This window comes from Peromyscus leucopus, chromosome 10 (genome assembly GCF_004664715.2).
Source record: "Peromyscus leucopus breed LL Stock chromosome 10, UCI_PerLeu_2.1, whole genome shotgun sequence".
Lineage (NCBI taxonomy): Eukaryota > Metazoa > Chordata > Mammalia > Rodentia > Cricetidae > Peromyscus > Peromyscus leucopus.
Window position 1 is genome coordinate 74,395,583 of NC_051071.1, and position 72,089 is coordinate 74,467,671.

Here is a 72,089-nt window from a genome sequence, read left to right on the forward strand (position 1 = left end):
TGTTGGTCAAAAGACCCCTTTATAAAACTCTGAAAAAGTATCCTGGGCTCCAAAAAGTTTGAGGATCAATACTAAGAAAAAATTTAACATTTAAATAACAACAAAAATCATCTTAACACAAAAAATTTCACATGAAAAGTAGTATTTCATAAAACAAAAATGTTTATCAACAATAGAGATCCTCATTGTATGTGTTTATGAGCCCTAGACCCTCATATCTGTTTGTGCAGGCATTCTGTTATCTTGTACAATGTTTGTCCTCTGGACTACAGAATCATCAGAGAACGAGAAATAATATGGGAAACAACATCTAAATTATAAAAATAATTTTGAATTCTACATCAAAAAGAGGATCAAGAACCCTCATATGTTCACAAGCCACACTGGAAGAACCACTGCCCCACAGTACAAGGTGTGGGTAAGAAAATGTCAGTGGCATCTACTTTCTGGACAGGTTCTACTAACCATTCCTATAGTTCCATGTTGGTTTGGTTACTACAAGTCAACCCTCAAATGCTGACTATACCTATGGTCACAACCCAATTCCAGAGGACAGCAATGCACATATGGACCATTGCATCTCAGACTCTTACAGCCACAATAGCAATAAAATAACCTCAGCCTTAGCTGGACTGGCTGTTGGGCTAAGTGTCAGCAAGAGATAGATACTCTTCACAGTTCGGAAGAATATACTTTTTTTTTTTAAAGAAATCATTAGGTCTTTAGCTAGAAATAAAATGTTGCATGTTATCTACAATGGTTAATTTTATCTATAACTTGACTGGGTACTAGACCGCATAAACATTTGGTTAGGTGTGTCTTTAAGAGTGTTTCTGGATAGGATAATATTAACAGTTGAGTAAGACTACTGAATAAACCCAAAATACCCTACCCTTCCTGCATGGTCTTATCCAATCAATACAAGTCCTACATTGAACAAAACAGTCAGCCAACTGAAATTTCTCTTGCCTGTGCATGAGCTGTGGCATTGGGTTTGCCTGCATAGGAATTAAAACTAACTACACCATTGATTCTCCAGGCCTACAGAAGACCAAATTCATATTTACAGACTTGTCAGCCTCCTTTAGGATGTGAGCCAATTCCTTAAAATAAATCTATACACCCTATTTGTTCTGAGTCTCTGGAAACCCTTGACTAAAAAGGCAAGTTATAGAGACCAACATTGGTAGTGTCCAGATGAATATGAACTCTTGAAGGAGCTTCTCCAAGTGTTCAAAACCATGTTTAAGGATATTTCCAATGCAAAAAAAAAAAAAATATGCAGGAGGTTGAAGTTGAAGAATTTTACATATTCCAGGCCTAGTCTTAAGTCCAACCTTATCATGAACTATGCATGACCATATTGTGAGCTACATGCTGACCTTTGCAATCTAATCAATCTGTGTTCACAAGGAACTATGCAGTTATGATTTGGCATTTGATATATGTCTTTCTACAAGGAGGTACTAGAAGAACTGAGTAGATGAGTAGTCTGGCTAGGAAGAAAACTATCAGAACATTATAAATTTAAAAAATAATAGTCTGATTTAAATTATTTTTAAGATACAGTTGTGTCAAGAAGCTTACCTGAGACAAATCAAGAAGGATGGCTAACAATTATAACCTCTACCTGGGAGCTTCAAAATGCCTGCAAGACCCATTTTCCTTGTAGAAGGTGTCATTATCATGTCTTTTACTGTCTTACTCAGCCTCCTTGGCCATAATGGATTGGACTAGAGATAGTTGTTCTAACCAGTACTCTATGGACTGCTCTGCTCAAGAATGGCTTTTATGGAATGTGACTAGTTAAATGCTGAATTAGCCACATTCCCTCTCAGGAAATTCAAATTGGAATTTCAAGAAGTAACTGGTGCTGTGTGACAAAACTTTTCCTGGGAAGATGCAACATAAGCGTCTGCTCTCTCCAGATAGGGAGCCTAAGACTGACGAAAGTACAGATAACGCCAAAGGCCAATTTGGTAAACCAATGAGCTTTCCTGGCGTTATTTATGGGGGCGCTGGTGAAGGTTTACTTACAGGAGGAGAAATGACTCAAAGACAGTTGCATCACCAAAGCCCACCTCAGCGTGGGTGACAGCTCATAAAGGCTAAGATTCTGGAGCATGCTGCACAACCTGTAAGTGGTACAACAGTTTGGAAAGTGTCCTTTCCAACTGACTCTGTTGGTCTAAACCTCTTCCAGGCAGCTTGACTGGCTTCTGCTTCCTCTGGGGAGCTTAGCTGGTCTGAGAGTGACTCTTCAGCAGCATTCATTGCTTTTTCTGGGAGGGAGGGAGGGGCCTGGTAAATCTGGTCAGTTTCAGGGACTTCCTGGGGGTATTTTGATTTGTTTACCTTCTGTCTTGAATCCTTTCACTGCAGGGTAGAATGTTTCAATCTTAAAGGAAACTGCTACACAACAGATGGTAACTGTTGGTAATAACCATGGTAGGGTAGTCACCAGACCCGCCAAGTCGTGAAGCTAAAGGCAGACAACACAGCAACTGCAAGGTCTTGGGGGGCACCCTGCCTCCATGAGGCCTGAGAGTGCATTTGTTCCCATTTTGCTCTCCTCCACTAAGAATCTCAGTTTGTGCTTACCTTTTTCAGTAGTGTATACCATGTAATGGGGCACAGGGGGGAAGACAATCTAACCACAGCTATCCTGAACAAAAAAATGCAATAATGATTTAAAGCAGATATGAAAGGGCAAAATATCCACCCAGATGAGGCAGATAACATGCACTAGTGAAACCAGGCAGGCAGAGATAAATATGCCTTCTTAAAAAGAGCAATTGATCCCTAGCCTTGGTCATAGTTATCATTCAGAAGGAAAAACACTGTTCAACATAACTTTGATATTAAAAAAGAGATAATGCATTCCATGTTCGTAAAATATGCCTATCACAGTGTGAAAGTTCCTTATTTTGGAGATAGGGATGTAGCTCAGTAAGTAAAGTGTTTGCCTTCCAAGCATGAAGAACTGAGTTCTATCCCCAGCACTCACACAAAAAGCCAGACATGTTGACACATGCTTGTAATCTCAGCACAAGGGAGATGGAGCTAGAGCAGCTAGCCTGGCCAAATTAGTGAGCCCAGGACCCAGTAAGAGAGCTTATCTAAAAAAAAAAAAAAAAAGGCGAATATCTCCTGAAGAATGATATGTGAGGTGAGTAGGTAGATAGGTGGGTGGGTGGGTGGATGGATGGAGTGATGGATAGATAACTAAATTTGAAAATACTTTATTTTATAATTTTTACAATCATTATTTATTGGAATCCATAGGAACTATGTGGAAATGAAACTACTCAGTCAATTTACATTTCTAACTCCTTAGCACATTATTCTCTCATAATATTAAAATGTTTCTCTATAACTAATTAGTCTCCTAGCTGACTCATGAAACCCCTAAAACTTAGTGTGCTGACTCTTGTGGTTTGCTTTCTGCTAATGGGTCTTTGAATTAAAGGAACCCATTTCTTGGTATTTCTGACGTATATTTTCCCAGGATAATTGCCTCCCACAGACTCCTTCAGGCATCGCCTATCAGACAAAAATGCATAGTGGGAAAAATATGATTTTCTCCAACTTGATCCAGGTCTTTAATCAGAGACTGCCAGTTCTTAGCAGCTCTTCAAAGTAAGCTTTCTGATCTCTGAGGCACGACACACTGAACTAAGAAATGAACATAGGGACTATCCTCAGCAGACACACATGGGAAGCAACATAACATATATAAAGCACATAAAAGTTTCAAAGTCTGTGATGCTACATTAGTAGAACCTAATTCAACTCTCATTCCCTGCTCAGGGAAAATATGAGTAAGGTATGAATTTTGAAGCCAAACTAAACTAGATTCAAACTCTGACATGCTTCCTAGATAGATATCTTTAGCATGTACCTTAACTTCTCTGAGTTTCTATGACTGTCTCTAAAGACTGAGACAATAAGGCATTCTAAGGCTGGTATGAAAGTGAAATGTCTTGACAAAGAAGATTACTTTCTTGTTTCCATTCCATCATCTTGTGAAATATAAGTATTAACCAATTAATATGCTTAATTAATATACAGCATGTTTTACTGTATGAGATACTTGTTTAATTTATATGATTTATATATATATATACATATAATGCATCTGAAAATGAAGAGAGACAACATGAATATCCTTCAATACAATATTGAATGATAGCATTCTTCCTCCTCACACCTCTGTGCTGCCCTTTCATCTCAAATAGATGTGTCTGGAATAGCTTGGGTAGAAATATCACATGCTTGTTTATTTGTCATTTACTTAATAAATATTAATCCCTATTATATGGCGACCACTGAAGATAACAAAAGTAAATGACTCCTCGGACTCTGAGGCATTCATACCTCAGACTGTGATAGACTTAGGTTAAGTATAATTTCCTAAAGGACATTCTACAGAACACCAGTTCTGCGGCTTTTTAAGTGCTTTAAGAAAACTAAATTTGGGGAAAAGTTTTCTAAATTTCATTACTGTGAGGTTTTTAGAAACAGTAGCAGTCTTGGGGGCATAGAATATAATACTGGTATTTGATCATGATCCTTTTCTCAGGAGGTCTCTTTGAGGCTTGTCAGAACAGACCTACAGTGTAATGACAGAAACTCTCTGATGCTGCATTTCTGAAATCCCTTGTGGGAAGCAGATATTCTTCCCAATGCGCATGCTGGGGTAGTAGGGCAGCCACGGTCATTGAACCCAGTCTAGATTGGAGATCTGATTCTGCCTCTTTTATCCTCATTCCTCAATAAGAATCCTAATAATACCAGCCTCCTAGAAGTCTTGTGAGGAATAAATATAATAAGAGGGACGTGCAAGGTATAGTCTGAAGGTAAAGCCTACTAGACATTCTCCCCCACCCCATTCTAGGCTGGATTTATTACATCCTAAAAAGTATAGTACAACCCGTCAAGATAAATACATCCTGCTTGCCTACAAAGCAAATGAATGTGCTTCTCTCTCTGTATTTCCTCTGTTATTTTGCTTGAAGTTTTGTGCTCTCTGCACTTCTGTGTTTCAGCCATAAATGCTGAGAAGACAGAAGGCAGGCAACAGGGTCTAGATAAGAAATCCCGCCTGCTTCTGAGAGTTCTCACCTCTGTACATCATCTCAGTCAGAGTGGGCACTTTTACAACATCCACCGAGCGTTATTTCATAGTGTCTAAAATTCAGAAAAGCCCTCCAAACCTACCTGGGATTTTGATGTTCAAGAAATTCCAAGAAAAAGGGGGAGAGTTCTGATGGTGTTTAAACCAACACTCCATATACCCTATGATGCAGCGTCTGAGAGTCATAATATAGATTCTTCACTCATTACTGTAATCCATGTCCATCAAGAAATAGCTCAATATTTTAAAAAAAGTTCAACTTTGATAGTTACACCCAGACTGCCTCCTATGAGGCAAACTACTTAATCCTACTCAACTCACTTTCTTCATCTACAAAACTTGAACAATAACATTATCTGTCTCAAGAGTCAGTTGTAAGTAGGAATTATATGAAATAAGAACCAAGGCTAGGAACGTAAAAAGACAATAAATAAAATTTAATGACATTCCTCTATACTTGAATATGAATATAAAATTTTATACTACAGCTAAAAAACTCTAAAATAAAAACTTTGATTTTTTGTTTTAATTATACAGGGTTATATTAGGTTATTTAAAGTTCTCAGTTTCCATGATATTGTCCTTTGACTACAAGTACCTTAAGTGAAACAAAAGGAGTTGGGGGTAGATGTAACTCTAATTTGCCTCATGTTACCCTGGACTATTAGTATATCCATCTTCCAAAAAGAATAACAAAAGTTTATTATATTTGGCATTATAGTCATATTCCATCTTCATAATTAAATATATTTTCCACTAGTAATAGTTTGCCTCAATTAATTTGCTTATCTCCATCATTATGCAATTAACTTATTTACAATCACAGATTCTTCCCTCAATGTAGAAGTCTGCCTGTCCTTCTATAGTCATCCTGGCAAGGCAGCATTTAAATTTTACCTTTTGCAAGAACACTTCTGTAATTAAGCCTACACTAAATCAGTATTTATTTGCATTAATTGTGTGTTTGTAATATGTCAGGTTCTTCTCTAAGAGTTCACTGTTGGCTCCTCTGTGGATGCTTTAGTTACACTCTTTTACAGATAAGAAAGATGAAAGATGAAATAATGAAGAGCCTTGCCTGAGACACACAGCAGACAAACAATGATCCCCTTTCTCAACTAAGTCATCAGATAGATCCCACATCCTTCACAGCAATTTATGTCCTGCTTCTTCTACATAGTTTTTCCTGAAATATCCCATGACAGTTCATGTATCAAAGTCATACATTGTTTCTTCAGTTAGATGGTAACATTTGGGGGAGGAGGTTTCCCTTTCCTTCATTAAATCTAATATGGTGGACTATAAAGCATGAATATCCTTTGGCAAATTCTGCAGCTGTCTGGCCAGAACAGGTCATGTTGGTTAACTTCTATCCGATTTCTTATAACAGGGACTTCTGGACAGGGTAAAAGTAGACGCTACTGTAAAGTTGCTTCGTCAGCCCACATAGTTAGCGTGGGAAAAGCAGAGGTCATTCCACATTGGTTTGTGAGTCAATGCTCATTTTTTCCAAAAATCCATCTATGTGGCCTTGCGATAGGCACCAGCGGTGTATAATAATTTAGGAGATACAAAATAACACACCAGGCAAGTAGACATTTTACCTAACAAATTACGCCTGTTGCACATAATTCTTTCTCAAACCCCCTTATTTATAAAGGAGCAATGCCAAATTTGTTCACTGTCTGGGGTTTCTTACTTTGTCACTTTGAGGTCTACCATGCCAAGAAAGGCAAAGGAGGCAGATGAGATGAACCTGGCTAATAAACACATTTGAAGCATCTGCTATGTAAGAAATTAGTGTGAAATACAAAGCCTTTTCACAGAGGTGTTTTCACTTAAACTTGTTTAAGATATTTGTCAACAAATTATAATAGGGGCTAGCAAGACTACTCAGCAGGTAAAGGTACTTGCTGCCAAGCCTTACAACCCGAAGTTCAACACTCAAAACCCAAATAGTTGAAGAAGAGAATTGACTCCCACAAGTGTTCCTCTCATGTGCATTTGTGCACTATTAGAGCACATGCACATACACACAAATAAATAAATGTAAAAATTAATTCTGTAATTAAATAAAAGTGGCAAAGATGATAGTGGGGTCAATTTATTGTAGTTACTTTTAGGAGCACAGGTGAAGGGTTATTTGCCAGAGCATAGAGGAATCAAAGCAGTGGCATCTTGAAAAGCCCACCTCAGCATAGATAAGTCAGGACTCACAAAGTGGGACAGACCTAACAGAACCTCATGGCAGTTAGTAGCAGCTGCCCAGCTTTTTTATGTAGACTTTCAACATAGTCTTTAGTTGTGTTTCATTTTCTCTACAGTGATATCTCATTGTTTTATTTTTATTAGTTCTTGAGCATTCCATAGAATAAATTTTAATTGTCCTGACTCTCCTTCCCACAACTCTTCCCAGATTCAGTCTCCAGCCAAAAAGGCTGGTCATTTCTCGGCCTTTCTGAGCTAGCAGGTTTTCACCACAACATCTGACTCCCAAGTCTTTATTGGTAAATAGAACGACTGAGACTTAGCTAAAAACTACAGTTGGTGCTGAGCTCCGGAAGTCGTGCTGAAGAAAAGGAGGAGGGATTGTACAAGCCAGGGGGGTCAAGGTCATGATGGGGAACCCACAGAGAAACCTGGCCTGAGCTCATGGGAGCTCATGGACTCTGGACCAACAGTTAGGGAACCTGCAAGGGACCAACCAAGGCCCTCTGCATGTGTGTGACAGTTGTGTAGCTTTGTCTGTTTGTAAGGCTCCTAGCAGTGAGATCAGGACCTGTCCCTGGTGCTCAGCTGGCTTTTGGGAACCTGTTTCCCATGCCAGATTACCTGGCCCAGCCTTGATGCAGGGGGAAGAACTCCACCTGCCTCAACTTGATGTGCCATGCTTTGTTCAAGCCCATGGGAGGCCTGCCCCTTTCTGAATGGAGATGGAGGAGGAGTGGATGGGGAGGAGAGATGAGTGGGCGTCAGGGAGAGGGAACAGGGGAAACTGTGGTTGGTATATAAAATAAATGGAAAAAATGTTAATTAAAGAAAAAACTGCAGTTGGCAGCAGAGCCAATGCCAGCAGGATCAGAAATCTCACCAGAGCAGCATGGCATTGACTGTGGGGCCAAGAGGCCACAGAAAGTAGTTAAAATATCAGATTCAGGTATAGCTGCTAAACCAAAAGAAAAACAACACACACAAATTGAAAATTATATTAATTTCCCTGTGGCTTATAAGAAAAATATGAAGAAATCACCATTAAAGGGTAGAAAAATAGGGCTGGAGAGATGGCTTAGTTGTTAAGAGCACTCAAGGCTCTCTCAAAGGATCTAGGTTCAATTCTCAGCATCCACATGGCAGCTCACAATTGTCAGTAACTCTGGTTCCAGCAGACCTGAAGCCCTTTCCTGACTTCTGCAGGCACTTGTGTGCATGTGGTGCACACACATATACTCGGGTACACATATTAAATAGATACTTTTAAAGAAAAATATTGAGAAAATATAAGCATTGGTGATGACCAAAGAAATCTAAATGATGACAATTTAATAATGTGTTGTGCTTATTAAAATATAGAGAAAGAGGGAATTAGCTAGGATAAAATTCTGGCAAGGTTATAATAAAAAAAAAATGACTAACCTCCACTACCTGACAGTAAGACCTTATATATTGCTAAATATATCACCTGATATACTTATATCGTCAAACATGGAGAAATAAAGCTGTTGCATAAGTAAAAGCTTCAGCCCAGCTGAATTGCATTCATTCTGCTCACGGGTACTATACATGCTTCTAGAGGAGAACAGTGGTCATTAATCTCACCCTGCTACAAAACCTGTGAGATAGCATACTGACCTGTCTATAAGACATACTGCTGCAGTAGTGGTACAAATGTGTGGTAAAAGGCCTACTTCATAGGAAGGAACCCATGCCTGAAACTGTGAATGAGGAAACTGTTAAGACTGGAGAGGTCATAGGCCTAGGGGGGAACCTACTGCAATTCATCTGCTAAATGAACAAAACAATAAAATGATTCCTAATGACATAATATACCCATAGATCACTGCACCACTGAACCCTCTTCAAAGAAGCTTCTTGAAATAGAAGGTAATTGATAATTAGACCCACAACTGGACAACACGCAGAAAGTGAGAGACCTTGAAGCACTCAGCCCTAAGTGGGATGTCAGTGTCATGCCCCTCCTCTCAAGGCTCACAGATCTAAGCAAAAGAGGATGCAGAAAGACTGTAAGAGCCAGAGGTGGTGGATGACTCCAAGCAAACAGTATTTTCCAGACACAAGAGGGCTCAAGCACATATAAACTCCATTTAGGTTGATGTTGGCTGTGGGCTTGCTGTAAATTGCCTTTATTAATATTGAAGTATGTCCCTTGTATCCCTACTCTCTAGGACTTTTAGTATGAAGGGGTGTTGGATTTTGTCAAAGGTCTTTTCTGCATATAAGGAGATGATTATTTAATTTTTATCTTGCAGTCTGTTTGTATGGACCACATGTATTGATTTATCTATGTTGAACCATTCATCCATCTCTGAGATGAAGGCTACTTGATCATGGTTGATGATCTCTTTGATATGTTCTTCTATTTAGTTTGCAAGTATTTTATTGAGAATTTCTGCAGCTATGCTTTTAAAGAAAATTGGTCTGTAATTTTCTTTGTTGAGTCTTTATATGGTTTGGGAATCATGGTAACTGTGGCCTCATAAAAGGAATTAGACAATTTTTCCTTCTGTTTCTATTTTTGCAGAATAATTTGACATTATTGGCATTAATTCTTCTTTGAAAGTCTAGTAGAATTCTGTACTGAATATATCTAGCCCTGGACTTTTTTGGTTGGGAGATTTTAATTACTTCTATTTCACTAGGGGCAATAGGTCTATTTAAAGTGTTTGTCTGATCTGGATTTAACTTTGGTAGGTTGTATATATCAAGAAACTTACCCATTTCTTTTATGTTTTCCAATTTAGTGAAGAACAGACTTTTAAAGTATATCCTTATGATTCTCTGCTGGATCTCTTCAGTATCTGTTATTATGTCCCCTTTTCATCTCTAATCTTATTAATTTGGATATTCTTTGTGTCTTTTGAGTAATTTGGCTATGGGTTTGTCAATTTTATTGATTTTCCCAAGGAACCATCTCCTTGTTTCACTGATTCTTTGTATTTTTTTGTTTGTATTTTATTGATTTCAGCCCTGAGTTTGATTGTTTCTTGCCATCAACTTCTTTTGGGTGCTATTTCTTGATTTTAATTCTAGAGCTTGTATGTGTGTCATTAAGTAATTAATATTAGATCTCTCCAACTTTTTTTAATGTAGGTACTTAGTGCAATGAACCCACTCTTAGAAGGGAGTGCATTGTGTCCCACAGGTTTGTGTATGTTGTGTTTTCATTTTCATCTAATTCCAAAAAGGTTTTGATTTCCTTCTTGATTTCTGTCTTGGCCCATCCTTTATTCATTAGTTGTTCATTTTCTATTTTTGGTAAACTTTCTGTTGTTTCTGCTGTTGATGATGTCCAGCTCTAATCCCTAGTGGCCAGACAGGATGCAGGGTGTTATTTCAAGTTTCTTACATCTGTTGAGATTTTCTTTGTGTCCAAGTATCTGTTGAGATTTTCTTTCTGTCCAAGTATGTTGTCAGTTTTGGAGAAAGGTTCCAGGAGGTGCAGAGAAGATGATGTATTCTTTTGTCTTTGGGTAAAATGTTCCATAAGTATCTGCTGGGTCCTTTTATGATGTCATTAACTCCAGCATTTCTCTGTTGAGTTTTTGCCTGGATAGCCTGGCCTGTCTATTGGTGAGAGTGGAGTACTGAAGTCACACACTCTCACTGTGTGGGGTCAGCATGTGATTTTAGCTGTAGTAGTGCTTCTTTGATAAATTTCTGTGCCCTTGTTTTTGTGCATATATGTGTAGAGTTGCAACATCCTCTTTGTGGGTTTTTCCTTTGATGAGTATGTAGTGTCCTTCCCTATCTCTTCTGATTAGTTTGGTTTGAAGTCTATTTTGTCAGATATTAAAATATCTACTCTCACTTGCTTCTTAAGTAGATTTTCTTGGGATATCCTTTTCCATCCTCTTACCCAAGGTGATGTCTATCCTTGATGTTGAGGTATATTTCTTGGATGAAGCAGGATGGATCCTATTTTCAAGTCTGTCTGTTAGTCTGCTTCTTTTTACTGGGGAATTGAGACCATTGACATTGAGAGTTATCAATAAGTATTTTTTTGTTGATTCAGTTTTTTTTTTTTTTGTGTGTGTGTGTGTGTGTGTGTGTGTGTCCCCACTCTTTTCATTTGCTTGTCTGAGATTATTTATTCCTTATGTTTTCTTGGGTGTGATTAGCCTCTTCAGGTTGAAGTTTTTCAAGTACCTTCTGAAAGGCTGGATTTGTAGAATAGATATATAAATTTGGTTTTATCATACAATGGTTTTTCTCCATCTATTGTGATTGAAAGTTTTGCTGGGTATAGTATCTGGGCTGGCATTTGTGGTCTCTTAGAGGTTGTAGAACAGCTCTCCAGTCCCTTCTGGCTTTTAGAGTCTCCATTGTGAAGTCAGGTGTAATTCTAAAAGGTCTGCCCTTATATGTCACTTGGACATTTTCCCTCATAGCTTTAAATATTCTTTCTTTGTTCTGTACATTTAGTGTTTTGATTATTGTGCATCATGTCCAGTTTAACTTAGTGATCTGTATGTTGCTTATACCTTGACAGGCACCACCTTCTTTAGGCTAGGAAAACTTGCTTCTGTGACTTTGTTGAAAGTATTTTCTGGGCCTTTGAGCTGGGATTCTTCTTCCTCTCTTCCTATTATTTGTAGATTTAATTTTTTTGTACTATTCCTTCCTGGATGTTTTGTGCCCTGATTTTTTTTTTTTTTAGATTTAAAGTTTTCTTTGACAGAGGTATCCACTTCTTCTATCTTATCTTCAGTGTCTAAGTTTATCTCTTCTATCTTTTGTACACTGTTGGTGAGGCTTACCTCTGAGGTTTTTGTTCAGTTTCCTAAGTTTTTCATTCCCAGTCTTACCTTAGTTTGGGTTGTCTTAAGTGATTCTGTTTCTACTTTCATGACTTGAACTGTTTTCTTCACTTCCTTCCACTGTTTGTATTTTCACAGACTTAATTAAGGGATTTATTTATCCTCGTCAAGTTCCTTTAACACATTCACAATAGCTATTCTGAAGTCCTTATACTATATTCATAAGGGGTGTTTGAATTTTTCAATTCCATCTTCACTTTGGCTTGCATTTTTTTCAGTATTTCTTTTTTTTCTTTTATAATTAATTTAATTTTACATATCAGCCATGGATTCCCCTGTCCTCCCTCCTCCCACCCCTCCCCACCCTTCCCCCAATCCACCCGCCATTCCCACCTCCTCCAAGGCAAGGACTCCCCTGGGGATTCAGCTCAGCAGGGTAGATTCTGTTGAGGCAGGTCCAGTCCCCTCCTCCCTTCACCTAGGCTGAACAAAGCGCCCAGCATAGACCCCCAGGTTCCAAACAGCCAGCTCATGCACTAAGGACAGGTCCCGGTCCCACTGCCTGGGGGCCTCCTAAATAGTTCAAGCTAATCAACTGTCTCAATTATCCAGAGGGCCTGATCCAGTTGGGAGCTCCTCAGCTATTGGTTTATAGTTCATGTGTTTCTACTAGTTTGGCAATTTGTCCCTGTGCTTTTTCCAATCATGGTCTCAATATCTCTTGCTCATATAATCCCTCCTCTCTCACGTGCCCATTGGACTCCTGGAGCTCCACCTGGAGTTTTTCAGTATTTCTGAATAATCCTGAATTCTCTTTGTTATTATACTCAGCCATGAGGGTGTTGTTAGACTTCACTCAGGAGTTTATTCTTACCCTCTTGAACTTTATTTTGTTTCATTGTGTCTTCTTTAAGTGCCTTGAATTCTTTGACCATGTTTATGATCTTTTAAATTCTCTGCCCTGAGGTTCATATAGGTAATTGCCATTTGAGAACATTTCTATAAGACTGGTGATCTTCTTGGGGGGTGGGGGGGTTGAGCGGTACACATTGTCTTGGTCTTTCATATTGTTTGTGATTTGTTAATAGAACCTTGGCATGTAAGTTTAGTTAATTGGCTATGTGTTTCATACGAGGTTCTATCCTACCTAAGTTGAATGAAAATTTGGTTTTGTTTTTGCTGTTGTCCAAACTTAGTTGAGCCACAGCAACAAGATAACTGAAGGAGATCAAGGGGATACAAACAGAATGGAAGAAGTCAAAGTATCTTTATTTGCAGGTGACTGTATACATTAGAGATCCTAAAAATTCCACAAGAAAACTCCTACAGCTGGTAAACACTTTCAGCAAAGTAGCAGGATACAAAATTAATACACAAAAACTGATAGCCTTCTTTTTTTTTTTTTTTTTTTTTTGGTTTTTCAAGACAGGGTTTCTCTGTGTAGCTTTGCGCCTTTTCCTGGAACTCACTTGGTAGCCCAGGCTGGCCTCGAACTCACAGAGATCCGCCTGCCTCTGCCTCCCGCGTGCTGGGATTAAAGGTGTGTGCCACCACCACCCGGCAAAACTGATAGCCTTCTTACGTGCAAATGACAGACTGAGAAAAAAAAAAATCAGGGAAAAAATACCTATCACAATAACATCAAAAAAATTCCTTGGGATAATTCAAACTAAGCAAGTAAAAGACTTATATTATATAAATATATAATATAAACTTTAGGACACTGAAGAAAATATCAAAAGATGGGAAGCTCTCCCATGCTACAGATTCCAGGCAATCCCCATTAAAATTCCAACACAACTCTTCACATACCTTGAAAGGATAATTCTCATCTACATACAGAAAAACAAAAACCTAGGATAACTAAAACAATACTGAAAAATAAAAGAACTGCTGGAGGTATCACCATCCCCAAATTTAACTTGTACTATAGAGCTATAGTAATAAAAACAGCATGGTATAGACATAAAAACAAACATACTGATAAACGATATAGAACTGAAGACCCTGACATAGTCCACACACCTATGGACACATTATTTTTTTTTATAAGGAAGCCAGAAATACAAACTGGAAAAAAAAATGGTCAAACTGGATGGCTATATGTAGAAAAATTCAAATAGAACCATACTTATCAAACTGCACAAAAACTCAACTCAAAATGGATCATGGGCCTCAGCATAAGGCCATATACACTGAATCTGATAGACAGGAATGTGGGGAACAGCCTTGAACTCATTGACACAGGAAAAGAATTTCTGAACAGAACACCAACAGCACAGATATCGAGAACAACAATTAATAAATGTGAGCTCACAAGCCTCTGTACAACAAAGGATCCCTCACACAAAGCATCTGAACACATAATGGCGTGGTGGTATTGTGTTCCCCAAAATATTGTGTACCTTAATAAACTTATCTGGGGCTCAGAGAACAGAAAAGCCACTAGTTAGGCAGTGATAGCACACGCCTTTAATCCTAGCATTCCAGAGGCAGAAAACCATCTGGGATCTCTGTGAGTTCAAGGCCACATTGGAAACAGCCAGGCATGGTGACTCATGCCTTTAATCCCAGGAAGCAAGCCTTTAATCCTAGGGAGTGATGGTAGAAAGCAGAAAGGTATATAAGGCTTGAGGACCAGAAACTAGAGGCATTTGGCTGGTTAAGCATTTGACTGGTTAAGCATTTGGCTGGTTAAGCATTTGGCTGGTTAAGCATTCAGGCTTTTGAGCAGTAATTCAGCTGAGATTCATTCTGGATGAGGACACAGAAGCTTCCAGTCTGAGGAACCAAGACCAGCTGAGAAGTTGGCCAGGTGAGGTTAGCTGTGGCTTGTTCTGTCTCTCTGATCTACCAGCATTGACCCCAATAACTGGCCTCGGGTTTGATTTTATTAATAAGAACTTTTAAGATTCCTGCTACATAATGGGGAAAGATTTTACCAACTATATATCCAATAGAAGGTTAATATCTAAATATATTAAGTACTCAAAATACTAGACACCAAGAAAGTAAATAATCCAACTTAAAAATGGAATGAAAATCTAAACAAAATTCTCAACAGAGAAAACACAAATGGCTGAGAAGCACTTTAATAATTTTCAACATTCTTAGTCATCAGGGAACATCAGTTCAAAACTATTTCATCTTACATCAAAACTATTTCATCTTACACCAGTCAGAATGGCCAAGGTCCATAAAACAAATGACAGCTCATGCTGGCAAGGATGTTGAGTAAATGGAACACTCATTCATTGCTGGTGGGAGCACAAACTTGTATAGCCACTATTGAAGTCAGTGTGGCAATTCCTCAGGAACCTGGAAATAGATTAACCTCAAAATCTAGCTCTATCACTTTAGGGCATATACCCAAAGGACTCTACATCCTAATACAGAGATATTTGTTCAGCCATGTTCATTGGTGCTCTATTCATAATAACCAGAAATTGGAAATGGCCTAGATGTCTGTCAACAAATGAAAGGATAAAGAAAATGTGGTACATTTACACAATGGAATATTACTCAACTATTAAAAAAAATCATTAAATTCATGGGTATGAATGAAGCTAGAAAAAATCATGGTGAGTGAACCCAGACCCCAAAAGACAAATACAGTATGTATTCACATATGGATAGGTAGATAGATAGATAGATAGATAGATAGATAGATAGATAGATAGATAAATTAGTGGTGAAAATATTCAAAAGCATGCTACATCAGTACAACCCCAGAGGTTAGTTAGGTCAGGGAACTAGGAAAAAAACCAAATACTACTCTTCTGCTAAAGGAACAGCAATAAAATGACTCCTCATGACATTCTGCTCTATGCATAGATCAGTGCCTTGCTCAGCCATCATCACAGAGGCTTCCTCCTACAGTAGATGGGAACAAATACAGAGACCCACAACTAGACAATGTACAAAGTCAAAGACCTTAAAACAATCAGTACTAAATGGGATGTCTCCATCAAATCCTTATCCTCAGGGTTCAGGGAACTCTGCAAAAGATTGTAAGGGATGGAAAGACACCAAGGAAACAAGACCTTTTAGACACAACAGAATTTGTTGCACAAGTAAAATCACAGAGACTGTGGCAGCATGCACAGGGCCTGCATGGGTCTGGACCTGATGGCGTCCCAGTATTGAGAATAGAAATGGACACAAGCCCCCATCCGTAACCCATAAGCTGTCTCCAACTGATACCTGCTCACAAAAGAAAAATTATATTTCTCCAATGGAGGCTCACTGGGTATACAAACCACACTTAAAAGCAGGCCTTATGTCCAGCAGCAGATGGCCAACACAAAACAAACTCAGTGATATTTTTGGAGATTTTTGTCTCATAATGCTTTGGCTAGGCAGGTTTTTTTTTTTTTTCTACTTTTCTCCTTATATATTATGGTTTCAATGTTGTGTTTTTATGGTATTTCTGTGTTTGTGTGTCTGTGTGTGTGTGTGTGTGTGTGTCTGCACCTGTGTGTATTTCTTGTGCTTTTTCTTTGACTCTTTTTTCTGTTTTTATTTTTGTCTTATTCTGACAAAAATACATCTGCTTTTATCTTATTTATTTTTTTTAGATGCCTGTTTGTTTTATAATGAGAGAAAGAGAAAGAGTAATGATATGCATGGGTGGGGAAGTGAGGAGGATCTGAGAGGAGTTAGAGAAGAGGAACCATGGGCAGAATATACTGTAGGGGAAAAAACATCTATTTTCAGTTAACTAAATGAAAGTGAAAGCAGAACACCAAAGCCTCTGGGACATATTAAAAGCAGTCCTAAGAGGTAAATTTATAGCTCTAAGTGCATACATTAAAAAATGAGAAACAGCACAAATAAATGACTTCATGATTCAACTCAAGATCTGGAAAAGCAAGGACAAGGTAAACCCAAATCCAGTATAAAGGAAGAAATAAAAAAACTGGCATAAATTAATGAAAATAGAAAGAAAATATAAAAAGATTCAGGGAATCTAAGAACTTATTTTTGGAAAAAAATGAACAAGATTGACAGACTCTTAGCTGAATTAACTAAAGAATTAAAAGAAGTAAAACCAAGTTAATACAATTAGAAATGAACAAGACAGCAGAAGCGTTGACTCCAAAGAAACTCAGAAAGTTGTAAGGGAATATGCTAAAACCATTCTCCACCTGAAAACACACACACAAGCAATTTTATATGTAGTGGGCAGGATATATTTAGGAATATGTATGTATGTGTATCTATGTGTGCATACATATGCATGTAATAACCATTAGTGGGGGAGAGGCCATGAATTTGAAGGAGAGTAGGGAGGGATGTATGGGAGGGCGCAAAGAGAGGAAAGAGAAGCGAGAAATGGAATTCTATTACAATCTCAAAAACAAAAAAAAATATATTCAATTAAACTGGAAAACCTAAAATAAGTGGATAAATTTCTAGAAACATCTGCACAACCAAAATTAATCCAAGAAGAGACAAACAGCCTAAACAGGCATAATAAAGAGATTTTAAAAATAATGAAAGGTTTCCTGACCCCCCCCCCAAAAAAAAAAGCCAAGCCCAGATGGAGTCACAGCAAAATTTGCCCAGACTTTCAAAGAAAAACTACATCCTCTGCTTCTCAAGTTATCCAAAAAAAAAAGAAAAGAAATGGTAGGAGCAATTCCAAAATCTCATGAAACCAGTATAACTCTGATTCTAAAATCAGGGAAAGACAGAGCCAACAAAAGAGAGCAAAGGGCCACTGTCCCTGTGGACCACAGATTCAAAACCTTTCAGCTAAAAACTTGCAAACTGAATTCAGGCATATACCAAGATATCATTCAACAATAACAAATTGGCCTTATCCCAGAGATACAGGGTTGGTTAATCATACATAAGTTGGTAAATATAATAAGTAATATAAATTGACTTGATCACATAATCATCCCAAGAGACACAGAAAAGGCCTTTATAGAATCCAGCAAGACTTAATGATAAGATTCCTAGAGAAAACAAGACTGGAGTGAGTATACCTAAACACAATCAGGGTTGTGTATGGCAAACACAAAGCCAACATAAGAGAGAAAAATTGAAACAATCCTATTAGAATCAGAAACAAGACAGCAATGTCCATAACCCCGACTCCTTTTCAGTATAATGTCTGAAGTCTTTAGAGTAAAGAAACAAGAAAGAATTATGCATTTATCTCTATTTGCAGGTGATAGGATATTATATGTAAGAGAACATTGCTAGAAATAACACTTTTAGCAAAGTGGCAGCATACAAAATCAACTCACAAAATCAATAGCCTTTCTATATACCAATAGCAACAAACTGAAAAAAGATCATGGAAACATACTCATTTGTAATAGACTAAAAATACCTTGGAATAAACCTAACCAAGAGGACTAATGATCTATAAAATAAAAACTGTAAACCCCTGGAGAAATAAACTGCAGAAGACACTAGAAGATGGAAAACCTCCCGTGCTCATGGGCTGGTAGAATATTGTGGAAATGACCATATTACCAGAAGCAATTTACAGATCTAAGGCAATCCCAATCAAAATCCCCATAACGTTCTTCACAGAAACAGAAAAATCATCCTAAATTTCATATGGAACCACAAAATACCCTGAATAGCCACAGCAAGTCTGAGCAAAAAGAGTAACACTGAGGGGATTATAATTCAGATTTAAAGTTATTTTACAGAGCCAAAGTAGTGGGAAAAAAAGCATGGCAGTAACATCAAAATAAACATGTAGATCAATTGAACAGAAGACTCAGTCGTAAGTAAGCACACATACTGACAGCCACCTGGTGTTAAACAAAGAAGCCAAAAGCATATAGTAAAGACAGTATGCCCCCCCCCCAAAAATGATGCTGGAAAAATGAGATGTCCACATACAAAAGAATGAAATTAGACACATACTATCACCCTGTACAAATGAATCAAGAATCTCAACTCTGAAACCACTAGAAGCAAACATAGAAAGCACCCGACAAGACAATGGCACAGGACTTTCTGGATAGGACTCTATATGCTCAGTAATTAATGCCAACAATTTACAAATGGACGCTCATAAAACTGAAAATTTTCTGTACGTCAAGGAAAACAATCAAGTGAAGAGAACGCCCACAGAGTGGAAAGAATCTTTGGTAGTTATATATTCAAAAGAGAATTGCTATCTAGAATATATGAAGAACATTTTAAAAAGAATCAGGAAAACAAACAATCCAGCCACCCCGAAAAATGAGTTGTGGATCTGAACAAATAATTTTAAAAAGAGAAAGAAGAGGAGAAAAGAAGGAAGGGAGGAAGGAAGGGAGAGAGGAAGGGAGAGAGGGAGGGAGGAAGGAAGGGAAAAGTGAATAGGAAAGACTACTAGCAATATTGGAAAGGATGCCTGAACTGGCTAGCAATCAGATAGGTAAATACCCTAACTGTCATCATAGAGCCTTCATCCAGTAACTGATGGAAGCAGATGCAGAGATCCACAGCCAAGCACCAGACTGAGCTCCAGGAGTCCAATCGAAGACAGGAGGAATTCTATGAGCAAAGGGGCATCAAGATCATGATGGGGAAACCTACAGAGACAACCAAACCAAACTAGTGGAAACTCATAAAATTTAGACCAACAGCTGTGGAGCCTCCATGGGACTAGACTAGGCCCTCTGCATAAGCAAAACAGTTGTGTAGCTTGATCTGCTTAAGGGGCCCCCTGGCAATAGGATCAGGATCCATCCCTGGTACATGAGCTGGCTTTTTGGAGCCCGCTACCTATGGTGGGACACCTTGCACAGCCTTGATGCAGGGGGAGGGGCTTGGACCTGCCTCTAGTGAATGTACCAGGCTCTGCTGACTCCTCATGGGAGGCCTTACCTTGTTAGAGGAAGGGATGAGGGGTGAGTAGTGGCAGGGAAGGCTGGATGGGCAGGAGGAGGGAAGAGAGGGGGATCTGTGGTTGATATGAATGAATGAATTAAAAATGAATTAAAAATTCCTAGAAAATAAGTAAATAAATAGATAAATAGATAAATAAATGAATGAAAATACCTTTTAAAGTGTTCAAAGGCCATGAGGCAGGTGGATCTCTGTGAGTTCCAGGACAGCGCTGTCTATGTAATAAGACCCTGTCTCAAAAGAAAAAAGTGCCCAGCATCCTTAACAATCAGGAAAATGAAGATTAAAACTACCTTGAGATTCCATCTTACCTCAGTTGTAATGACTAAATTCAAAGCAGTAACTGACAGCAAGTGTTGGCAGGATGTGGAGAAAAAGGAACCCTTAGTCACTGTTGGTGGTATTGAAAACTGGTGCAGCCACGATAGAAATCAGTATGGAAATCCTCAAAATTCTCAAGACAGATCATAGGACCAGTGTTACCACCCTTTGGAGTGTGCTCAGTGATGCAACACCCTACACAGAGATGCTTGCCATATTCTATTCGCAATAGCTAGGAAACAGAAGCGGCCGAGCTACCCATCAACAGTGAATGAAGCGTGACACATTTACATAACTGAATTCTACGCAGTTGTGAAGAAAAAAATTCACAGGTAAATGAATGGAACTTAACATATTATACTGAGTGATGTAGCCTAGACCCAGAAGGACAAACAATCATGTTCTCTCTTATTTTTTAGATCCTAGATCCAAATCTTTAAATTTAAGTGTATGGTTTGGAATAACCATAGAAGTTGGGAAAGGAGAAAGGAACCATGGGGGAAGGCAAGGAGAGGGATCTCTAGAGAAGATGAGAGCAGGACACCGGTGCTATGAAGGGAGAGAGGGTCAAAATAGAGAAGAGGGAACTAACTGGGAAGGAATGAGAGAGGATAATACAAATAGGGAGGGATGGAGAGGGGTAAATAACACTAAGTATGCTTGGAAAAAGCCACAGAGAAACCTGTTATTTTATAAACTTACAAGAGAGAGAATGAGCTAACCCATACAGTGTGATAAGGCTCCCCTCAGAAGACAAAGACTAACAAAAACCCCAGTGCCAGGCATGGGATCCCACCCTTTGAGGTTGGCTGGGGAGAACAAGAGCCCACCAAAACAATATAGGCTATTATCACAGGTCTTGGTTGCCTTCCAGAACTTGACGGTATGACGTGATTACTGAATACCACACACTTCTGTTGATCAAAGGACTTAGAGAAATCAAGCTAGTACTGACTTGGTCTCCTCCCTGAGGCCTAGCTGTCATCGTGTTGAAAGGCACCACACAAGCTGCCAAATGAGAAGAGTTACCAATAGTCCTACCCGGTTGTAAATCCTGAGCCGGGGGGATTGGAGGGAGTGGGGAAAGACAGCATGTTAGAGATAGAGACACTGAGACACAGAATATTTTGAAAAAGGGGAGACAAGAATAAAACAATAATTTTGCTGTTTACAAAATATATTGACATTATTTACATATTTGTGTCATAAGGATAATTGTTATCAATGGCAGAAGTTTTTCAAGTCCAGCTTCTTTCTCATTTACTCTCTTAAAATGTCATATATGTATATTGTGTATTATGTTTATAACTTCCCCTCATGCCTCCCTCCAGTCCCCCCAACACATCTTACCACATCCTTCTCCCAACTCTCCTGGAACTTTTTTTTTCTTTTGGGGTTTTTAAATTTTTTTTAAGACAAGACCTATCTGTTATGTAGCTCTGGATGTCCTAGAACTCACAGAGATCCACCTGCTTCTGCCTCCCAAGTTCTGGGATTAAAGGTTGCACCTCTCCCAGCTCCCACATATATATATGTGTGTGTGTGTGTGTGTGTGTGTGTGTGTGTGTGTGTGTGTGTGTGTGCCTGCCCATATGCACATGGGGACGGGGCCATCCACTGAATCATGGGCAACCTATCTGTGGCTACAACCCCAAAGAAAAATGACTATCCCTCCCCACAGCTGCCAGCACTCTCAATAGCTCCTGAGATGGGGTAGCATCCTCATGAGCCGCCACTCCCCATCCGTGGGGAAAGTCTGGCCGCTTGATCTTGTGAAACAAGCAAAAGCTGCTGTGAGCTCATTCGTACAGCAGTCATGTCAAGTACAACAGTCATGTCATGTCCAGAAAACAGCATTCTGCCACACTCCTCCACACCCTCTGGCTCTTCTATTCCTGCTACCCCTTCTTCCATGATATTCCCTTGGGCCTTGGCAGGGCGTAGAGGTTGATATAAATGTCACCTTTTGGGCTGAGCACTCACAGTTACCTATCCTTAGCACTCTGTCCAGTGTAAGACTCTGCATTAACCACTGCAGAAATAAACATCCCTGTCAACGGTTAGAATAGCCCATATCTATAGGTATATGCATAAATATTTCAAAGGCAGTTTGACAGCAGGACAATATAGGAAAATAACAATTGTAGGAGCCCTTCTAGGGCCTGTGGCCTCCAGAGCCATAGGCTTTTGACTACGTTTCCAGACCTAGGCATGAACTGCCTCCTATTAACAAGGCTTCAGATCTAGCCATAGAGCAGTTGGCTGTCCACTGGGGTCATGCTCCTACTGCACCAGTAAGCACATTTTGCCTGGCAAGAAAGTTTCGTAGCATGTGGGGTCCAGTGCTGGGTAAGATCATTCGTGTCTTTTTTTTTTTTTTTTTTCCATTTCGGGCTCTGAGTACCACTTTTTAGCACCAGGAAAACTAGACAACAGAGAGGAAAACTCCTGGTCAACTTGAAATTGACCTCTCTGTGTCCTACAACCAAAATATGTGGTGGTCTTCAGCAATGGGATCTTACTATTTATTTATGGCAGACAACTAAGAGTAATGGCAACAGCCTAGGATGTTTGCAGCTCTCCCTTACTAGTAGTTCAAAGGGAGGTAGCTTATGCCAAGCACTGAAGCTTTCACTTAATAACCCATGTCTTCAGGGAGCAGTATTGACTTTCTTAAGTAACATTATTTGAAGCTATTAGGTCTGTAGTTGGGTATGAAGGTGTCTTTCTCCCAAAATACCAGTTTCCTCAATGTTCCCTGTAATTGGCAGAATCTCTACTTCCCTAAAGTGTGTACTGACTCATCCCTTCTTCGGAAACTAGTCTCAGGTGGTGATCCACGTATAAAATCATACCTTTGGAAAGACTAAGAGGGCAGAAAAAGTTTTAAGCAGCTGCTGTTCTGTCTGCATCCACATCACTCTTATCTGCTCATGGAGAAAAACCTATGCATACTGACGATTCCCTTTTAAGTGACCCAAAGATAACTTCCCAATCTTGTTTGGTACTGATGTATCAAGTAACCGACTGCCTAAAGAGTAGGGCAGAGTTGACTTTAGACTTGTTTGCTTGCAGCAGAACATTCTAAACGTTCTTCCTCTTCCCACAGAGAATATGCACCAAAGATTTTCGGTAATTCTTGCAGAGGAGCCAACTTAAATCTCTTTTTTAGAAACAGTTATCGCTAGTCAATTGTCCTCAGATGAAAATACCTAAGAAATTCTGAGAGGAAAAAAAATTCATAAAATTTTCAGCATCTAGTTAACATTTTCATCTTCCCTTTCAAGCCCTGGGAGGCTATTTTGGTGTTTCACTCTGGGGTATATGTGTTGGTGGGGTGGGAGGTGGGAGATGGCTTTTACCATAATAAACATGAGGGTCAAAATCTTGAGAATGTTGGCATTAGGGCCCTAGCTTTATATGCAGATAAGCACTCGCACAAAACAGATAATGGCTTGTTTTCTACCTATTTTACATATATTTCCCCAAGCTCACCAAAATGATTGTCTTCAAAGCCTGTGTCCATTATCCCCTCACTGTCTTCCCTGCAATCGCGTCTCTGAATAAATACAGGGGCTGAGTTACCATTTAAAATAATGAGACCCTGCAGGCCCAGTGTCCTCACATGCAATAAAAGGGTGTGCACTAATTGCAGGAGCACAATTTTTTTTTCCTACATTTGCTTCACTTTGATTGGTGGATTGGTGCTTTAAATAAAGGTTTCTGATCTTTCCAGAACGAGAGACACAGAGAGAGCCCCAGGCACAGTGCAGGAAAAAAAAATTAATCTACTTTTCTTAGAACTATTTTGATTGGCATCATCAGGCCTGGGAGCACAGTGAATGTCAGCATCTAAGGTAAAATGTGATTTTATCATTTCCATATGTTTGCTGTAAATTCTCTTTTCCTATCTCCAGATAACCTTTAGAAAGAAAATTTATCTTTATTACAAGAAGACTATTTCAATCATTAGAATGTTCCAGAAAATATAATAATACCATTTGGCTAAGAAAATAAACTTATTTGTACAACTTTTTAAAAATGTTTGTGTCTATTAGTGATGGTGCCTAATGTATAAAAATATGGAGGGCGAACACAAGTTCTAATCAGATGTGCATTCAGGCCAAAGTAATGGGCCTTTAGAACTTACAAAATACATTTTAAGATTATTCATTTTTAGGAAGGAAAAATCACTAATATCAAAGGGGATAACTATAGTCAACACTAACTTGAAAGCTATGTGTTGAAATGATTCTGTATTATGATCCAATTATAGATTTATTTCAAATGCACTTCAAATTTTATCTGAACTTAAAGAATAAAATTCTGTGACTTGTGGTTGCTAGACCCATCTTATGAAGTGAAGCATAGCATTTAAAGAATATTCCTAGAGGTTGCTCTTAAATACACGTTTAGATTGTAGCTTCATAACAATAAGTGCTCAGATAGATATTTTAACTGTTCGTCATTTCGTCCTGGGAACCACTTGTTCAGCGACACTTGGCTTTGTTAATTTGTGGTTGTTAATGATGATTGCTTGCTTGCTTGCTTGCTTTTTACCTGATTCTCTTTGGAAGAACAGACACTCACTCTTACGAATGTACTTTGACCATTATGAATGCAATTCTGCCTGATGTAATTTTCCAACCCAACTGTGTTTTAGATTCCACTTTTCAAAATGAAGGGCCTGATCCTGTTCCTGTCCCTAGTGAAAATGAGCCTGGCAGTGCCGGTAAGTCCATCCCAGGGGATCTGTGAGGCTCCTGAGTCTGACTAAAGCAACCCTGGAGGGTTATCTGAGAGTCCGAGCACTGATTGCCTTAACTGAATACAGTGTGTAGCTCCTGATGAATCAAGAGTTGTGGTGGCCAGACATCAGCTTTATCATCTAAAAGCAGTAAGGCCAATACAATCTTCTACTCCAAAAAATATTTTAGAATATTTCAAAGGCAACTTCTATATCTCACTTCACTCTTTTAAAAGTTAACAGACTAAAGTGTCATGGTTCTCATTATGCTATTTTATTATCAATTTCTTGCTGTCATTATGAAATTGAAGTGAAAAGAGAAAACATCTCCATGGGGGAAAACTATGTGTCTCTTTATATTAGCAACATTACATGGTTATAAAACTAAAGCACATAGTTCCAGTTAAAGATAGTCATTAGCTGGCACATTTAGCTGTTTTACCACCCAACAGGAATTTTTAAATGAAAGAAAAATCGAGGCAGGCTACCCAACTTGCCGTTGTGTGATAACTGAGACTGAGGTCCATTTCAGTCGTCCATCATCGATCTAAAACATTGGCTCTCTTTGAATATATAGTGATCCACATCTGAGTACTTCAGAGTCACACTGAGGAACAGGGAAACCACTTGTCGGTCCATTGGATCAGATGTTTCTGCTTTTAATTCCCCACAGGAAACGCATCTCTGTGTATTTATATCCATGTAAATAATGTTCCTCTTTAATGTATGGCTTGGAGTAGGTATAAGCAAACTACTTAGACCCATAGTTAGAGCTCTCCAAAATTTGGAATTAGGACACTTACCAATAAGGGTGAAGGTGGCTCTGCTCTCACAATACCCCCAAATGCTGAACACCTCCTGGTGCACACATGCACACAGGCACACACAATCGCTCCCCTTGTCTACACAGCTCATCTATTTCTCTGCTAAAAGTGTTTGCTACACATTTTTAGTGGCTTTTCCTTCAACATAAGGCCAAAATGAATTATTTGGAAAAATTTGCATCGTAACTCAGAAAGTGGGGTCATACTTGTATGAAAAAGTTAAGGATAAAAAAAAAAAAGTACAGGGTGGAATTCCTTAGCCTCTTATTCCTAAAAGATAAGGATCCCACTGTTCCATACTTGTGGGGTGGATGGATGGACAGACAAAAAGGTGCTTATAGTATAAATGAAAGACAGAACGAATTACAATCTCAACACTAGGTAAATGAAAATATCCATGAAATCAAAGACTCTCAAAATCCAATTTTTTGGTAGGTAAGGTAGCACAGAATTGATCCAGCACACAGGAAGCTGAGAATATTGTGAATTAGTAGCCAGCCTTGGCTACATAAGTTCAAGGCCAGCCTAAGCTAAATCCCAAAGGCTTGTCTAAAACATATAAGTAAATAATTTTTAAAAATCTTTAAATTTAAAAATCTAATTTCTCTTCCAGTCTCCACCCACCCTCAGACACTGGTATTTGTGCTTATTACCATACAAAAAATTAAAAATGACTAGAAAGAGAAGTATTTTATATTTTTAGAGAGCTACTTGTAAATATACTTAGGCTTCACAATAGCATAGTACTTAGTACTAGAATATTTTTTATTTGTGAAAAAATAATTCATTGCCTGAAAATTAAAGATATATTTTATTATTTTTATTTATGTGAGTGTGTGTGTGTGTGTGTGTGTGTGTGTGTGTGTGTGCGTGCGTGCACATGAGTGCAGGCGCCTGAGGAGGTCAGAGGCATCAATCCTCCTGGAGCTAGCATTACAGGTGGTTGTGAGCCACCTGACATGGATGCTAGAAACCAAACCCAGGTCTTCTGGAAGAACAACAGGTGCTCTTAATGCTGAGCCATATGTCCAGCCCATGATCTAAAAATTTAAACACAGACCCATGAGCTTATACCCAGAATAATCTTAAATAATGGCACAGAGGCCTTTTGAATGGGAGGCAAGATAGGTCTGCACACATCTTTTCTCAATGCTTAACCATAGTTTATCCCATAAGCCAAAAGCACAGATGTTTATAAAAAGCACAGGAACATTTAGCTCACATGTATCTCCTTTGCTTTTACATGTGATCATAATTAAGACTATGAAGTACTCTTGTGTTTTGTTCCCTTATTTTATTTCTCATTGTAAATCAGTTTTCTTTTAAAGAAACAAAGTGTTAAGATGAACACAAAAAAATTATGTGGGAGCAAAATTACTAAGTATAAAAATTCCTCCAAATGACTTGAATTCTTCATTCTGTCTGAAAAACCAAGTCATTTGAGTAATAAACCAATATGGTAGCCTCTTAGACATTCCATTCAGCAGTGACCTCCTACTCCAAACATACATTTACAGAAGTTTCTCAACAAAGAACTCAAGATCATTCATATTTCTATTTAGGCATTTCCTCAACAACCTGGGGCTCCAAACATGGCACCTCCGGGCATGGCTAGTTTGAGTCTTGAGGTAAGTATCATCAGTCATTTATATATGCATATATATATATACATATATATATATGCAATTTCTATACTAGCCTGTCCCTGCTTGTAGATAAATATGGTGTATTGTTTCTCACTCTTCCTAGTCCAGAAATCTTTGGCTGTCATTCTGAGCAATTCTAAAGTGTTAATGGTATTCATTACAATTTTATCTTATAAATTCTACTTCAGTTTTAAACTCTGAGGTATTTTAAGTTTTAGGTCACTTATATGTGAATCAAAGCAACACTAATAATCAATACTTAATATATGTATATTAATTAACTATTGTACCTGCTGAAACATTATTCTGTAATTGAAAACTGATTCCATTTATCTCTGATGTTTATATCTTAGATAATAAAGCTCTTATGACACAAACATATTTGCACAAAGTTTAGCTGTTAAAAAAAGATCCTATCAGTAGCATTAACATTAATATATATTCTGTTTAGAAAACCACAGTAAAATAGAAAGATTTTATATGAAGAAGCTAACAGAAAGTACCATGAGGCTATAAATATACTGAGAGCAATCAGTACATATATGGACCAGATAGTTATTTCAGATGTAAAGCTACCTTCATTGAGTGTTTCCCCTCATCTTTCTGCTCAAATTCAATACAAGCAACATTATTCTTTTCCCATTTAAAAGGTGAATCTAGGCCAGGTATAGTAGAGCTCACCTGTAGTCTCAATATGCAGGGAGACTGAGGTGAGAAGGAGGATCATGAGTTGATCCTCCAGGGTCCCCATGGAGACCAAGCTGGGCTCTACAGGGAGACCCAGTCTCAAAAATTAAAAAAAAAAAAAAAAAAAAAGACAGAAAGAAATTTACTTTCCACAGAAACAATGGCATTCTTGGCAATCTACCTCGATACCACTTCTTACAATATTTAATATCTATTATATTGAGGTCCTTTTTGGCTGGGGGGGGGGAAGAAATGAGGGTTTATTTGTATTGTCTGTTTTTCCAAATTCTTTTTCAGGCTGATTTTGTAAAGTAAATAAATTAAAATAATTTAATTGAGGGAAAAGGAGAGAGTTGATAAAGCAATAGTCTCATAAATGACCTTGTATTGAATGAGCTATTTTCCTATGTCTCCATGTGACATCCAATTTACTAGTATTTTCTCATTTAATGAATGGCAAAAACAAGCTCACTGTTTTCACAGACTAACCATGTCAACATCTCTTTCCTTCAGTGATAACTTGTGTCTATTTTAGCTTTATTCAAGTTGACCTACCCCAAGATTTGCATTGATGATGTTAAATGTCATGAGAAACCAATTGTGTCCAATGGGCAGCTAACCTATGTTAGCACACTAACCCACCTTTTTTTTTTTTTTTTTTAATAGACGATGAGACAGTTGGGAAGCTTGCAGGGACTCAACGCACTTTCTCAGGTAACTATTGGAGATGAATGAGATCTTCCTAAAAACTTTACTTGCAAATATTATGAGCATTCATGGTTGGTGGCTATGACAGCAACAGCATGGTAACTGATGACATTTGTTTATTAATTGGCAATGCCCAAACATTAAGAGAAGAAATGAGTGATTAAGAAAGACTTAAACAAAATAGAGTGTGATAGTCAAGCCTAGGTCTCACTCCTGTCACCCCAGGGGTTGGAAGACAGGCAGGAAGAGTGCTGTGAGTTCAGAGCCAGCCTAGGCTACATAGTCGGTCTCCAAAAACAGGTTATAGTAGTGATGATATGGATGATATGCGGTGGCAGAGGAAAATAAAACAATATACTCAACACTCAGAAGACTGAATCAGCAAGATTGCAAAGTCAAGACCAACCTAGGGACATGGTGTCATATAATCCTGTCTCAAAACACCAACAAAATAAACCGTCAAAACACATGCACTGAATTTCCTTAAGTAAGTAAGACAAAACCCTTTCTTACACTGATAATTTTGTTAAATGGCCCCAAACACAAATTCCCAATCAATAAGTCTCAACCAAGATTATGGTACATTGTGACTTGGCCCAGAACATAATTTAATTTTGTTGGAAAGAAAAAACGACTTCTCCGTTTTCTATCAAGCGGCATCACATTTTTTTTTGTTCCTCTCTCCTAATACTGAAGTATATATATGTTTTCTTCCTCCCCATCAGTACTCTAGACTCGGCTTCGGGAAAGCACTTAATACTCTGTGGCTGCATGGTCTCCTCCCACCGCATAACTCTTTCCCATGGATAAGACCAGGGGAACATGAAACCCAACAGGTAAGCTAATTACATCCATGTGTTCAAACTCCAAGCTTTAAGCTCTTTTCCTACTTTTCTTCTTGAAACTGACACCTACTAGCAGCAAATACAAATTAGCAATTAACAAAAAAATTCCCCTAGTACCAAATAAATCAATTCCTATAACTGCTGTTACTTGGGAATTTTTCAACTTTAAAACAAATTTGCATTTTTATTTCAAACAGCTTCTGAAATAAGAGATCTACAGTAAAGATATCAGTAATAACAATAAACAACCTCAGAAATGAAAACAGGCTATATACTGGATAATTTTCATTTTAATGAAAATTTCCTAGATAATTACCTAAAGACTAATTTCAAATGACAGTGAGCATCCTGACCAACAACACTATGAGAGAAACCAATAAATCTATCAATTTGTCAAGTGTTATTTATTAGGTTCCTAATGAGCATATTGTCTAAACTGTGGTTTGGGGGTGAAAATAGGGATATTTTAGAATGGCACAAAGGCTCATGAGACTTCAAATCTGATGGGACATATTCCAAGATGTTAATTGAGAGGTAGAAGTAATGAATGCTATAGGAGCTGACACGTGGGCGATGGTTGAAGACAAAAAGCCGAGCCAAGTTAACATGACTTCCAGACCAGATCTAGGAGTGGGCAGTTACCCTACAAGTAACCTGTACTCAATCACAAGTAGGTTTCTACATACAAAAAAAAAAATCACATGGTAGTTCCACAGTTACTTTTAATTCTACATGGACTTCCATAACAGCATATCTACAAGGCCACACTGACCTAAATTACGTTATTAGTGGCCGTTTCTTCACTTGTTTCCAAAGTAGATTTATGATGAAAATATTTAAGTATTTTAATTACCCTTTTATTAGATCACAAAATATATTAATACCCGTTATACACTGAGCACTTATTAGTAGCAATATTAATACATTAAATATGGGGGTTGGATAAAGGTCAATAAGATATTGTTCTCTGTCAGTTGACTTAGGGAGAAGTTTGTGACAAATTCTTGTAATCTAGTAAGAAAATGGTGAAATAAAGATATACAGGTAGTGGTGGTTACCCAGAGGAGAGGAGTCATTCTACCACAAAATTCAGACACATAGATTTCCACGCCCCAAGAAACAATGGTCCCAACAAAAGTAGAGGGGTAAGTACATTTAAAACTTTCCCAAGTACACTGCCTCTGCCTCCTGCTTCAAGACTCCTCCCTTCCAAACAGCAAGCATCCACGCACTTGGCTGTAGAGATTCTAGGCACCGTGGTTCGATGAACCATCTCTTCCTGACACTCTTTTCAAATTTCTCTACAGTATGAATATTCTTTGCCTGTGCATCCCCCACCTCTCCCATCACAGCCATCCCTGCAGCCTCACCAGCCAGGACTGAAACCCTTCCTCCAGCCCACTGCAGCGACTGGTGTCCAGGTCACACCCCAGAAGCCAGGGCCTCAGCCTGCAATGCACCCTGGACAGCTACCCTTGCAGGAAGGAGAACTGACAGCAGCGGATGAGCAGCCTCAGGTGGTGCCCTCAGAGACCACACCAACAGCCGAGGTAACTCTCCGATGTCAGAGCAGGATTACCCACTAACACGACAAAAGAAAAACTAAGTGGAGGGACATACTTAAATAATCATGTCTCTCATGACTAATATACTAAAAAACGAATACTTTATTAATATTCTTTCATGAGACATAAATATCCGTTTCTATTTTGCCATCAGAGATGGCACAGATTCCAAAAGATCTGCATCTCTAAACTTGTCTTGATGGACCCTTCCCTTGGGAATAAGACTATTCAAAGAAGGTCAGGCACACTACCTTGGGTTTTTCAGTGTTGGTAATACTTAGCACAGTGATTGCTTCCTCTGCATAACAAGTCAAATATTGGATTATTATCCCTCTGCAGATAAAATACAACTATGCAAAATTACCTTGTAATGATATAAAGAAAAGAACAATGGACAGAAAAAGAAAGGTGCCGTGCAACTACCAATTCTACGTAGCAGACATTAACATTCACTCCTATCATTCTAACTACAATCCTATAAAGATAAACATCATGAACCTTTTTAAACCTAAGAAGATGCCAGGCTTGGAGTATGCCTTTAATCCCATTACTCTAGAGGCAGAGGCAAGAGGATCTCTGAGTTCAAGACTAACCTGATCTACAGAGTAAGTTCCAGGATAGCCAGAGCTACACAGAGAAATCCTGCTTCAAAAATAAATAAATAAACAAACAAACAAACCTAAGAAAACAAGATTTGAGAGGCTATAAAATTCTCCAAGGATTACACTCAAACTAAGTGGCAAAGCCTGAATTCAAACCACTCAAGCATGTGCCAATTCCAAAACTCATTGCCACTTACTCTGTAACGTACAGCAACTCCGTGATAGACACGTCTCATCTCCCTACGGGTTCACTTGAGCCACATCAGCAAAAGAAATTGTAAAGGCATAGGCTATCCCAAGACTTTAAGAGGGTAAAACAGAGAAACATTTAAACTGCTTTACCATAATTATAGACAAGATAAGTGAGTACTCTGTTTGCCTGTTTTGAATGACAGTTTCAATATTTCTTTATGATATAGGTCACACTAATGGATTTTGCTGATCCACAGTTTCCAGCAGTAAGTACAGATCCCAATGAGATTCTTTCTTGGAGGAAAAAGAATCTCTATACTTTAAAAAGTTTGAATGATTTTTTTATTTTCTTATTTAACCTATGGGTATGGAGTGTTTCTGAGTTTCTTTTTCTTAACCATTGAGCACTAACTTTTCATACTAATCAATCGAAAAATATGTTCCTGGAGCTCTTCGAAGTTGCTGCAGTGGCTATTTGCCTGTGCTGATTGACTCCTCTGCTTTCTATCTGCTAAAGGTGTTCCAGATAGCCCGTTCCATATCTCGGGGTCCAATGGCACACAATAAAGCACCAGCTGTAAGTCACTGTTTTCTACTTCCACTTCTGTGTTTGAAACTTACTTAAATTTATCTTGGGAAGAGTCATGTTTTTATAACTATTTTGTTCTGCTTAGTTTTACCCAGGAATGTTTTACATGTCTTATGGAGCAAACCAATTGGTAAGTCCATATTCTGTAAAAAGTATCAATTAGATAATATCTTCAGAGCTAAAAGTCATAGAATCTGTACCTAATATAAGATATTACAAATAAATATTCCCTAAATACCTACAATTGAGATTGCAATAGCAAGATGGAAAACTTCTCTATTTGCATAACTTTAGGCAGACACACACAATTGCACTAAAGAAGTTTATTTTAAATCCGTCAAATTGGCTCTATTTACTCAATAATGGCTCAGCTCTCTACTCTGCCTCTGGACACAGCACTACTAAGTCTTAAGGGAGTACTGAGTGGTTTTTTTTTTTTTTTTTTTTTTTTTTTTTACTTTGTCTTGAGTAAATAAGGAAGTCACAGAGGCAGCCAGTTCATAAAGCGATGCACTGTTTCTCTTTTAACAGAATGCTCCTGCCCGAGTTGGCTTCATGAGTTCAGAAGAAATGCCCGTGAGTACTGTGTGCTAACTCTTCTTAGAACAGTGGTCAGGGAGAGCTGCTACAGACTTCTGCCTCCAAGAGGCAATGACGCAAAAGTGCCTGTAGGATCGTTAGACCTGATTGTATTGCTCCAAAACTGAAAGCTTGACTCTGAACAGTATCAAAAGATTTAAAACATTTCAGAGCTGAGCATGGTGATAGAATCCCAACATTTGGGACATGGAGGTCGGAGGATCAAGAGTTCAAAACCAGCCTTGACTACATGAGACCCTGTCTCAAAAACAGTTGATTTTCACCACATTTTCTAATCATTTGTTCCTGGGTGGTGGCCATTCTTGAGCCTAGGGTTTTGTCCCGCTCCTTGAATGTGAGCAGAAGAGTCACTGCTCCTCAAAGAGAGGTCAGCGCAATGAGCTGCAAATACTCCGAAGTAAAAGAGATGTGCGGTTTACACAGACATCCCATGCCTTTTAGGACTGTTTAGTTTCCCAAAAAAATAAGTTCAAAAGTAACCCAAAGTAAATCTGCCCTTAAAAGTTAAAGAACAAAAAAGGAAAGTTGAGTTTAAGTTTTGGTTATTACAAAGCATATTAAGCCAATGAGAATAAATTATTTTAAGTTAGCGAGAAACAACTGTTTTATTATTGTTAGTACATGTTAAAATTTTCAGATTTAAAATCAATAAGCTCACATAATTTTAACTTTTCTCTCTGCAATGTCTACTAGTTACATCTGTTAGGGTGCAAAATGAAACTAAAACTCTATCAAGTTAATGAGTCCTTGCCAGTGGCACAGCCTACCAAATTAATAAAGGTACATGCATGTTACCACTAAAAGAAGACTGTCATCACACCATCTGTTAATGTCTTCTGTGTGTCAGATACACAGAACATGCTAGGGAGCTTAGCGATTTAATGAGTTAGAAGATAGGCACCATGCTAATAATGTCATATTCACGGGATAAGAGTAATGACCATCTTATTGGAAGGAAAGTAGGACAGCCCAGCCCAGGGGCTCACAGAGCCAGCTCTAGATGAGATGAGAAGAAAGCCAAGAAAAGTGGAAAGAGAGAATATTTTATTTATACACTACCAACACAATCGGCTGAAATTAAATATCCAAGACAAATGCTAATTATCATCTTATTAGTGATCTAATTATATTCTGTCTCATTCTCAAAAGATTTTGTGATTGTTTATGAAAAACACGATAAGTATAATGAAAAAATTTTAAAGTGAGATTTAAAATTGAGTCGAAACAGTGAAGAAATCACTCAGTTCTGCTCAAATATAAATAGTCCTAGATCTTGGTTCCCACAGTCATGGCAGCAAAAGGAACATGTCAAGTTTTAGAATTCTATATGTCCACAGAGGAAATGTTTCCTCCAGAGAAATCAATCCTTTTCTGATACTTCGTTATTTAAAAATCGAAGGAAAAGAGAAGGAAGGAACAGAACAGAAGGAAGGGGAGGGAGAGAGTGGGGAGGGGAGAGAGAGAAGACAGAAGGGAGGGGGAGAGGTGAGGAGGAGGGAAGTCGAGGGTAAGGAAAGGAAAGGGTCTGAGAGAGAGAAGAGAAGGGGAAGGAGGGGCAAAGGAGGAAGAGGAGGGACGGAGGGAGAAGGTGAAGTGGAAGAAGAGTTAAACTCACATAGAACCCTATTCCTCATGCTGGCCATCTTGCCAGCCTTAACACATGGAGAGGTGCTTAGTCTTACTCGACTTGATACGCCGTGTTTTGAGATATTGAAAAATGCCATGGGCAAGATCCTCCAGAACTTTCTTTCCTCCACAACCAAGGCAGTTATGGACCTCCCGTTTTGGTTTATGATGGTAGAGTCCTTTTCAACTGCTTATTGTTTTCCTTTTATTATTCTTACTATTCTCTCATACATTACATCCCACCCACAGTTTCCCCTCCTTACATTCCTCCCACCTGCCCTCTCCCCCAATCCACTGCTCCTCCATTTCCCTTAAAAAAAAAACAAAGAGCCTGGTATCAGTGCAACAGTCGTAACAAGTTGCAGGAAAACTAGGCACTAACCCTCCCAGCAAAGGCTGCAGACGAAGGAAAAGGCAGACTGTTGCTTACTGTTTTCTTAACATTAAGATGGCAGAGCCTCTACCTGCCCTTCCTGAAAGTGGCTTTCCCCGACCCAGAGAAGTTCAGAATCCTCTCCGCTGTATTTCATAGCTGGTTCTGTGTGAAGTGTGCTTTCACAAAGCAATCAGCCAACTCTCTGTTCTGTTAGTGTTTGTAGCTTCTCAGGGAACATACCAGGTGTAAATGCATGGGATTAGTAACACATAGTAATTATGTCATTGATGGATATTTATTTTCCAGGGAGGAAGAGGAAGTCCCATGGGCTATGGAACTCTGTTCCCAGGATTTGGGGGCTTCAGGCAAACCCTTAGAGGACTGAACCCCAATTCACCCAAAGGCGGAGACTTCACTGTGGAAGTAGATCCAGTATCTGTAACCAAAGGCCCGGAGAAGGGAGAGGGTCCAGAAGGTTCTCCACTGCAAGAGGCCAACCCAGCCAAGCGGGAAAACCCAGCTCTCCTTTCACAAATGGCACCTGGTGCCCATGCAGGACTTCTTGCTTTCCCCAATGACCACATTCCCAGCATGGCAAGGGGTCCTGCAGGGCAAAGGCAGGGACTCCTCGAGGTCACCCCAACAGCTGCCGACCCACTGATGTCCCCGGAATTAGCAGAAGTTTATGATACCTATGGTGCTGATGTTACCACACCCCTGAGTGATGGAGAAGCTACCGTGTCCCCTGATATCACCATGTCCCCTGACACTCAGCAACCACTGATGCCTGGAAACAAAATGCACCAGTCCCAGGTGCACAACTCATGGCGTTTCCAAGAGCCCTGATGACCTTGAGATAGCCGCTACTTGGTGTATGCACAAGCTTTCCAGCTTCATCCCCATAGCGTACCTTGTTGCTAAAACACTTACTACCCTTCCACAGTGAAGGTATTAAGAGCACTAAGCATGTATTAATAAATACAAGTGGCTAGAAATAGTGTAGGTCCCTTCTTGCTTCCATTCTTATTGAAATAAAATGTATCAACTGTCTCTGTGATTTAGAAATACTATTAATGATATGAGAGCAAGTCTGAGTCTCAGCACTTGGGGGTCTATCACTTAGCTGTCTTAGGCATCACAGAATTTCTCTTACTAGCAAGACATCATTATACCCAGGAAATGTGACACTGCTTCTTTCTCTAAGCAAATGCACTTAGTTTCAGAATTCTAAAGTATTTCACTTAACCCTTATTAAATGGTGATTGGTGGGGAACCCTGACTGATATTACTGGGTTTCATATATTGGGTTTAAAATTCTTATTTGTAGACTATTTTATTTAATCTAGGAAAAGAAAAGGCAATTGGCCTGTTTTAAATAAAGGATTTTTCTCACTGAAAATGTCAGGAATTGTATGCTTATTATTTATATGTACTTAAATAGTTAAGAAAAGCATACTCATCCCATGTTTGCTACTCATTAACTTATTTTATTTAATTTATTTTATCCAAAGTTCTCTGAAGATCTACATAAGCCCTAGGCACTGTGCAAGGCATCAGGTTTATGGTCCCATCCTTCAAAAATTAGAATGGACACAATTGACAGATAATCACAGTAATAACAAAACAGCCAGTCTAAGGCAAGCTCAATTACTATACATACATTATCTCACCATGCTACAAAAAAAATAAAAATACGCTCAGGCCTATTATATATTGGTAAAGTTCCCTGAAAAGACCAAGCCCTGGTAGCATGGAGAAGATGCTTCTGAGGGCCCACCAGTTGTCTTAGCAGGTAAAAACACTTACCACCAGGCCTGAGACCTGAGTTTGGTACCCAGGGACTCACATAGTGGAAGAAGAAAAGTGACTCCCAAAAGTTGTCTTCTGACTTCCACAAATATACCTTAGCACATGTGAGGACACGTGCACCCACACACAAATCCATGTTATTTTTTAAATTAGAAAGCACGAGGCTTCTAGTCCAACCTAAGTGGCATTAGAGAGGCAAAGAAGAACCAAACATGTTTCCTTAGTAACATAAAGGTTTGCAAAATGAGGCCTCTAAGAGGAAGAAACAGAGTCATGTAGAAAAAAGCTGACATGGGAAAATAAGATGTAGAAAACAACCCATGCTTACTACCAAGGCTGGGTGTGTATTCATCAGAGGAGTCTGGCCAAGTTAAGAAATTGTGAACCCAGTTTTGACCATCACTGAAAATGAGCCTCTTAGCCGGGCAGTGGTGGCACACGCCTTTAATCCCAGCACTCGAGAGGCAGGTGGATCTTTGTGAGTTCGAGGCCAGCCTGGGCTACCAAGTGAGTTCCAGGAAAGGCGCAAAGCTACACAGAGAAACCCTGTCTCGAAAAACCAAAAAAAATAAAAAATAAAAAAGAAAGAAAGAAAAAAAAAGAAAATGAGCCTCCTGCTCCTCTCCTCCTACTTCTAAGTTTTCCAGCCATCCCCTGATGAATTGCTCAGAATATGATCAAAGAAGAAAGAGCCTGAGATGTTCTCAGACCTACACCACTTCGGGAATGTTAAGAAGAATGTTGCAAAGTGCTAGAGAGGCCCACAGAAATCCACAAAGATACCCCCACAATAGACGGCTGGCAATGGTCGAGAGACAGCCAGAACTGACCTACTCTGGTGATGGGATGGCCAAACACCCTAATGGTCGTGCCAGAAACCCCATCCAACGACTGAGGTATCTGGATGCAGAGATCCACAGCTAGGCCCCAGGTGGAGCTCCAGGAGTCCAATTAGCAAGAAAGAGGAGGGTTTATATGAGCGAGAATTGTTGAAACCAAGGTTGGATAAAGCACAGGGACAAAGAGCCAAATGAATGGAAACACATGAACTATGAACCAAAGGCTGAGGGACCCCAACTGGATCAGGCCCTCTGAATAAGTGAGACAGTTGATTGGCTTGATCTGTTTGGGAGGCATCTAGGCAGTGGAACCAAGTCCTGTGCTCATTGAATGAGTTGGCTGTTTGAAACCTGCGACTTATGCAGGGACTCTTGGCTCAGTCTGGGAGGAGGGGACTGGACCTGCCTGGACTGAGTCTACCAGGTTGATCGCAGTCCTCGGGGGAGGACTTGTCCTGGAGGAGGTGGGAAAGGGGGTGGGTTGGGGGGAAGGGGAGGGGGACAGGAGGGGGGAGAACATGGGAATCCGTGGCTGATATGTAGAACTGAATGGTATTGTAAAATAAAATAAAAAATTTAAAAAAAGAAGCATGTTGCAACAACTTACTGCCACCCCCTCTCCAGGCAGGGCCCTGTTCTCTCAAGCTTCGTAGACTAGGGGTAGGAAAGAGGCATAAAACAAAATTAAGTTTGCCTTTTCATCGACTGGTAAAGGTACAAGGGATGGAGAGAGACTTCCATGGTGGCTGGCAGCTACTCACTGAGACACAGCTTACCACTGCAGACACTGGCTCCCAAAGCAGCCTGAACAGACGTGTAGTGCATCTGAACTCTATCCCCGACATCACCCCTGAAAATCTGTGAAACGTTGGGTGTGAAATGTAATCTCCATGTCTGTGCTTGCCTCCTGTAATGGTGCTCCTCCCTGTACCACAGGGTTAAGGTCGGAAATGAGCTAAACACTCGAGTGGACTGCTGAGTCACATCCTTTTCCTCTCTTCCAACTGGCCCGTTTGATAGGCAGAACTCAGCACAGCGGCAGCAGTAACAGCGAAGGATGCAACAGTTCCCACTATCTGATGGATTTGTGCTTTTCCTTCCACGCGGGACACACAGCCCTTCTGCTCCTTCTTTGTAATTCATAGATAGCACTTGGGAGACCATATATACTGTGAACATCAGGCCCTGGGTTCAAAGTTGGCCTCTGTTGGGTGTTTAGTAGTGGTAATATCTAAATCAACTTTGCTGAGAAATAAATGTGTGGTTGAGACCTTGAATGTGCTTTATCCCTTCCACCACACAGTCATTTCAAACACTGGTGTGGTACAAACAACGAAATATCCATGGGAAGAGGCTAAATGTCACCTGAAGAACAGCCCTCTTAATTATTGAGTTTCCTCATTGTGTTTTCTCTCAATGAGGCATTTAAAAGAGAAACAAATGTCTTCAAACTATATCCCATCCTGACAGGTCTACCCAAAGACCTTTCTTCTACACCCACCTCACCTCTAATCTTTCAATTTTATTCTTTCCAAACTCCTGACCAGGAGACAAATCTAGAATTTCCTGCATCAGTACAATACTGAATCTCAGATCATCTCTCTTTACACACAAAATAGACAACCAGACACATCATTTAAACGAATACAGTTCCCTGTCCACCAACTTCCAGCTGGCACCAAAACACCATACAGAAATCCACAAATACACTCTCCTCTCCATAAACTGCTCACAGGCAGAGTGGGCACATAATTGGTTCCTCTGAACGGGGATACATTGCACAGTGGAAAGAAGTGTCGTTGATGATTACACTAGACAGCAAGTGTAAACAAGAACTGCCTAAAGCAAACCTGAACATCTGGCTCCTCTGACATGGAACTCCTTGTGACGTCAGACCTGTGAATGGAGGGAAAGTTCTCAAAGTTTAAAAAAAAAAACAAGAATGTGGAAACCCAAGCTGGTTGATTCTGCAATGTACCTGTGTCCTCCAGACCTGCTGTCATAGTTCTCACTTTCACAGTTACTGTGCCCTGCTTTATAATTCAATGAACATATACACCGCATAGCCCAGATGGGGACTAATGACTCTAATCACTTACAGAAAAACAGCTTGTCTCTGTCAGTACGCAGCAGCAAGGTAGGAATTACTTTTCACAAAGAAACACCTAAGGTTATATGCTGTTATTTTTCTACTAGGACTAGCCACGGATCCCATATTGCTCTAGATACTTCTAATATATTGAGGCCTTCTGCATCCCAATATCCATGTGATAAGAGAACTTCCATTATAGAGACCCTTTTGTTCTCTATATACTACCCCAAATGTTTAGCCTTTTGAGATACATAATATGTGGCTAGGCTGTCTTCAAGACAGGGGCCAGGGCCCATAGGGCTTCTTTCTTCCTGTAGGTAGCATAAGAAACAACAGCTTGCTGACACCCTCAGCTACCCCAACATGCCTTAGAGCACTAGATCCTTGCAGCAATTATCCTAGGAACTTCTGCATGGTTAAGTTCTACCAGAAGTTCACTAATTCATGTTAACTGGACCCTGAAGCACTGGCCTCAATGTCCTGAGCTGTCACAGTGCCTTATAAGACATAAATAACCAAGAACTTTGAGGACTGTATTATAACAGATTGCAGGGCAGTTTATCTAGTTAGTCCTAGGGTAAATCACAAGCTAGTATTGCTCTTGCTTTTTAAAAGCAAATTGAGTCTAACTTTTTAACTGAACAAAATAGAAAGAAAGTGTTTGCCATATCAATAACAACATATCAAGTTCCACACTGGAAAGTTATATGAAACTATAAACACTACTTGAATGAGTTCATAATAACCCACTTTAACACCCAATGACACATTGTGCTCTTGCACAACCCAAGCAGGCAAATTCAGTGCAGAGATGATACAACACCCTGTCTGTCAGTAACTCTTTAGTATCCTCTGCAAGACATCATAGTTTTGTTGGAAATGATGGAGTGTGGTCCCAGAAGCTTCCTTCCAGCGATAGTTCATTCCATCAGATTTCACATGGCTGATGTAGGAAGTGCAAAAGAATCCTGCTCCCGAGTAAGTACAACTATTAATACTATGTACTCTGAAGCTGAGGAAATCATCATATGATAGATCCATTGCACCTGTTGTTATATAGCTGTGGAACAAGATCCCACCCCACTCATCTGACTTCTATAAGCATTGATTAGTAAACTACAAGTGATTTTCAGATGCTAAACCACAATATCCATCCCCCAGAAGTCTGAAGTCTAGATAGCTCTCTTCATTCATGACATTCAACGTGGTCTCCCTAGTAGAATACCTCAAGTCCTTTCATTGAAAGTTTAAAAAAATTTAATGACATACACATGTGAACACATTGCAAGGCCATGCCCCACAGCGTTCTGATATCACCCTAATGGGTAGCTCTAGGTTTAGGAGCTAAAGGAGAAATGAGAAACCATGAATCCCACTATGATAACTTGAGTTAGGCTCAAGGATTCTAGAATTATTTAATAATTTTTTATTTTTGAGATCATAATTTAATTACATCAATTCCTCTAACCCTTTTCTTTTTCTAACCCCTCCTATGTCCCCATGTACTACCCCCTTGCTCTCTTTCAAATCACGGCCTCTTTTTCTTTAATTGTTGTTAGATGTGTGTGTGTGTGTTCTTAAATTCATAAATACAACCTGTTCCATCCACATAATGTTACTTGTATGTATAAGTTTTCAGGCTGACCATTGGTATTGAATAACCAGTTGATGTGCTCTTCAATGGGGAAGATGATTTCTCCCCCTCTCGGCATTCCTTAGCTGCCTGCAGTTCTTTGTCTAAGGTTGAAGCCTCGTGAGCATTTCCTCCAACCACTTTAGCTCGTCTATTGATGCCATCATTCCTCAGATCATGTTTAGGCAGCCATCCTGGTAAGACTTCATGGATGTAGCTTCTGACTTTTCTAGCAGACACAATCTCACAGCAAACTCCCTGTTATCCTGGATCTTACAATCTGCCCCTCTTCTTCACTAGTCCCTGAGCCTTAGGTACAGAGGTTGTATTGTGGATATATCAGTGGGGACTACACTCCACAGCTCTGCATTTTGATCAGGTGTGAGTTTCTGTAATAGTCTGTTGCAAAGACAAGTTTCCTTGATGAGAGGTAAAAACCATGCTAGCTGGACCCTGGAAAGGGAAGTTGATCCTAGAATTTTCATGTGGAGCAACAACTTAATAAAAATGTCCATCTACTTTTTCCCTGGAGCCCTGTGATCATCTAGTATCATCACAAAACATTATTGGTCAAAACATCCTGATCTACATTACAGCCTATAGTTTATTGTGGTCAGAGCATCTTCCATGTCTCTGTGAGACAAACTCTGCTGCCTATCTGCTGTTCCTAATGCTTATTTTTCCCACTGAGTGTTCAAAGCAACAGCTTTTGTTACATTTGCTCTACCAAGAATAGAACCACAGAGCTCATTTCTAACACCTTCAAGAAAGAGCGTTTTCTGGGATTTTCTGGGCAAGGAGAGAAAGGTAAATCCAGACTAATAAATACAGTATCTCATTATACCAGTGCCTGGTGTTTGCACACCACTGGCATAAAGACATTTTTATGTAACATATAAATAGCATTATTTAACTTATATCAGGTAGTATGGCTTTTCCATTCACAGATGTAAAGGAGAGGTATCTGTTACGTTTGTTTTTAAGTGTTTAGACAAAAGAAAATATAGCAAGAAAGTAAGACTGGTTATCTCAAACATGAATAATCTTGGATTTAATTCTACCTTACCTTTCATGGGTGAGGAAATTAATGCTTGGAAGAAGTCTTTTTTTTTTTTTTTAAGTTCTTTTTTGGGGTTGGTTTGGGAGGCAGAATTTTAGCCAATGCTAACCCACACAGGTTCCATACAGCACTGAAGTATCTATTTTCTTGAGATGCTAATGGAAGTTGTGAATGACCTTTCTCAAAAACTAAATGGAAAGAAGACAAGATTCTGTCTACAGTTTCACTGTTTGCTCTGATGACTCAAAACACTTCCTTGGATCTAAGGTTAAAAAAATCTTAATTGTTTAAACATCCACCAGTGTATGATATAGATGAGATGAAACACTCAAATTGACCCAGATTAAGTGCTTAAATTTTATTAGAAGTTGGAATATTCTCCCCACAAAACCATGTCTGACAAACACAAGAACTATGAACCTCAAATGCGCTCCTCTTTGGGTCAAAACTGCTCAGCACTAAGCCCACACGGTGGCTGACACCTGTAATCCCGTGACTCAGAAGGCTGAGGAGAGAGGACTGCTCTGCACTCTGTCCTACAGATAGTGTGGCAGCCAGTCAAATGACATCAACCAACAGACGGGGCTCCATTTGGTAACGAGGGAAACCAAACCAGAGTCTAGATGGTTGCTTTCTTCCATAAACATCAGAGACTGGGAAGACAGCAGAAGCAGCAGCAGCCACAGTCCACATAAGCCAGACATTAGAAACAAAAATTTCTAGTCTGAGAAATGATCATTATAAAGCTGTTTGCCGTGATGCCTTTGCTGATGTCTTCATCTCGTTCTAACTCTCAACTTTCATCTTTTCCCCAGGCTCAGCAGCTTTCTACCCAGAGACTCGTCTAACAACCAGTTTGATAATGACATAAAGATACACTGTAGTGAGCACAGTGAAGGAGATAACTGTGGGCTTTCCATGGTGGATAGACATTTGCATTCTAATTTATTCACAAGCCAGAAATGTACGGTTGTTAAATGTACGGTTGGAAAAACTAACATTAAAAAGTCAACCCTGGAGTTACATGTCTAGCATATTTTGAACATCATTTCTAATGGCTTTCTCCAGACATGTAACCTCCATGAAACAAGGATAGAGTCCCAAAGACAGAAACAGGAGAATGTCTATGGATGATGAGGTACAGTTACTGCTTCTCACACAGGGAAAACGGAAGACAAAGAGGTAGGGGGAGAAGAAAAAGAGGAGGGGGAGAGAGGAAAAGAAGAGGAGAAGGAGAGAGAAGAGGAAGACAGGGGACGGGAAGGGAGGGAGGGGAGGGGAGGGGAGGGGAGGGAGAGGAGAGGAGAGGAGAGGAGAGGAGAGGAGAGGAGAGGAGAGGAGAGGAGAGGAGAGGAGAGGAGAGGAGAGGAGAGGAGAGGAGAGGGGACCTAGAATGACTATCTTGGCTTCTCTTAGACTTGCCTACTTACTGCCTAAAAAATGTCATTATTTACTTTCAAGCCAAGTTAATGAAATATAGTTCTCCCCTTAAAAGCATATTTGGAAAGTTTTGTTCTCCTTTTCTTCTGTTTTGTATTGTCCGTGTCAAGCATGGTTTCTGAGGAGATGCCATGCTGTTCTAAGGGTTGTTGCCTATCTTGCTGTTCTGGGAAATGTGTTTGTTCAATAAAGATTCAAGTGACCACCATGTACCATGTAACACATACCATTAATCTAGGCACTAGGACACAGTGATAAACAGAATACCACATCAGTAACACGATATCAGGTCATGAGAAGCTTTATGGAAAAACTAGAGTAGAATGAAAGAAGAAGAAGGGATGTTAGAATGATTGGAGAGAACCCTCTGAGGAAACGACATTTGAACTTAATGATGTCAAAACAGAAATTCCTGAGATCACTAGCAAACATGCTGAACATACACATTGCTAAAGAATGCTAAATAAGCTAAATAAAAACTTCCCCACAATTATAGTCAGAAGAACAATTAAATGCCAGAGCGGTATCTCTCCAACCTAAACATCTCCAATCTGGCGTCTGTCCCTAACTCCTGTCACATCCTGAAGCACCTTCTTGGTCATGGTGTGGTACCAGTGGGAGAAAAAAAAACCAGGCAATTTAACCTTGACTCCAATCTGATTTCATTATAACTTGAAAATATTCCTTTAATGCAAACGCTAAGCATGAATATATGAGAGTAGTCTAAACCCCAATTCTGCCCTTCTTGGCTGGTGCCAAACCTTCTGTGCCGCAGTTTCCATATCTAAAAACAAAATAATACCACAATCCAGTCGGGATTCAGCTCAGTGGTGGAGTACTTGCCAAGCACACATAAGGCTCTATGTGGGAAAAAAAAAAACTTTAAACTAAATTGTCTATTTAATATTATCCTGGTATGGTAGCTCATGCCTCTAAATCCCAGAATTGAGGCGCTGGAGGAAGGATCATGAAGAATTCAAGGTCAGTCTTGGATATATGACAATATGAGTCCAGCTACATAGGACTTCGTCTCAAAAAACAATAGTAATAGTAATAATAGAATCCAGCATCCAGAACTGAATAATAAAAGTCAATATTGAAAGGGCTTTCAACAGTGACTTATATATACGACAAACTCATCAAATAACAGGTATGACGATGGGTGTTTGTTGTTTTGAGACAGAGTCTCATTCTGTAGTTCTGGCTGTCCTGGAGCTTGCTATGCAGACCAGACCAGCCTTGAACTCATGGAGATCCACCTGCCGCTACCTCCTAAGTGCTGGGATTAAAGATATGCACCACCACATCTGGATATGACTGTGCTTTTTGAATCTACTTATACATACAATATCTTGTTATACTTATAAAATAATAATTCTGTATGCAATACCTGAGTTTAAAATTCATTCTCATAGGCACACACTCTTTGAAAGCAAAATTAGCATTTTTCATATTCATTTCATTCTCCCCCAGCCCTAGAACAGCTCAACAAAATAATTAATTAAACACACATTTCCCAAAGTCATTGAAAAAAAGGCTAATAAAACCTGCCAATGGACACCGACTTAAGTAAGACTGTAATGTAGAACTCACAATCCGTTCTCAGAGAGGTTGTATCACCACTAGCCGAATTATGTTTTGTAGGACCACCTAAGTGAATATAACCCCTTACTTCATGCTGCCATAATCACCTACCATAGGAAGAAAATTCAGTTACGCGGATTCAGTTAGCTTTGTTCAGCTAAGACATCTTTGGCACCTACCAAGCTAGGCTCTCTGCAGCCACTAGGGAAAATGGACAACTATGGTCAACGTTACCACCAAGATTAGGACATAATGGCTGTGGACACACAGAGGACAGAAAGGCTGGCTCTGCCAGGAAAGAAGGGGAAAGTTTCCCAGTGAAGAGAATTCATAGGCTGACCCTCAAAAGATGGGAAGAAATTTTCCAAGTAGAAGAATGCAGAGGGAAGTTATAAGTCCATAAGCCACACACACAGACAGACTGATATATAGAAAGATCTGGAAAAGCCTGAAGGGGATTCTGACATACATGTCAGGATATCAGGGGAAACTGCATGGTGGTGTGTTGATAAAAAAGGAGGTGATAGAAAACCTGTATTGCTACCTTAGATGTGTGCATTGTGCTCTATACCTCCCAGAGGAACACCAGGGAGATTATAGGATCATACCTGGACTGGAAGAAAGTAATCAGGCACATGGAACATGGGAGGGGGATAGTGGAAACATGAATCCAATTAGGACCATCTCCCATGTCTGTGTCTTTTTTTTTTTTTCTTGTCTTTTTTAGAAATATTTTTATGAATTTCACATGAGTACTGTATTTACATGATTTTCACCCTTTCTTTCCCCCTCTAACTCCTCCCATGTCCCCACTCTGCTCCCTCTAAAATGTATGACCTCTTCTTCTATAATTATTATTGTTACATACACACATACACCCAAACTCACCAAGCCTATTGAGTGTTGCTCTTGTGAATGTGTGTTTAAGGCTGACCACTTGGGATTGGAATTAGATAAACTACTAGGAGACTCGTTGCTGGGAAAAAATGGATTCTTGCTCAGTAGACATTGCTTCATCTATTTTGCAACCTTGCAAAATGTCCCCCTCCATGTTAGCATGTCAACTAGTGTGGTTATTGTTCAGGTCTTGTTTGGGCAGCCACATTGCTGCGATTTCATGGATCCATTTTCCTTGTCATGTCTAGAAGATATAACCTGCAATGGGCATCCTGGTCCTCTGGCTGTTACAGTCTTTCTAGCCCCTCTTCCATGATGTTCCCCGAGCCTTAAGTGCGGGGGTTGTGTTGTAAATGTATCGTTGAGACTGGGTACCACAATCACTGGTTCTCTGCATTTAGACTGGTTGTGGATCTGCCTCCACCCTGCTGCTGAAAAAAAAAGAAGTTTCTTTGATGAGAGATAAAAATTACACTTATCTGTGAGTGCAAGCATAAATATTTAGAATGAAGTAGGAATATTACCAGTATTGGAAAGTGGCAGTAGCTGGTGCTCCTCTACTAGAGTCTGTGACCTCTCCAACCATGGGTGGTTGGCTAGGTCTACAATACTAAGTACAAATTCCTTCCTATTCAATGACTTAGTCCAATTAGACAGATATTTGTTACCCCCAAGATATAAGTACCACTATTGTACCATAGGAGATATCTTGCCAGGTCATTATGTTCTATAGACTTTATCTCCAAGTAGGACTCTTGACTGTTCTTCTCCCTTGGCAGCTTACATAGCACCTTCAGATACTATGAGAGCCAGTCATCAGGGAAGAGGCTTCCAGGTCTCTTCCAACCCAGTTCCTCCAAAGGTATGCATTCTGTGTCCATCTTTATGACAAGGCTGACAGCATCACCTTTAATGCCAGCACTCAGAAGGCAGAAACAGGCTGACTTCTGTGAATTTGAGACTATCGTGGTCTACATATCAAGCTTCAGGCCAGCCATAGCTATATCATGAGACTCTATCTAAAAAAATAAAAAGTACACCAATTCATCTTTCTAGAGCTTTGTTCCCTTATCTATTTAATAAGAGAGTTTGATTGCCATGTTTTACTTAATTGCACACATATTTCCTAATTACCTACAATGTTCTAGGCCCTAGAGATACAGTAATGGGCATGACAAGCAAAATGTCCTGCATCTATATAGCTTACATTGTGGTAAAAAGACAACAAAATTTAAATTTGAAAATATTAGCTGGTGGTAGGTGAGATGGAGAAAAATAATGCAGGAAGAAAGAATCAGAGGGATGGGTAACAAGGGAGCATTCACAAGGAGGACTGAAAGTCCTAAGGCAGAAATGAGTCTAGTATGATCCATAAAGAGCAGTGAGGCCTAAGTGGCTCAAGCAGAGAAGGAATCTAGTGTAAGGGCTGGAGACCATAGGGATAGACTCAGATCATACAAGGCCCTGTGTGAACTACAAGGGCTGACTTCAAGCCAGGCCACGATAAGGAGCCACTGGAAGAAAGTTATGACCCAACTTGTTAAAGTATTGTTAGCTTCTGGTTTGAGAAGATGCTGAAGAGAGGCAAAAAAGAGAGGTGACAGGAATGCAATTCTGTGGGGACACCGGGGATGGGGATGTGTAAAGCGGTCTCATTCTGTGTCCATCTTTATGACAAGGCCAACAGAACAGCATCACCTGAGAACAAAAAGAGGAGCTAAGGACTACCCCAAGACTTCAGACACACGGAACTGGAGGGACAAGGACATGACTCCAAGTTTTGTCAACTTTTATCTTTCTTCAGGGTAGCGTCTTCTACTTACTTAGAAACAAACTCCATAAAAACTAAAAGTATTCACTATTTGTAGCTAGAGTTTTCCTGCCTTGCCCACAGTCAGGACAAATCTCTGTCACCCGCCAGTCCCACAGCTGCTCAGACCCAACCAAGTAAACACAGAGACTTATATTGTTTAAACTGTTGGGCCTAATGGCTCAGGCTTCTAGCTATCTAGTTCTTACATCTTAAATTAATCCATTTCTATAAAGCTATACCTTGCCACGTGGCTCGTGGCTTACCAGCATCTTTACATGCTGCTTGTCATGGTGGCGGCTGGCAGTGCCTCTCCAACTCAGCCTTCCACTTCCCAGAATTCTCCTCTCTCCTTGTCCTGCCTATACTTCCTGTCTGGCCACTGGCCAATCAGTGTTTTATTTATACAGAGCGATATCCACAGCACTTCCCTTTTTCTTTTTTTTCAAAAAGGAAGGCTTTAACCTTAACAGTAAAATTACATATAATTTGGGAATTTGGGCGGAGCTTCTCTTACTACTTCCTGCTGGAGGAGGGCGCTGTATCTTATGGGGACACAAAGAAAATTTTAGGATTATGGAGTAGTCCATGAGGCTGTATTGAATCATTTCCTGTCTTCAGACAGCTTTACAGTAAAGGTTATGGGGGAAACCCTTTCTTTAAAATCTTACTAAACTATGCAGCTGCAGAAGAGATGGCTCCACAGTTAAGACAGTTGGTTGCTTCCAGAGGACCCCAGTTTGGCTCCAGCATTCCCTCCAGGACCACAGGATCCCACACCCTCTTCTGGCTTCCTCCAGTACCCACATACTCAGGGCATATGCTCACACACATACACATTAACAAAAACAAATGAAAGAAACACACCAGAAGGAAAATGCTCGCTTTTCTAAAGTCTTGATCTTTTTCCTGTTACTGGTCCTCTGATCCTTCGATTGTATTGTGTTCCTTTATGTCTCATAGGAGTGCAGATGTTGCATTGCTGGTGCATGCAGACCAATCTTGTCATCAGATCAGGAAAGAACCAAGATATGCCCAGGAAGGGAAAGCCCTCGCTGCTGACACTTGAGGTCCCCAATTCTAGGGCTGCCCCTTGTGTCTGTGTCTGCATAGGCCTGTGACGAAAGTTTCAGAGCAAGAAAGAAGTGGAGGCTGGCAGTTCTCGGAGAAAATCCACTCCTTTCATATCCTGACCTCTGCATATGGAAACATACAGAACCACAGCGTCTACTTACTGCTCAGCTATGAGGAAAGTACAGTAAGTGTAGTCTATAAAACCTTGAAGTCAAACATACTCAGTGAAGATGGATTTGTGATAGCCATTCTCTGTGAATGGATGGATAAATTTTGGTGGACTTTGGTATAGTACAAGATCCATAGACAGGTTTGTAAGTAAATTGTCCTTGTATGTGAAAGGGAGTTTGGAATGTATGTGTCCTTTGAATGTAGACAGTCTGTAGAAATGCTAGCATTTCTGGAAAAAAAAAAGTGATTAGGTGTTGTCTAGGAAGAGATGACGTAAAAGACTAAATGAGACTTGACCTACTCAATCATCTAGCTTCTCTAACTGTTCATTTAGAAGTAGATTCGCCTTGCCTGGCACACAACATACCCCCAATACTGAGTGTATAGTCTTCTGTTGTAAAAAAAAAAAAAAAAAAAGCAAAGCTTTCACTTTTTCACTTGCCGTGACATTGGGTTTTGTAAACACTTAATGCATGTCAGAATTTGGAACTGAGAATTTAAAAACTCATTTCATGTAAGTTCACAGCCCACTGTACTTCTGTCTAGAAAATCTTTACATAATATTGGAGCTTGTATCCTGATGCCATTCATAAAAGCACACGCACTGCCTATGTATATTTGGAACACACACACACACACACACACACACACACACACACACACACTAATTGAAATGGTTAAGTGCAAGCATCTCTGCTTCAAATCCCTTGGGCAAGCTGTTTAACTTTATTATGATTGCGTTTTTTTCAACAGTAACATGTTGGTGGTGGATCACAGCGCATATTTGGCAGTGTTTTTATGAATACTAAGTAAGTCATGTAAGGCACTAAACAGTGCCTAGCACACAGTATGGGAAGTTCACATTTTCATACATCCCAAGTTCCTTTCACTGTGAGAGGAGAGCGTTTAGGGACATTTATGGTCACTACTTCCTTTTATCAATTAAAAGTTTTATATTTCTACTCTCAAAAGAGCTTATTGAACAGTTCACAGCTAGCAATGGAAGGGAGCCCAGGAGAATTAGAAGAAGACAGGCATAAAAAAAAATCTCATAAAATTTCTCCACAATTAGCTAAGATGGTTATTTTTTCCACTTCCATGTTCCCTCATGATTCTTCTAGAGTCAAATGGTGCTGGAATGGCCATGGGCACTCTGAGGCAGCTGAGCTAGGGGACATGTAGTCTGGGTTTCATAAAACACTTTCAATATACAGTTCTAACACTGCTGGACATCTTTACACGGGAAAAGTTCCAGCAGAAACACTCCTCCTGCCCATCTCTCAATGCCTATTTACTTGGTACATAACCCAAAGATGCAGCAAACTGACACTAGAAACATGTGAGTAAAGGAGAAATGAGGTTGCAAGTGTCCAGATCACGTGCCATCACAGGGGTACCTCCAGACAGCAGGAAAAATGTTTTTCTGCATTTTATAGCATTTGTACTACTTATCACCTCCTTAAAATTTGCTATAGTTTTTTTTATCAAAACATACATTCAAAATAAAAGTATATTACTAAAAACATATATTTAGTTTCTTACATGGTTTTCTGTTCTTTTTCTTAAGAGATATCTTAAAGTTTTACTAATTTAGAACTCACATGTCCTATATCCACTGTTCATTTAAGAATCAGACACAGTTCTGGTTTCCTAATAATTGGTGTGAATGGGAAGCACACAACAGTACAGATTTTTGTAGCAAATGAATAAACTACAATGTTTGGAAAAGTGATCAAGTATATTATTTCCATAATGAGATGGCATCATAACCACTCATATGAATTGTTAAGACGTAAAGAAACACCCGATCCATGGGGGATGCTCACTGAGTCAAGTGCTGCTTTCGACCCTCAGTACATCCAATCCCAAGTCCTGTGACCTTAGGCATTGGGTTACACTGCCTCCTCAGAGAATGTGGCAAACACACTGATCTTCTTAAAGCTGATGGTGAGTATATATACATAAGAGAGTTGATTGCTCAGAGCTCCACAAAGTAACTACCACCTTTGAGGGCGGTCCAAATAAATAACCACCTTCCAGCAGTTAGCCCTTGGCCATGTTCCTCCTTGTGAGCCAAATGCTGAATATAAATAGGACAAAATCTAAAATGCTGTACAGATGCTTGGCTATTCTTTTAAAGGTTTCTTGCTATGATGGTGGAAGTGGTGGTTTATTCTGTTTATATGCTTGTTTGCTTTGTTTGTTTGTTTGTTTGTTTGTTTGTTGGCTTGTTGAGATAGAATCTCACTGTCTAGCCAAGTTTGGCTTCAAACTCATGATATTCCTCCTACATCCTCCACCTTAGTGCTGATATAAGAACCATGCACTGTCATGCCCAGATGTTGTTTTTGCTTTGATAAATAAGTAATCACAGCAAGGAGAAATATTACTCAAAAATATTTAGAAATATGTCAGTGGTTGGTAATATAACAACTACTGAAAAAACAATAACAATAATAATAAAGTAACATTTATTTACATATAATATTTAAAAACTAGATGTTAAAAATGTATCTCAAATTCTCAGGAAGACTATTAAAAAGTCACTATCTCTTGTTTTACAAATGAAGAAAATAGGGCTTAAAAAGATGAAATCATTGCCAGGCAGTGGTGGCGCATGTCTTTAATCCCAGCACTCAGGAGGCAGAGCCAGGCTGATCTCTGTGAGTTCGAGGCCAGGCTGGTCTACAGAACAAGATCAGGATGGGCACCAAAACTACACAGAGAAACCGTCTCAGGGGAAAAAAATGAAATCACTTGACCAAGACTTTAAAACATGTAAATTATAGAAGCCAGAATTTAAACCTAATACCAAGTAAATTTCACATCCTAATAACCTGTGAATAATTGTGGGCACCTAAGCCAGGACTCTGCGTGAAGATATTCAAAATGGCTTGTGACACAGAGCACTACTCACCACTTGATCTGTGAGAGGTCTAAGAACTACCCTTCTTCTTCTTCTTCTTCTTCTTCTCCTCCTCCTCCTCCTCCTCCTCCTCCTCCTTCTTCTTTTTATTCTTCTTCCTCTTCTTCTTCCTATTATAAGGGTGTTTTCACACTTAGGGAGATTTGTATAGCTTCAGAGAGAAACCAACATGGTAGATGCATAAACACCATTTGACACCATGGTGGAGTACAATATGCTTCATTTAGTGATCCTACATACTCTTTTTAAAAAAGCCACAGAAGCTCAACTTGATAGCTGTACTCCAGAAAGAATTTGAAAACTATAGCTTTATTACTCTTAAGTCATTAGTAAATCATTAAAAGTTAACATACACCCACAAAAGTGCCTTGATGTATCACCAAGTCAGTCACTGAGTACTAACGGCATTGTATATTGTTTCATCTAGTCTTTAAAAGAAACTTAGGGGCCATTTAATATTATCCCCCATTTTACTCAAAAGAAAAGCAGACAGATGGCTAATTTGTAATAGTAAGTTTAAACTTCAGCCCAACAACTTAAAATCTAGTGTTTTTCACCATATCTAAGAGTAAGAAACCAAAAGACTTCTGCACCCAATAACTTAAAACCTAGATCAGTGGGGCGCGGTGATACACAACCTTAACGCCAGTACTCAGGAGGCAGAGGCAGGGAGATCTTGGTGAGTTTGAGGCCAGCCTGCTCTACATATTGAGTTCCAGGGATACAGTGTGAGACTATGTCTCAAACAAACAAACCTAGAGAATCTGAACAGAGGTAAAGAAAAGAATATGTGTTCTCTTTGGTGCAGGGAGGAGGCTCACATGTAAATACAAATGCACAAATTCTGGTCCCAGATTGAGAAGCCTCATTTTTGAATGAGAATAGAATCCTGAATAACAGAAAGAGACAGATACACATAAATAATTTAAGCCATGTTATAAAACAAGTTCACAGACAGTTATAATTGTTTGGAGAGAAAAAAGAATTATAAAATAAGAAATAATGGATGAGTAAACAGAGAAAAGTCACAGCCTGGTTCCAACATATTTTATAAGGTTAAGTATATCTTTAGGTTTTCTTTGCAGGGGTGGGGGTGTTGAAGGAAAAAAAGAGTTTAAGTTATTTCTCATAATCTAATCCAATCCTACTAAGGGCTAATTCTCCCAACAGAAGTATGGATTTCCATGATCAATACCCAACATCGTAACACAGAGAACTAATGTAAACAAAGCCAACAGTGGTAACTTGGTAGCAGACCTACTAACTAATACATCTATAAACCAAGACTTCGCTCCCTGGGTTCAGAATCCATGCATTTACGTGTGACTCGCCTTTCCCCTCTTGAACTAGAACACATCTTCAAAGACCAGAAGGAAGGAAGGTAAATTGGCACCAACTCCCAGTAGCCTGTCTGCTAAGGCTTCCCCAGACTCTGTGGGAAGCACAAACATATCTCAGAACTGTCGACACCATGCGTCACACTCCATCCTCACTGCCCCTAAGTGGCCTACCTCTAGCAAATTCATGCCAGTGTAAACACATGGTTACACTTGCGACTCAACTGCTACACAATCAGACAAAGGCAGCCTGACGCTTGAATCAGATACCCGTTTGCAAATCTTGCATACATACAGATTGAAAAACATGTCTAATTTACTTAATGACTATTAGTCTAACGCCACCTTATTCTTTGTAGCAGTAAAATTTGGAAATAGGGTCTCTGAAAACGGCAGTGTTGTGTGGCCCAAGAAGAAACACTGCACTTCCCATGCCTTAGAAGGAGAGCACATGTGCAACCTCTGGGTGGACACAAGAGTAAGAAGTAGGAGTCAGCTTTAGGCAGCAAATTCACTCCTCCTTGGGTTTTAAATGCCAGCATTAAAGTAAGCTAGCACACCATGACAAACATGTTCTCTCAGGAAGACATAGAAGGACCCAAGCACCCCAGATCAACCAGGAATACAAAGCTCACTCATGTTGGTAAGAAGCAGAATTGGATTTATTTAGAAATGAAGTCTTTATTATGAAAAGCCGAGTTGCAGAAAAACCAACAAGCCAAATACATAACTCTAAATGAATTTCTCAACTACAGTTTTTCCAAAGTTATATTATCATAAACATCTGCGAGCTACTTGCCATTCTGGTCAGTTCCTCTAAAATCCTAAATCCCCAACAACTAAGTTACATCTGAGTTTTAAAAGGAACTATACTCTAGGCTTTGATAGAATACACACCAAATAACTGAGTCAGTCATAGATATAACCTTCCAGTTTAATTACATATTAACCGTATATCAACTAGATCTGTATTATTCCACCTTTTGATGGTGGCCAGGGGTTTATGTCAGTAGCATATAGTTAATAGTCACTTTTGTTCCCAAAATATATTTGTATAAATGAAGTTTCTATACTTCAAAGCCCAAATTCACAAGGAAAGCACCTTCTAAATCTTACTGCTGTAAGCTTGTTTTTCTGAGCTGTTATTACAGATAATAAGAGACTTCATTCCACAGCTCCTATAATAACACAGTATAAATTTTGCACTCGATTTTTTTTAACTTTAAACTCTTGTGATGGCAAAACCATTTTCCTCAAAGCTGATTGGTTGTGCATGTCTACAACAGTGCTTAAATGTGATCCTGCTATCAAGCCTCCTGACAAGGAGGGATCTTTTTATGTTAAGTCTTTTGGGTACTGAACATGACCTTCTTGAAGAATTTTTGTTTTATTATTAAGAAATAAATGTGTCTTGTTCCTTGGCTTTCTCTGGCTTCAGCAGTTTGTAGTCATTTCTAGCATAGACTAGTAAGAACATATTTCAAAGACAGGTTAACAAAGTTCAAGTTTACTTCTTAGATAGTGCAGCTTCTCAGTGGCATTGGGTGAGTATCAAAACCATTATCAACATATTGTATAGTGCCAAATAATGACCTTACTTATGGATGTTTGCTAACTTTCCTACTGTACTCCGTGATGTTTCCAAATCACTTTTGTAGACTAATCTTTTGATAAAAGTTTCAGCTCCTTAGTTTATTTGGTGTTTGTTTCTCTTATAGGTTTCCTTCCTTTAACACTGTACCTTTGTACATTCTCCCATAAAGAAGTTTTGTCAACAATGCACTAGAAGTATCTCAAAATACGATGCCTATCTCATTTTCTCTCTGATTTAGCTCTCATCCTAATCTTAAGGCACCGAAGATTAAGCTCGATTTTGAGGACCCTCTAATAAGGGTATGGTTGGATAAAATGACTAACATGCCATGGGCTGCCCTAGAGGTGACGCTTTGCTATTCATTTAATTTATTTGCTCTGTTTCCAAACTGGAGTTTCTTCTCATGCAGAAATCCTTATTTTTCCCAAAAGGCTTATGAAAATTTTGGTGAGAACATGTTGCTGCTTCAGTGCAGAAATACGGCCTCTCTTCCAAAGCCATGTAACTTGGTGAGTATTCCACTTACTCTTCTATTATCTGGTCTTTCAAATGATAAGGTTATTAAGTGCTCTTGAGAAGACAAAATCTCACTTAAATATGTAAGATGATGTGGACAACATAAAGATTTACAGTCATTGTACTTCAAAGCAGCCACTGAGTATTATTTTCAAGTCAAAAAATAAGGGTTAACTATTATTCAGTTATGTTTTTTAGAGGTAGAAAGGACATTAAAAGTCACCCAATATAATTTGATAGCTTTAAAAATAAGTGACATTATATGCACACAAAAGAAAGTAAGATGCATCCAGGCATGAGTGTACAAAATCTAGAGTGCCTGTGACTCTACTATAAAGATGAAATGGGTAACTGAAGGAGATGAGCACCCAAAGCTTCCCAAATGCCTTGATCCACAACCTCACAGACGTTTAGAATGGAGATACTCTACCCATGCTCTCTTTTCACTTCCCTGTGGCTTTGTAACCTACACTGAACACACTAGCTTCAGCAGTTATTTCTCTAAGGAAGGGACAAAATGCACACCTCTGTCTCTTCCTTCTTACTTTTTCCTGACAAGCCCTTGAACAAACGTGCATTATTAAAGGTCAAGTCATAACAATAATAGAAACACAAACAGATGAAAAAATAACTCTGTGAAATTCTATAATTTATTTAATCAGAATGTTAATATTTCTATATAATGCAATGTTGGATACAATGTCTTACAAAACTTCCCAGTCCTGATTTTTGAAGTGTACATTCATTGAAACCAAGGGTATGTACAGTGGATGCGGCTGGACCTTACTCAGCCCTTCTAAACCAACTTGGCAGTGAACTCTCAGAATCACAAATACTATGCTTTTTCAGGTTATAAACTCTTTTAAGTCTCCCGTGATTCCCCTCCGTCTCCCTGTCCCCTTCTCTCCCTCTCCCCCTGCCTCCCCCCAACATACACATCTTTCCTCCTTAATCTGACTTTGGCAATTAATATCTACTAGTTAACATAAAATTAGGTAGAATCCCTTTATATTTCTGAACTCTCCTTGATAAACAAGTAAGGAAACCAGTGCCTAACTAACTGTAGAGTGCCCATAAGCTAGTCCCTAACTGTAGAGTACCCAAAACGTAATCATTTTGCTGTCCCCAAATGATATTCGGTTTTGTATTCTAGGTACCAAATGTAAAAATGGAGGTCCTCCTGCTTTTGCTGGGTCTGCTCGGTAACTCTGCCGCCATGCCTGTGAGTGTTTCCTTTAACGTTGGACGTTTTCTTTGTATTCTCTTACTGCACTCCTTGGGGAAGACTGACAGGTTATTTCAGCTAAGGCTCTGCATTTCTCCCTCAGTTCCAGATGCCAATGCCCCGGATGCCTGGATTTAGCAGTAAAAGTGAAGAGGTATGTATTACGCTCTGTACTGGAGGAGATGTGTGCCAGGGTCCTACCTAGAAGCTCATGAAAAGGAGATTGCTGGTACTTTTTTTTATTTATTTATTTTTTTTAGAATATAAAATGTCAAAGGAAGGGAAAGTTGAAAGTCTTTCACTCAAATCAAAGCAAAATTATTCTCCCCCAGGAGTTTACTCGTGCTTCAGCTTCCATTTAGGTTAAAATTAAGTTGTTAGCTTTGGGGTTGTTTTTGTTCACTAGTAAAGAGCCATGCACACCTGGGAGTGTTAGAAAGTAAATGCTTACGTATATCTTTAACATAATTCAAACTAGTTACCGTTAGTCAAATTCCATCTACAATAGAAACAGGAATCTTGGTATTTTTGTTTGTTTGGGTTTTTCATTTTATTTAGTTTTTGAGACAGAGTCTCTACATTATGGAGCCCTGGCAGTCATGGAAATCACTATGTAGGCCAGGCTGGGCTCTAATTCACATAGATCCACCTGCCTCTGAAAGTGCTGGGATTAGAGGTGTGTGCCACCACACCCAGCAAAACAGGTATCTTTACCACGAATTATCTTGTTCTCAAATCCTAAGTTCCAAATAAACAGAACATTCAAAACCTTCAAAGTAAATTATGTTTATTTTCTGTTTTGTTTTCTATATTGATTCAATATGAAGTCTAACTTCAAATTCAGAAACTCAGGGGCAGGGGAGACAGCTCACTTGGTAAAGAGTTTGCTGTACAAGCATGAAAACCTGAGTTTGATTCCCCAGAACCCCATAAAAGCTGAGGTTGGTGACACTCACTTGCAATCCCAGCACCAAGGAGTGGAAACAGGAGGTTTCCTGGAGCTCACTCAGCCTAACCAAATCAGGAAGGCCCAGATACCAAATGAAGCTCTGTTTCAAAACAGAAGGTAGATAGCTCCTAAGGAACATTATCTGAGGTCATGGCTTCCATATGTGCACAGAAGAACACTTATACAAAACTGTGCATATGAGGCTGGAGAGATGGCTCAGTGGTTAAGAGCACTGATGCTCTTACAGAGAACAGAGAATAGAGATTGTCTGAAACCTGGAACCTCAGTGCCAGGGCATCTGACACCATCTTCTAGCCTCTGTGGGCACCAGACACTCACTGTGATACACAGACATATATGCAGGCAAGCACCCAGACATATTAAATGTTCAATTTTTTTAAACTACACATATGCAAAAAAAATTTATATACTCTAGAATTTTTAATACAAGTTTTACATTCATAGAATTTGAAAGAGATTATGACTATTGTGCCTTCAGATCCTAAACTCATTTCTCATGCTTTGTGAATTAAATGAATAAAAGCTTTTCATTTTGTGCCACATTCATGGGTTCCTTTCATTTCAGATGATGCGATATAGTCAATTCAACTTCATGAATGCCCCACCTGTAAGTTCTTCTTTATATGACTTCTGAGACTTTCATGTTCACATCCAGAATCTGGGTCACGTGTGTCTTAGTTCACAGCAATGCTAATCACCAGCCATGTGTCTTAGTCACAAGCTAATCATTACAATAAACCCTTTCACTTGCCCCCTAGTGACAAACATTCTCCTTATTCATTTTTATTGTGGTTTTATTCTATAAATGAACCTCGTCCACTAATTACAAGCATTCCTTCTGTCCTAGAACACTTGGTTCTGACTAAATTTCCAGGAGCTATTTCCTCAAGCAATGACAACAAAAGTCGTATAGTAAATACTATTAGAAGGAAAGACTCTATCTGTGTTCTCTTAAATAATACTAAAATTGTGAAGTGTCTTTTTTTTTACCTTGTCGGAGTGAACATGGATTATTCTTGTGGTGGTATCATATGCTGATTCTTTTGTTTGTTTGTTTGTTTGTTTGTTTTGTTTTTTGGAGACAGAGTTTCTCTGTGTAGCCCCAGCTGTCCTGAAACTCAGAGATCTGGTGCCTCTGCCTCCTGAGGGCTAGGATAAAGGCATATTCCACCATCGCCCAGTTTATATGCTAAATTTTAGAACAAACTAAACCGTGAGTGTCAGCTGATCCTCTGACAAAATTGTGTGACAGCCTAAAGCCACAAGTCACTTTTTACTTTTGTGGCATTATTAAAGACTTCATCAATTATGTCTAATTCTTTCCATTCAGTAATTTTTCTGTAAATTCTTTACCTAAAGTCATCATAATCAATGTTCTCCTCCTAAACTTCAGTTTTTCTTGCTGTTTTGATGTCTAAGAGTCAACATTTTCACCAATGTGAAATCCTGCATGTTTTGAGGATTTCATGTGTTTGTTGTTTGGTTGGTTTTGGAACGTTATTTGGGTTTTGGTTGTTTTGTTTTATTTTCCTTTCTCTCTGTACCTGGCCTTATATATAGCAATTCACATGGGTTTTGAATTTGACATAATTTTCCATAAAAATCTGTACACTTAGAAAAACATAAAATGCTCATGCTTGGTGGGGTGGTACATCTCAAAAAAAATCTCTGCACTCTGGATTTCAGAGACAGGAAGATTGCTCTGTGTGTGTATGTGCACACAATGTGTGTGCACATGTATGAAGGTCAGAGAACAACTTTGGGCATCAGTTTTGCCCTCCACCTTTCTTGAGACAGTGTCTCTCTTTGTTGTTTGTACTGAATATACCGGACCAGTTTGCCCATGAGCTTCCAGTGATTCTCTTGTCTCCATCTCCCATCTTACCATAGGAGCACTGGGGTTATAGAATCATGCTACTGTGCCCAACTTTACATGCATGGTTCCGAGTGATCCAAACTCAGGTTCCCACATTTGTGTGGCAAGCACTTTGCCCACTTGGCCATTCTTCAGCCCGTCAAGCTCTTAAACTGAAATTTCTTATTGAAGTCTGCTTTTTTGATAAGTTTGGCCAGCTTTCATTCAGTAAGACAAAACGTGATGAAGTTTTTACTAAAGATCTTAGCATCAGATTTCACTGGATTTTTAAGCTTCTTGACTTGGTTTTAGAAGTTGTCAGATAATAATAATAATGAGGTCCTCAGCCCTCATTCAATGTTACTGTTTTTGCTGCTCTCTCAGATGATGCATATGGGCCCATATGGAAATGGTTTGCCAATGCCTCCACACATGCCTCCGCCATACCCTCCATACCAGATGCCCATGTGGCCTCAGCCAGTACCCAATGCATGGAATCCACCCCCAATGCCCAATTTCCCGAGCAAGACCGATCAAACCCAGGAGACTGCCAAACCCAACCAGACCAATCCGCAAGAGCCACAACCACAGAAACAGCCTCCAAAGGAACCACCAAATGAAGCAGCACGGGCCAAAGAGGAAGCCCAGCCACCTCAGGTGAGGTTTGACTAGACAACTTCCATATCAGAGGCTTAAAAAAATGCCTCAAAAGAGAGTTGGAGGTCCATACCTTTCCAGCATCCATACTGCCTCCAAAATTCAGTACAGGTATTATTGTGTAAGAATTTGATAGTTAAATTTTGACATTTATCAGAAGTTGCCTGACAGATCAATTCCAATCTTATTTAGTTCAAAGTGACATGAATATTGTTGCCCTAAAACTCCTTTTAAAACACAGCATCAAGCTGTGAATTGGGGGACATGCCTATGATTGCAGCAATATGAAGGCTGAGGTGGGATCAGGACCTGACAACCACCTTGGCCATGTGGTGAGAAAATCTTTAAAATATAATACAGAGTCTCGTGGCCACTAGAAGAAGAGTCAGAAAAGAAAGGCCAGCCTTCATTGGTCCTGCAATGTTAAGGAAGTTTCCTCACATTTCTAGACTTCTTTCCCCAAGAATAAGTCAAATGGCTTCTAGAGCATTTCCAGACCCATGCTTTGATGATACGTAATATTCTTCTGAAACTGCCACTGCCTTCAGTACTTCCAGGTGACTCAAGTGTAGTCAACACAAGACAAAAGGATGTACAAATGGCTTCTCAAGAGCTCCTGCTGTATAGAGCTTCAGAAACAGCAGTTTTTGGTTATCTATTCTCACAAAGAGTTAAATATATAGAGAATACAAAGTGAATAAAAAGACACTCCTGGATTTGAATCCTGGTTTCGGTCACACCTCTGTCATTTGGGGCCACTAACTTCTCTGAACCTCAGTTCAGCTTCTCAGTGGGAATAACAATAGTGCATGGTCGTCTGAGGTCTAAGGGAGTTCCATAATCTACTACTGCTTGAATACAGTGTTTAATCGTACTATTACTGCCATCTACACCAAAAATATGCGGGGGGGGGGGGGGGACAGAACAAGGGACGTAGAGGGGAGAAAGAGAGAGTAGGAAAGAAAGAGAGAGAAATTTAATGCAAACAAAAATATAAGCAGTCTCCAGTTTTCAAATAATTATTATCAATTTCTTTCATTTCTCATTTTCAATCTCACTACCAAATAACTCTAACTTGCCTTTCTTTCCAGCCATTTCCACCATTTGGCAATGGGCTTTACCCCTATCAACAACCACCATGGCCTATTCCACAGGTAAGATTTTTTTATGTGCTGTAAATTAAATATTAGTATGTGACATATAAGACTAATACAAGCTCATATACTGTAATATACCAATCAGTAGAGAGTATGAAACAAAATCAAGTTAGTAATTATTCAGAAAAATTATTTTAAAAATTAAGTAAATTTTTATCAGACCAGTTGTCAACATGAACAGGGCCTAAATCATGACTACTAAAAACGTAAGCTTTTTTAATAAATTTATTTATTTATTTTACATCCTGGCCACAGTTTCCCCTCCCACCTCTCCTCCAAGTACCCCCCACCTTCTCTCTGCCCCCCATCCACTCCTCCTCCATTTATATTCAGAAGAGGACAGGCCTCCCATGAATCTAATAACATGTTAACAAATTAATCTTAAATGGTTGTACTATAAACCTCTCACATAAGAGATCATAATATCTTCAATGAATTTCATAATTTAATATAATGGTAAAACCGACACAAGACAGGGTTTTAAACTAAGAAGCAAGCCATGATTACATTATGATCTCTCCATCATATCTTTTTTCTAACAGATATGTCATTAAAAAGAATTTTTCAAAATAATATTGAATTCTCAAAGAGTTCTTAAAGTTTAAAATTAAGATTAAATATAATATTTAGCTTTTTGAACTAAAATAATAGTAAAGGCAGTATTTTTTAATCTTCCTAATGCTACGACCCTTTAATACAGCTCCTCATGTTGTGGTGACCCCAACCACAAAATCACTTTTGTTGCTACTTCATAACTGTAATGTCGCTACTGTTATGAGTTGTAATATAATAACTATGTTTTCTGATGGTCCTAGGTGACCACTGTAAAAGGATCATTTGACCACCCTAAAGGGGTCCTGACCCACATTGAGAACTGCTGTGTACAGACAAGCTGTTAAAAACAGCTACACGTCAAGAATTACTCAATAACTGTTCATTTGGCTATGAAATAGGTTTTACTTGCTTATAATTCTCTGACCAAGGTTTGGAATGAACAATTCACTCCTTACTTTGTTTATTCCTTAAAAGAGTGGCTTTTTTTTTCTTTTTTTGTCACACTCAAGGAAGGATAGGCAGTTCCAGGTAAATAGTTCAAAAGTAGCATGATTTTCATATTAAATCACTATTAATCTCATTTACATTAACCTCTTGAAGAGAAACAAAAACTAACTACTTTTTAAAACGTTGCTACATTAACTATCCCTGCGCTTTCTTTTAATTTAATGTACTCTTTTTTTAACTTTTGATATTAGTATACAAAATAATGGTTTCCTGATAGCTCTTTCTGTTTGTGTGTTTGTGTAGGGGTGTGCATGTGTGTGTGTGTGTGTGTGTGTGTGTGTGTGTGTGTGTGTGTCCATGTATGTATGTGGAGGACAGAGGCTGATGTCCATTGTCTTCCTCAATAACCCTCCACCTCATCTTAGAGGTAGAGTTTCTTATGGAATCTGGAGTTCATGTCTTTGGGTAGGCTGGCTGGCAACCAGTTCCAGGGATCTGCCCATCTGCCTCCCCACCCCTAGAATTACATATGCACACCACCACACCCAGCTTTTTGGGTGGACTGGGTATCTGAACTTGGGTCCTTGGGCTTGCATGGAAAGCATCTCTTCAGCCTCTCATAATAGTGCTTCCACACATACGTGTTTTCTTTTTTTTTTTTTTTTTTTTTTTTTCTTTTTGGTTTTTCGAGACAGGGTTTCTCCATGTAGTTCTGGTGCCTGTCCTGGATCTCGCTCTGTAGACCAGGCTGCCTCGAACTCACAGAGATCCGCCTGGCTCTGCCTCCCGAGTGCTGAGATTAAAGTTGTGCACCACCGCCCAGCTTCCTTTTTCTTATTTATCCTCCTCACCCACTGCTCTCTCTCCTCCTTGGCTCCTCTCTTGATGGTCCACCACCTTGCTCCCAAAAGTTCCCGCTTTTCTTTCATGACACACATATTTCATTACTCTCTTCCCCATCCCTCTCACTTCCTGTAAGATCTCTTCATTCCCTCTTGGGGTCCTCCTGATTTACTGAGCTGCACAAACTCACAAGAGCACACATACACAGACATACGGACAAACACTCTAGAGTCCACAATTAAGAGAAAAAGGGGCAGTATTCTTTAAGCCTGATTTACTTTACTTAACACAACGATCTCCAGTTACATCCATTTCCTGAAAATGTCATTATGTCATGTTTCTTCATGGCTGATTGAAATTCCTTGTGTAAATGTACATTTTCTTTACCCATTCATCTGTTAATGGATAATTAGGGGGATTCCACTTGTTTAAGTCATTGTGAAGAATGCAGCTTACAAACACAAATATTCAAGTATCGCTGTGGTATGCTGATGTTAAGAGTCCTTCATGTATAAGTTCAGAAGTGGCACATCTGGGTCAGACAGACGGTTCTACTTTCAGTTTCCTGAGCAACTTCTACACTAACATCCACAGTGGCTGTGTCACTCTGCATTCCCACATGCAGTTTCCAGGAGTCCTCTTTCCACACATCCTTGGCTGCATTTCTTAACGTTGGCTTCCTGGAATCATAACCATTCAGACTGTGTTGAGATAGAATCTTAAATAAAGTTTAATTTGCCCTTCTTTGATCGTTAAAAGCATTGAATGCTTTCTCAAATGTTTACTGGCCATTTGCATTTCTTCTTCTGGTAACTGTTTCTCCACTTCATTAGAGTATTTACATTATCCCTGAAGCACAGCTGGCAATGATTCCTTCACATCTGTAGACTGTCTCTTCACTCAGGTGACTGCATCCTTTGTAGAAACTCTTTAACGTTCTGTAATCCTACTTGTCAATTCTTGGGAGTCCTTATTGTGCTAATGGTGCTATCAGAAAATTCTTACCTATGCCTACATACATCTTGAAGTGTTTGATCTGTTTTCCTTTACTAGCTTCAAAGATACAGGGCTTGTACTCAAGTTTTTGGTCCATTTTGAGGTGGTTTTGGTGTGAGGTGAGAGATGTGGGTTTAGTTTAAATCTTCTACAGGTGGATATATAGTTTTACCATGCTAAAGAAGCTGCATTTTTTCCAATGTTTTTGACACCTTTGTGGAAAATTAGGTGTTTGTGGCTGTGTGGGTTTATTTCTGGGTTTGGCTTTCTATTCCACCAACCTTTGTGTCTGTTTTTGTACAAATGCCACGCTAACTTTGTTACTATAGCTCTGTACTATACAGAGAAGTATCAGAGATCATGCTATCACCAGAATTTCTCTTTCTGTTTAGAATTCTTCTGGTTATTTAAATCTTTTGTGCTTTCCCATAAATTTTAGAATTTTTTTCCTATTTCTGCAAAAGATATAATTGAAATTTTTATGGAAGTTGAATTGGATATATAAATCTCTTTTAATAATGTGATCATTTTTATAATCTTGAGTTTAATAATCCACATACATGGGACACCTTTACTTTTCTTGTGTAAGCCTTCAAATTTTGTTAGGAAAATTAACTCTAATTGTAAATAAAGCATGCTAAATATCACTATTCGATCTCATACTGTTGTGTGTTCTAATATGGATAGCTGGAACCCATTATCACTCAAATATTAATCTGTCTCTCTGTCTCTCTATCTCTATCTCTCTCTGTGTCTCTCTCTCTTTCTCTCTCTCTGTCTCTCTCTGTCTCTGTGTGTGTGTGTCTCTCTCTGTCTTTCTCTCTCTCTTCCTCTCTCTCTCTTTCTGAGATAGTGGGGTAAGGTGATTGCTAAGGCATGTGGGTATTTTTAGTAAGATAACCTCGGATCCTGTAGAAGCCTTATAAAAATAGTACTCACTAAAGGATCATAAGTATCAATAGGTAGATAGCGAGTCTAATGTCTCAGGAGCACCAAGTTCACAGTACTAAGACACGATTAGTCATGAACCAATTCAACGCCCCTCCAGTCTAATGAACAAATGCCATCACAGAAAGTGGGGGCCGAGGAAAGACCAGTGGGTAAAGAGCTTGCTGTGCAAGCACGATGACAAGTTTAGATCCCCAGCGCTCACACGGGGAAAAAAAAAAGTGTGATGCACACCTGTGAACCCCAGCACCAGGAAGAGGAAACAGGAGAACCCCAGGGCTTGCTGGCCCAGCTGCTCCAGCCAAGCAGTGAGCTCCAGGTTCAACGAGAGATCCTATCTCAGAAACTAAGGTGAAGGAGGAAAGATGAAGACATCTGACATCAACCTCTGGCCTCTACACACAGGCACACGTACACACACACACACACACACACACACACACACACATGTGTACACACACACACACACACACACACACATACACACACACACACACACACACACACACACACACACACACACACACACACATTTCTAGCCAAGCCGAGTAGTGCACATCTGTAGTGAAATCTCAGAACTCAGAAGGCTGTGGAAGGAGGAAAGGAGGATTGCCATGAACCCAAGGCCAGCCCAGCTACATAATGTATTATATAATGCAATGTATGTGTTATAAAGCAAGACTTTAAAAAAATAATGGAAAAGAAGAAAGGAAAGGAAAGTGATTTCTTCCTGTGTTCATTGTGCTTTTCATCTTTCAGAGGGGACCACCACCAGCCTTTGGACGTCCAAAATTCAGCAATGAAGAAGGAGTAAGTAGGCATGATGCTATTACCCCAGTTAGGATTTATAATCTATCAGCTGCTATCTTTTAATCCAGTGTCACAAGAACCTAAAATCTATCATGAAAAACTCCTTTAACTCAAGTTCCTAAGATTTTTTTAAAGTGAAATAAAAATAAAAATCAAGCTAGCAACCTAAATAAGTTTGACACATCATTAGACACAGAAGTACATGCCTCTAGTCTCAGCACAGGAGACAGATACACACCTTCACTTCTAAACCCAGCACCACTTAAATGGTGCATCATTTCCTCTACATGTATGAAAGATTGCTCACATATTTCCTGTGAAGACTGTTAGCCTCTTTGCAAAATTGATGGTAAACTCTAGACAGCAGAACACACAGAAAGAAATTAAGATCATCTCAGAATATCCCCTTCACAGGAAATTGCATTATCCCCTAAATATCTCATTGTGTGAATACTGAAATCCAGAGAAGATAAATTACTATTCAATGTTTCCTCTTCAGTTACAGGATAAACTGGACCAAACCTAAGTCTTATGATAACATATCTTTTTTAGTATACTTCAAGGAAGTAATCAGGTATATCCAACCAGTTCTTAATATGTCATTGAGACTATGTCATCAAATAAACTATCTTAGTGGTTATGAGTCCATCCAGGGATTTCCCTTACTCTTTTCCCTAAATATGTGATATGCACTCAGTGAAAGAAGAAATCAATACCTTTGCTGAAGGAGAAGGGAACAAGGTGCTCTTAAAAATAATGATGGTGAAATTATTATCTCAATGATAGCAGAGGATGGTTTTTTTAATCACTATAAAATACCCAAATAGAAGTGAGTAGATCATTGTATACAACCTCACTTCAGATTTTTATAAACAACATTAGCAAGTGAAACAGAATAATCCAAGCATTAACACACTAAATCTGTAGTCTACCTCTTGGGGACACTGTTCAATTTCCTACTAGATACTAGAAATATTTTCTCACGTATCTATTTCATCATCTCTATCCCAAAGGAGAATAAAACTATTTTCCCCTCTATTCTATTTGCTTTCAAAGAAAAACTAGGGCTGAGGATACAGCTCAGTAGGAGAATACTCAACTACCATGCCTAAGGCCATGGGTTTAATCATCAGTACAGGGAGGAAAAAAAATTAAATAACCTAAATGATATGCAAATGTCTAAAAAATGCATATAGGTTATTCATTTAATTGAAAATTATTAAGCATTCCCCACTGTTCTAGAAAACTAGAATATCAAAAACAGTATTTTTACTCAAAAACTTCACATAGAGAAATCAAGTGGAAGGACCCCAAAGAATAACTAGAATTTTAGAAGCAACTAAAATTCACTGTAATGATAATTACAACAGAAGGCTGTGTTGCTGCAGACACACAGGAACAAATTCTAAGCCTAACTCTGCTAAGGGAAGTCAGGGCACAACTGTGGCACTCAAGCTGAGGCTGGAAGGATAAGTCAAGTGTGCTGGGAAGGATGAGTGTGTAGGTGAGAAAAGGTTAGATAGAAAAGAAATCATGTGCAAAGACTCAGAGAAATAACAGTAGATGTCATTTGAAACCACATCAAGTTTAAGGAAGAGGAAATAAGGCTAACTGTCTTGGTCATGGCTCAGATGATTGTAAAAAATCTTAACATTTTTATTATAATATGTAGCATCTATTGGACACAAAGTTTCAACTATGAAGACATATATAACATATGCCTATATTATCATTTGACTTTCATGACCAACTGTGTAGGTCATAAAACTATTCTATTATTGTCTCCATATTACAAGTGAACAAAGTGAACTTAGTCAATAATCATGGTACTGAAAGTGGTCAAAAGGGACTGCAACCCACATCTGTCTGGCAACAAGACATACAGCTTTCCATGTTATGCTAAAGGATTTAGAGTTTATCCTTTAAGGTAAAGGCAACTTTAAACACATATTTAAAAAGAAAAATGTTGTAATTCTCAGAAAGCCATCCCTGGTTTCTCCTACTCTGATAGTGCTAACAAATGAAAATCGTGGATTGGAGGGATGAGTAAGATTGTACATACAGTAGCCAGTGAGAAAGCTACAATATTTTGGGAGTAATAGGTATAAAAGAAAACAGGACAAGGATGAAAGTTTAGATACAATGTCTGGACTTGGTAGTTAATTGTCTGGGGAAATTGAGAGAAAGAAGAAACTGGGGGAACTGGGTTTGAGAGTAATAAATGTTCCTTAGATGTGCAATATTAGAGAATGACCTCTGTGGGGAGGGGAACACAGTTATGGGTGCGTTCAGTGGGAAGATTCTGGAGCCTTACTGACTGGAGCTTAGAGAACTGTGGGACAGGCTTTACCTTTGTGAAGTAAAAGCATGTATCCATATTCAAAGTCTGGCATGTAACTGATTCCTCAGCAACATAGGTGTGTAAAATGAGAACACAGAAATGAGGATGAGGAGGATGGAATCAAAAAACAAAAACTGCAAATCATGATGTCTTGCCTGTAATCCGAGCACTCAGAAGGCAAAGGCAGGGGGATCACAGCAAGTTTAGAACTAGATTGAGCTCCACAGCAAGTTACAGGCCAGCCAGGGTTATATGGCAAAACCCTTCCTCAAAAACAAAGAACTGGATACAATTTTAAGGTTTATAAAAGTGAACCTGGACATGGTGGCTCATAACAGCACTCAGGAGGCGCAAGCATGAGGGTTTTCACAAGTTCAAGGCCTGAGTGAAGAGTAAGTCAGTGAGATCCTAGATCAAGAAAGTGTTTTAACCCTAAGGTTAAGGACCTGGACTTAAAGGCTAGAAGAATACTCAGCACCCAAAGGGTAGACTAGAGAATTCAAACTTCTAGAAGGAAAGTGTAGGCTGTAGTGGAAAGAGAAGCCTGTGTGCAAGATTTCCCTGTTACACTAATTCCAAGCAACACCATAAAAGGAAACAAAGAGTAATTCTCCTTTCCGGTCTTCGTTCCTACAGAATCCTTACTATGCATATTTTGGATATCACGGCTTTGGGGGTCGTCCTTATTATTCGGAAGAGATGTTTGAAGATTATGAAAAACCCAAAGAAAAAGATCCTCCTAAACCAGAGGACCCACCCCCAGACGACCCACCCCCAGAGGCCTCCACTAACTCAACTGTGCCAGAGGCTAACGCCACACAGTCAGTTCCTGGAGGAAGTCAAGGCGGAAATGATACTAGCCCAATAGGGACCAGGGGCCCTGGGCCGAATGCTGGCAACAACCCTACAGTTCAAAATGGTATCTTCCCTCTCCCTAAAGTAAATGTTTCAGGCCAAGGAGTATCGAAAAACCAAATTCCGTGGAGACCAAGTCAGCCAAATATTTATGAGAATTATCCTTATCCGAATATGCGAAATTATCCTTCAGGAAGACAATGGCAAACCACCGGTACCATGGAGCCCAGACAGAACAGACCTGGTTACCAAAACCCACAAATACAAAGGGGTCCTCAGTGGAATTCCTTTGCTTGGGAAGGCAAACAAACTACTCGTCCAGGAAATCCAACTTACCGCAAACCTCTCCCTCCTACTTCAGGAGTCAATTATCCCAACTCTGGAGGAAATCCAGTAAATTTTGGAAGAAAATTGCCTGGGCCAAATAAACCCTTTCTGGGAGCCAATCCGGCCCCAAATAAACCCTTCATGGGACCCAATCCGGCCTCAAATAAACCCTTCATGGGAACCAATCCAGCCCCAAATAAACCCTTCATGGGAACCAATCCGGCCCCAAATAAACCCTTCATGGGAACCAATCCGGCTTCAAATAAACCCTTTCTGGGAGCCAATCCAGCCTCAAATAAACCCTTTGTGGGAGCCAATCCAGCCTCAAATAAACCCTTTGTGGGAACCAATCCTGCTGCAAATAAACCCTTTGTGGGAACCAATCCTGCTGCAAATAAACCCTTTGTGGGAACCAATCCTGCTGCAAACAAACCATCTATAGGAACCAATGCTGCCTCAAATAAACCCTTTGTGGGAACCAATCCTGCTGCAAATAAACCACTTGTGAGAAACAATGCTGCCTCAAATAAACCACTTGTGAGAAACAATGCTGCCTCAAACAAACACCCTGTGGGAACCAATGTGGCCTCCGTGGGTCCTAAACAGGTTACTGATAGCCACAATGTGAAAACCCAAAATCCAAAGGAAAAGTCACTAGGTCAAAAAGAAAGAACAGTTAGTCCCACAAAAGATACAGCCAGACCTTGGAGAAACTCTCAACAATACGGAATTAACAAACCAAATTATAATTTGCCTCGCCCTGAGGGTAGCAGGGTAAGCCCAAATTTTAATTCTTTTGATCAACAAGAAAACTCCTACTTCCCAAGAGAAGATTCCAGAAGAGTACCAAGTCCCAAAAAACAAATCCAAAGCCAGAATCTGCCCAAAGGAATTGCTTTAGAGCCAAGAAGAACCCCATTTGAATCAGAAACTAGGAAACCTGAATTAAAGCATAGCACACAACAGCCTGCATACCCTAAGAAAATCCCTTCTCCTACAAGAAAACATTTCCCTGCTGAAAGAAACTCCTGGAATCACCAAGAAATCCCTCCACCCTTAAAGGAAGATCATGGGAGGCAGGAAGAAATGTTACCTTATCCTTCCTATGGCTCTAGAGGAAATATTTTTTACCATGACTATAACAATCCTTACTATCCTAATGAGAATTCACCATACATTAGAAGCAATACATGGAATGAGAGGGTTAGCTCTCTCAGTACTATGAGGCAACCAGAAAATCCACAGTACCCTATGAATTCTCTAGACCAGAAGGAGACAGAGCAGTATAATGAAGAGGATCCAATTGATCCAAATGAAGATGAATCTTTTCCAGGACAAAGTAAATGGGGTGATGAAGAGCTGAACTTCAAAGGAAGCCCAACAATTAGGCAGTATGAAGGTGATAAATATGCCTCAACCCTACCACAAGAATATCTTCCCTATTCCTTAGGTAAGCCACCTAAGGAAACTTTTCCTTACAGTGAAATCTATCCCTGGAATCCACATGAAAATTTTCCAATCTATAATCCAGGTCCTACGATAGCACCACCTGTGGACCCCAGAAATTATTATATTAATAATGCCATAGGACAAGAAGAAAGCACTCTCTTTCCTTCATGGACCTCCTGGGACCATGGGACTCAAGCACAGAAGCAAAAAGAAAGTGAGCCATATTTCAATGGAAATGTCTGGGGTCAGTCCACGAATTTACACAAGTCTAATCCACCAAACCAGAAGAGGAACCATCCTTATTCCACCAACTCCCCTGCTGGACTTCCAAAAGACCCAACATGGCTTGAAGGTGAGAATTTGAACTACGATTTACAAATTACTAGTTTAAGTCCACCGGAGAGAGAACAGTTGCCTTTCCCTGGTTTCATTCCTCAAAGTTACCCATCAGGCCAAAATGAAGCACACTTATTTCACCAAAGTCAGAGAGGTTCCTGCTGTATTGGTGGCTCCACGGCACATAAAGACAATGTGCTGGCTCTACAAGAC

At 39.4% G+C, this 72,089-nt stretch overlaps 2 protein-coding genes across 5 annotated transcripts in view; both read left to right on the forward strand.

Annotated features, from left to right (window-relative positions):
* The first annotated feature begins 1,964 nt into the window (after positions 1–1,964).
* Positions 1,965–36,373, forward strand: Ambn (ameloblastin). Of its 3 annotated transcripts, none has more exons than XM_028863914.2 (12): positions 1,965–2,137; positions 24,053–24,173; positions 24,980–25,048; positions 27,450–27,515; positions 28,887–28,934; positions 29,654–29,764; positions 31,126–31,323; positions 32,360–32,398; positions 32,650–32,709; positions 32,807–32,851; positions 33,253–33,297; positions 35,630–36,373. In XM_028863914.2, exons 2-12 carry the CDS (start codon positions 24,159–24,161, stop codon positions 36,167–36,169), a joined length of 1,236 nt encoding a protein of 411 aa, XP_028719747.1. In that variant the 5' UTR covers positions 1,965–2,137; positions 24,053–24,158; the 3' UTR covers positions 36,170–36,373. The 3 variants fall into 3 exon arrangements, with proteins under 3 accessions (XP_028719747.1, XP_037065032.1, XP_028719736.1); XM_028863903.2 differs by having other exon boundaries at positions 1,966–2,137; positions 31,081–31,323; XM_037209137.1 differs by lacking the exon at positions 24,053–24,173 and having other exon boundaries at positions 31,081–31,323.
* A 19,246-nt stretch (positions 36,374–55,619) lies between these two features.
* The window catches only part of Enam (enamelin), a 17,960-nt gene continuing 1,490 nt past the window's right edge, over positions 55,620–72,089 (forward strand). The window contains exons 1-8 of one of the 2 annotated variants that reach the window (XM_028863880.2): positions 55,620–56,098; positions 57,259–57,327; positions 57,434–57,484; positions 58,866–58,907; positions 60,540–60,812; positions 61,904–61,966; positions 66,518–66,568; positions 69,546–72,089. The exon at positions 69,546–72,089 is cut by the window's right edge and continues 1,490 nt beyond it. In XM_028863880.2, the coding sequence (XP_028719713.2) occupies positions 55,904–56,098; positions 57,259–57,327; positions 57,434–57,484; positions 58,866–58,907; positions 60,540–60,812; positions 61,904–61,966; positions 66,518–66,568; positions 69,546–72,089 (3,288 nt within the window). In that variant the 5' untranslated portion in view covers positions 55,620–55,903. The remainder of the gene's footprint in view (positions 56,099–57,258; positions 57,328–57,433; positions 57,485–58,865; positions 58,908–60,539; positions 60,813–61,903; positions 61,967–66,517; positions 66,569–69,545) is intronic. The other variant, XM_037209138.1, reaches the window with a different exon arrangement.

Excerpts from the sequence above, each read along its gene's own strand:
- Ambn (XM_028863903.2), top strand. Across the intron at positions 27,516-28,886 it reads TGGCTAGTTTGAGTCTTGAG|ACGATGAGACAGTTGGGAAG; the intron begins GTAAGTATCATC and ends TTTTTTTAATAG. Across the intron at positions 31,324-32,359 it reads AGACCACACCAACAGCCGAG|GTCACACTAATGGATTTTGC; the intron begins GTAACTCTCCGA and ends TTTATGATATAG.